The sequence below is a fragment of the Seriola dumerili genome, unplaced genomic scaffold (assembly GCF_002260705.1).
Source record: "Seriola dumerili isolate Sdu_G_001 unplaced genomic scaffold, Sdu_1.0 BDQW01000331.1, whole genome shotgun sequence".
Taxonomy (NCBI): domain Eukaryota; kingdom Metazoa; phylum Chordata; class Actinopteri; order Carangiformes; family Carangidae; genus Seriola; species Seriola dumerili.
The window spans coordinates 793,174-862,158 of record NW_019174586.1 but is presented as its reverse complement, the minus strand read 5'-3'; the positions used below and the strand labels follow the sequence as shown (position 1 = coordinate 862,158).

General features: G+C 41.6%; 7 protein-coding genes, 1 long non-coding RNA gene and 1 other non-coding gene across 14 annotated transcripts; 7 read left to right on the top strand and 2 right to left on the bottom strand.

Moving 5' to 3' along the window:
* The first annotated feature begins 850 nt into the window (after positions 1–850).
* Positions 851–1,200, top strand: LOC111232735. The gene is made up of 3 exons (XR_002665566.1): positions 851–899; positions 988–1,043; positions 1,122–1,200. It is a non-coding gene; the product is annotated as an uncharacterized LOC111232735 (long non-coding RNA).
* A 115-nt stretch (positions 1,201–1,315) lies between these two features.
* On the top strand, positions 1,316–2,407 carry LOC111232734. The gene is made up of 3 exons (XM_022760374.1): positions 1,316–1,445; positions 1,615–2,261; positions 2,339–2,407. Exons 1-3 carry the CDS (start codon positions 1,385–1,387, stop codon positions 2,348–2,350), a joined length of 720 nt encoding a protein of 239 aa, XP_022616095.1. The 5' UTR covers positions 1,316–1,384; the 3' UTR covers positions 2,351–2,407.
* Positions 2,408–4,139: 1,732 nt separating this feature from the next.
* On the top strand, positions 4,140–4,211 carry trnaw-cca. The gene has a single exon. It is a non-coding gene; the product is annotated as a tRNA-Trp (tRNA).
* Positions 4,212–6,476: 2,265 nt separating this feature from the next.
* On the top strand, positions 6,477–10,642 carry smtnl1 (smoothelin like 1). Its single transcript, XM_022760358.1, has 5 exons — positions 6,477–6,560; positions 7,838–8,484; positions 8,586–8,700; positions 8,827–8,978; positions 9,954–10,642. The coding sequence occupies exons 1-5, from the start codon at positions 6,477–6,479 to the stop codon at positions 10,339–10,341; spliced, it is 1,386 nt and encodes a 461-aa protein (XP_022616079.1). The 3' UTR covers positions 10,342–10,642.
* A 1,312-nt stretch (positions 10,643–11,954) lies between these two features.
* Positions 11,955–17,590, top strand: LOC111232657 (zinc finger protein 64 homolog, isoforms 1 and 2-like). Its single transcript, XM_022760272.1, has 4 exons — positions 11,955–12,318; positions 12,899–12,999; positions 13,085–13,160; positions 15,469–17,590. The coding sequence occupies exons 1-4, from the start codon at positions 12,024–12,026 to the stop codon at positions 16,272–16,274; spliced, it is 1,278 nt and encodes a 425-aa protein (XP_022615993.1). The 5' UTR covers positions 11,955–12,023; the 3' UTR covers positions 16,275–17,590.
* A 1,421-nt stretch (positions 17,591–19,011) lies between these two features.
* On the top strand, positions 19,012–37,082 carry ctnnd1 (catenin delta 1). Of its 5 annotated transcripts, XM_022759881.1 has the most exons (21): positions 19,012–19,121; positions 24,141–24,264; positions 25,727–25,890; positions 28,123–28,191; positions 28,283–28,674; positions 29,389–29,670; positions 29,769–30,009; positions 30,127–30,349; positions 30,853–31,045; positions 31,162–31,279; positions 31,430–31,583; positions 31,830–31,847; positions 32,187–32,255; positions 33,485–33,612; positions 33,756–33,906; positions 34,068–34,260; positions 34,360–34,568; positions 34,676–34,717; positions 34,816–34,883; positions 35,080–35,182; positions 36,926–37,082. In XM_022759881.1, exons 3-20 carry the CDS (start codon positions 25,732–25,734, stop codon positions 35,137–35,139), a joined length of 2,769 nt encoding a protein of 922 aa, XP_022615602.1. In that variant the 5' UTR covers positions 19,012–19,121; positions 24,141–24,264; positions 25,727–25,731; the 3' UTR covers positions 35,140–35,182; positions 36,926–37,082. The 5 variants fall into 5 exon arrangements, with proteins under 5 accessions (XP_022615602.1, XP_022615603.1, XP_022615604.1 ...); XM_022759882.1 differs by lacking the exon at positions 24,141–24,264; XM_022759883.1 differs by lacking the exon at positions 31,830–31,847.
* Positions 37,083–50,465: 13,383 nt separating this feature from the next.
* On the top strand, positions 50,466–58,762 carry LOC111232425 (beta-crystallin B1-like). 2 transcript variants are annotated; one of them, XM_022759935.1, is made up of 7 exons: positions 51,031–51,080; positions 56,798–56,917; positions 57,089–57,186; positions 57,296–57,414; positions 57,515–57,647; positions 57,768–57,910; positions 58,046–58,762. In XM_022759935.1, the coding sequence occupies exons 2-7, from the start codon at positions 56,851–56,853 to the stop codon at positions 58,215–58,217; spliced, it is 732 nt and encodes a 243-aa protein (XP_022615656.1). In that variant the 5' UTR covers positions 51,031–51,080; positions 56,798–56,850; the 3' UTR covers positions 58,218–58,762. The 2 variants fall into 2 exon arrangements, with proteins under 2 accessions (XP_022615657.1, XP_022615656.1); XM_022759936.1 differs by lacking the exons at positions 57,089–57,186; positions 57,296–57,414; positions 57,515–57,647; positions 57,768–57,910; positions 58,046–58,762 and having other exon boundaries at positions 50,466–51,080; positions 56,795–56,843.
* Positions 53,306–55,093, bottom strand: LOC111232426 (beta-crystallin A1-like). Its single transcript, XM_022759937.1, has 5 exons — positions 55,019–55,093; positions 54,700–54,818; positions 54,144–54,285; positions 53,908–54,050; positions 53,306–53,453 (listed from the first exon to the last, which is right to left on the bottom strand). The coding sequence occupies exons 1-5, from the start codon at positions 55,091–55,093 to the stop codon at positions 53,306–53,308; spliced, it is 627 nt and encodes a 208-aa protein (XP_022615658.1).
* Positions 58,763–61,098: 2,336 nt separating the features above from the next.
* Positions 61,099–65,328, bottom strand: LOC111232665 (calcium-binding protein 2-like). The gene is made up of 6 exons (XM_022760283.1): positions 65,294–65,328; positions 62,531–62,561; positions 62,306–62,440; positions 61,881–61,990; positions 61,423–61,570; positions 61,099–61,326 (listed from the first exon to the last, which is right to left on the bottom strand). Exons 1-6 carry the CDS (start codon positions 65,312–65,314, stop codon positions 61,301–61,303), a joined length of 471 nt encoding a protein of 156 aa, XP_022616004.1. The 5' UTR covers positions 65,315–65,328; the 3' UTR covers positions 61,099–61,300.
* Between the last annotated feature and the right edge of the window lie 3,657 nt (positions 65,329–68,985).

Below are 68,985 nucleotides of genomic sequence, written 5' to 3'. Positions count from 1 at the left end.
ATCAACCTCTATCGACATGATGAAGAAAGGAAAGTGTGGAGAAAAACAGAGGAGTTCATGATCCAAAGTCACCACCTCATCTGTCAAACATGGTGGTAGTGGCATTTATTGATGATTCACTGCTGATGTATTAGTACTGTATTTTAGTACTGCTACTTTTACTTAAGGAAAGGATGTAAATAATTCTTCCACCACTGCTTTACAGTGTTTCTTATTAGTACCAGTCATGATTTCCAGTCATTTCAGACCTGTTTCCAGATAAAAATAACCATGTAATAATGTGACGAAAGTTTCGCAAGGTAATACACTGGTGAGGCCTCCAGATGAAGACTATAAATGTTAATGTGCAGATGACTGATGTTTTCTAATTGGGAAACCAGGAAAAATTAATTTCAGGAAGCCTAATGGCATTTGTCACCATGCAGAACAATTCACAAAGTTCTCACTAACTCAACTTGTGTGTTAGAGCACAATTTAAGACCTCTGTGAAAGGATATGAAGTGCACATCTTGATTTCCCACAAGAGCATAGTTTCTTCAGGGAATTTTCCTCAGTTCATGATTTCAACTAAATATTTCTTCATAACTTAATAATGTTACATAAATTGCCAAACAGTAAAAGTCAGAGCTGTGCCAAAAGAGTCACATGGTTCAGAACATCTGGTAAAAATCCAAAGGACTACAATTTTAAGAGAAGGGAAGCCACCAACTTTTTGCACCTGACGCTCGTTTAGACTAAGTGCTGAGGTTTGATCCACCTTTACTGGGAGTCACTGACCAGCAGCTGTTCATGGTTAGCTCATTAAGCTCTGACTGATTAGGCAACATTTATAAGCTGTCATGGGTCACTGTTTCATCAGTGCTGGCTTTCAATATGATGTCTCCACAGTTCTTCTTGGGGTAAGTAGCTGCGGCTCTTTGAGTGGCTGTTTATTTGGTTGTTAGGAAACTTGTTGATAACATATAGTCTTGTTTTAAATTGTTTCAGGGCTTCCCTCTTTGCTTTGCTGATTGTGGACATATGCTGTGTTCCTGTTAAGGGAGGTAAGTTTTATGCCTGTGCTATTAAAACAGTATATGATTGAGTTGATTTCACCTCTGACTAACCTCTTTTGTGCCCAGGCTTTAATCCCCATGATTCCCGTGGCAGTAGTTACTCAAATGCTGCTCCTAGTTTTGGATCCAACTATGGACCACCTTCCAGCGACTTTTCACCTGGAGTTATGCCAAACAGTGCTCCCTCTAAAGGTGTCTCCACACCAACTTATCAGCCTGTGCCACAGCCGAGGCCCAGTTTCCCTCAGCCTGCAGTTAGAGAGCCAGCAGCACCAGGTGGCTCCAGTTACTTTTCCAGACCTGTTGAGTCAGGCTACAGTGGCAGTGCAATGAGGAAACATCCTGTTGGCGCTTCACCACCAGGTGCTGCTTTTCAACCTGGCTCTCGAGGTAATAAATCATGTTAAATATTCTGGACAGTGGTGGAAAAGAACTACTGTATTAAGTACAATTTTTTGCAGTACTTGTAGGCAACTGAGTCTGTGCAGCCAGCAATGGTCCTAATTGTTAAGTTAGACAATTCTTGAGTCTCGAAGTTCTGTTTTTTTTCTCTACTCAGACATCAAGTGGGCTGTTGCACCTCCAAGTGTCTTTGGTGGTGAGGAAATGCCAGCTGGCACTCGTAGTGTTGGCTCCAGTAGCGCAGAGTATGTGAGTCCACCTCTTCCACCACCTGGACCAGTGTACCAGGCAGGGGAGTTGGCCCAGTTTGAGGAAAGCTATGAGAGTGGTGACTTCCAGAGGGAGACAGAGGAGCAAGGCTTCCTGCCACCACCACCGCCACCCCCTCCATTTTCTCCACACACATCGGAAGGAGGAAGCGTCACCAGCCAACCTCAGCCAGAGTCTGGACTGGGTGGATTTGGTGGAAGCTTGGGTGTCTATCCTTACTATGACTACATGTTCCTGACTGGCCAGTATCCTCCAGGCACAGTCACTCATGCCAGCAGCAGCTTTGAACAGGGGATGGACCACTGGCAAGATGTTCACTATGTGAGAGACTATGTTCCCCAGAACTCTGGACCCATCCAGCAGAGCGAGCCCTTCACTGGTGACTTGGCAGCCCCTCAGAGCTTTCAAGAGCCACAGCCTCCTGTGAAGACTGGTTATGGACAGGGTGGCACTGCAGCTGGTCAACCTGGTTCTTCCTATGGCCGCTTCATACAGCCAACTCGCAGCCAAGCAGGAGGCTATAACAGAGTCAAGGTAAGCTGGCATAATTTGGCACAAATATGTAGGTGTATTGTAACTTGTCCTAATGTTGACCTCTTCCTGTCTTTAAGGTTGGCTACTAAGTGGTGGATCCCTCCAGCCTGAACAAGTTTCTGAACCAATAAAAAAACAAATCTTAAAGTACTCTGGCTTCATGTTTGCTCCTTGAACTGTAAAGAACCCCTTCCGGGGGCAGCAAGTTTTACTAAGCTAATTGTCAAGATGGTCAAAAAGCCTTAAGTGACCTTGTAGCATGGAAAATGATCAGTGTTGGGGATCAGTTTTGAATACTGGCCTGACATTGGCTTGGACATGCAGCTGTCTTATTGGCATTCATTTCACTAGCAAATGCTGGTCTAGAGGTCATTGATGCAGACCTCACTCTGTGGTTGAAAAATTGCATGCAGCTCTGGTCAAACAAGCTTCACGCTCTGCTGCTTGACCTGTCCCCTGTAGTGGAACAGTTCAACATCTAGTTGACATTTAGACTACCAGTGTTTTCTCTTCCAGTGGAACTCAAAACATGAAATGCATGAAGAGAACCTTGGGCCATGATTGTCTTGGGCTTAGGCCTTTAGTTGACTGTTGCCAAACCACACAGGTAGTGGTTTGTGTTGGGGGGGGGGGGGGGGGGGGGGGGGGGTTTCTTTCATGGTGGTCTCTAAAGGTTGTGTTCAGGTTTCATCAGGTCAGACCACATGGTTAGACTGAGTTTATACAGGAGAGCTGATTTCTTTCTATTTGAACTGGTAAAGTTGCCACAACACACATGCCCCCATTATCACTTCATGCTGAGAAACTGCTTCACTGGCCAAGTTGACCCAGCTGACTAATGGATTTTGGCTCAAAACATCTCTAAATGACCCTTATAGCTCTTCATGGACCTCCATGTTATGTAGTGATTTTTAAAATGGCAGCGACGAAGCACAAGGTGTTACTATGGGCTGAATACAGAAGTCAGGTGTCATGGCCTCTGCAGTTGCCAGATCTCAGCTAAATTGAACACCTTTGGGACATTTTGGTGTAACATGTCATAGACAGTTGCAGTTACTATTGAAAGACTTTGGCTGATACTCCTGCCTTCTGTGTCCCAGTTATGAACCCTCTGGTAGAGGAAAGAAGCATGTCGTAAGCATACAAATCAGCTTCCCAACTATATAGCCTTTGTTCTATGATCAAACTATTCCATCTTGACAGGTGATATCTTTCAGGATGGCACTGCTCCAAGCCACAGGGTACAAGGGGGCGACTGAATGCTACAATACTCTTCATCAAAACACCAAAGTAAGGAATATCTTGTGGAGAAATGTTATTTCATCCCTCCAATGTCTTTTTAGAGACTTGTACAATCACTGAAGCTGTCCTGCAAGCTTAATAAGACTTAATTGGTTTACCCTGACGGACACAAATGAACTCTGGTATCTGGGCTTAGACTTGAGTCCTTCTGCAGTGATCGATTTTGTACTTGTGTGGCCTCCAACTTAAGTCCTACTACAGCAATTTGCTTCTGACCTTGTGATACAAAGGCAGTGCATCTGACTCCGTGACAGAAGCTTGAGAATCTAAGAGACTTTGTAATTGCCAATGCTTTCAAGGGCAAAATGGGAAATGGATCAATGGAAGTGAGGAGTTTAAAATCAAAGCCATTAAAAGGTAAACAGGAAAACAAAGTTGAAGGAAAATATATAAAGTTACAAACATGATGTCATATGGGATATAGATTCACATCAGTGTATATGGTTGATGTGCTGCGTTTCCGTTGGTGAACCAAAACAAACTGCAGTATCGTGGCTCAGCCTTGAATCCTGACTCACTGATAGACATTACATTGGTATGTCATTCCTTTAAAGGGTCATTATTTCAAAGGCCACAGACCTTGTGGCGCAACGGTAGCGCGTCTGACTCCAGATCAGAAGGTTGCGTGTTCAAATCACGTCAAGGTCAAACAGGTATCTGTTGGAACATGGATGAATTGATGGCAGAGGTCTCTGTCTACACACTGACAGTGCTCTCCACCACCACTTGATTAAAACAAAGAACACATTGGCTCAGGGTTGAAACTTGCTGTATTGATGACCTTCATTGCATTTGTCTAAAGCGCCATTGCAGCTTCAGATTCCAGACCTTGTGGTGCAACGGCAGCGCGTCTGACTCCAGATCAGAAGGTTGTGTTCAAAGGAGGTCAGTACTCAGTGTCTCTTTAAAAAAATATTGTTGATAAATTGAGCTGATTCTTTCAGCTCTCCTTTTCACTATGCAGCTTGTTGTACGTTTAAATGAAAGCCCATGCTCCAGCAGCCACAGCCGATTTTTCGATCGGGGTTTTGTATCTGAAATACCATTACCAAGTTTGTGTGTTCAATCACATCAAGACTGTCTACTTTAGGCTAATTTTAATGATTCATAAAGAACACTGACACTGCTTCATAACTGCGTCTTCCTCTTTGTTTTTCAAGTTTCTATATGCTTTGCTACATTAAACAGTAAAGAAAATTACTCATACCAGGATGCTGCCACTCTACCCCAAGAAGTAGGAGACAACAGGAAGAGTGGTTCACCACAACCCATTATAAAGCAAGGCATTCAAGGCAGTTTCTGTTGTGGACACACACACACACACACACACACACACACACACACACACACACACACACACACACACACATTCATAATATGAGTAGCATGAGGGACTTCAGTCAGTGTAAGACAATAATTTGAGATGATCCCTGAACGGTGGCAAAAATAGCGATAATCACACAGCAGCTTTAACATGTGATCCTGTGACTCCACCCATGGACACACACAAACACACACACACAGTAACAAAAACACACTGTCATTGTTTTGTCATCCATTACAATTTTTTTAATAGGAGCCTACATGTAAATCTCTAAACATCTCATTTGTTTTCCAAATTTTAAGAGCATCGGGTCCTCTGATTTTACAAACATACAAAGTGCGACAGATGCATAGTTGCTCTGGCTTTAGCTTTACTGATTGGGCCATGAGCAGGAGGGAGTGGAAGAGATACACAAGAAGGTGCTGACATAATTATAGCCCCCCAAGACTTAGACAGAGAGGAGGAGGAGAAAAGGATGTGGGGGGGGCAGGAGAGGGTAACGACAGACAGAGTGGGAATAAAGATAGACATTTATTTTTAAAACCATCTGTTTTGTGTTGAATGAGTAGACGCAGTGTTTAGCTGGGGCTGCGAGAGAAGTAGCTGGACTTGTCTGGTTTTGCCATGTATCTACTTCATTCTGTATCTATATGCCATCTCAACGCTTTTAAAGTGGAAGGGAAAGTGAAAAGGACTATAATTTGTCATTTAAGATATTCTGCCTCGACAGACCTCTACAGAAGGAGATCATGAATTGTCAGTGGGAATGCAACTTAGTTGAGGAACCTCTTAATCCAGATTTAATTAGGTAAAGGCTCAGGAATGACAAACAAAAAAAAAATCACATGAAGGTAAAGTTGTTGATTTCCATTTTCTATAATAATACTGGGAATAAGTATTATATGAAATAAGAGACTAACATAACAATACTGAGCTGAGTTTGGGAGTGTGTAAAGTATGAAGCCTACAGTATTTAATGAAAAAGTCCCTTTTATTTCTTGAAGACCTTTAAAATCAGTTGGCCTGCACTCATTCAACCACACCAGCTCTACATAACTGCATCCAAATCTACATTTAATATTAAGGAACAGGAAGAGGCACATTGCCCACAAGCATGTTTAAGGGACTGTATGCATGCACCCACGTGTTTATGTATACCGTATGTGTACAGCCACAGTTTCCACAGCAGACGCAGCTGTCTGGCCCGCTGGACTGCGCCTATGTCACTGTGACTCTATTTCGGGACCCTGTGTTGTTCAAAAGGTCAGATAAAGAAGCGTAGGAATCCTCACAAAGCAGAGGGTGGGGGTGTCGGGTGAAAGGGGGCGAAGGCGGATATCCACAAACCAACACACACATCACAAACACGAGGCAGTGCAGACAGAGAGGGGCAGAAAGGGAGACAGGGACAGGAAAGAAAAGTAGAGAGAGGCAGAGAGTGACACATTAAGCAGGCCTCCTGTGAAGAGGATTCACCTTAGACTGAATGAAAACCTTCAAGGGAAGACGAGGGATCATTTAAGAGTCCTGGTTATTAGTTTAAAAACAAAAAAGTGTGATTTGACCTTTGATCCGTTGATCTGAACATCATGGATGGAGAATCACCCAGCCAGGAGACATCTGAGTCTACAGAGGAGACTAATCAGACAGACACTAACAACAACAACAACCAGGTGTGTGTTTTTGCACGTTAATATTAAAGTACAGACTAAAAGTTCTCCTATTTGTAAAACCCACAATGACTAGCGTTATGTTACATACCAGGAATAGGCAGTGAGAGCATTTGTGGCCATGGCAGGTGTTAAGAGTGAGGACGGCAGGACAAGGGAGGAGGTTCTGCATGCGTTCACTGTGCTACACCTGTTCTTAACTCCTGGCTGAAAAATTAAACACACACACACACACACACATACACACACACACACACACACACACACACACACACACACACACACACGCACGCACACACACAGTTATGCAAAGTAATGCACATGCACAGGCACACAGTGGAGCTTCCTATTCCCTCTGATGAGTCACCACTGCAAGGTCTGACCTGGAGTGACCGTTCCTGCAGCAGGTCATTGATAAACAATAAACAAAGCACATATGTTTAATACTTAAATAGTGATATTTTAATGAGGATGAAAAAATAAATTAATATTAAACTCTGAAATAAAGTATTATGTCACAATGTATTTAAAATAAGCTCTGAAATTAAAGCTTAAAACAAATCGATAAAACTGTCACTGAAAAGTATGTGACTGATGAGATTTTGATTTCCTCAGGTTAAATTAGGTCTTCCCTAAGATTCTAAGAATTAAAAAAAAATTAAATAAGTGTTCTGGTTTATGATTAGCTTTGACTGGGATGATGTTAACCTGTTTTTTTATATAAATGTGTAGTTTGTGTGTGGTTTAAAAACGACAAAAAGCTCATTTGACATCTGAAAGTTCAACCTCTCTGCTGGATCTAAATAAGTGAGATACTCAACAGATCCCAGACTAGAGCTTCAGGTCTCACATTACGTGGTTTGTGATATCCCAAGAGTAAAGTGTAGGCACTAGTTTTAGTAAGCCAGCATCTTACATAATGTTACAGAATGCATTAGGCTTCAACTTGTGCCTGTGCTTTAATTTATATTGATACATATGATTTTAGATTATTCACCTTCAGCATTAAATGTCATCCTCAGTATTTTTGAACATTTTCAAAGATTCTAGCCAGAGAGAAAAAAAACAATGAACACTAAATAAAACAGCAGTACTGAAAATGTGCACCATAAAAATGCTATCTATATATATTATATATATACATACATATATATATATATATATATATATATATATATATTCTATATGGGTGTGAATGCACATGCTTTGTTACTATCACTGTGTATTATAGTGAAATAAAGTACATAACTAAACACAAATTTATGTTTCTTGTCCTCCAGGCAGATGCACCAGGGCTGGAGGATGATAGTGACACAGGGATAGAGCACACAGAGGGGGAGACAGCAGAAGGTCAGGGGGCAATGGAGGTGGGAGAGCAGAGGGAGAAGGATAAAGAACCACAACAGGGAGAAGGAGAGGAGGCCAGTGCTGGAGATACAGATAAGCTCCAGACTGCATCAAAGCCTGTTGAAGGTGACACTGAAGAGACTGGACAAGATAAAGACAAAGCACCTACTGATATGAAGGATCATGAACCGGTAAATGGAGAAAAAAAAGGGGAGGGAGAGGTGGAGGAAGACAAGAAAGGAGGGCAGGTGGAGGATGTGAAGACTGGGAAAGACGGACAGGAGGTAAAGGACAAACACAAAGATGAAGAGAGGAGTAAAACTGGGGAAAAGGCAAATGAAGAAGAGAAAGATGTGAGTGGAAAAGCAGCAAAGGAGGCAGAGAAGAAAAAACAAGTTAAAGAAGCAGATGTTGAGACGAAAGACAAAGGAAAGATAAAGGAGGCAGAAAAGCAAGGGAAGCCCAAACGAAAGAGCGGTCCTCCTTCCTCTTCTCTCTCCCGACCAAGACCCTCTGCACGCTCTGTCAGAGCCTCCACCAAGAACAACATTATTGCCAAGTTCGAACAAGCTTCACCAGAGTAAGTCATCATACATAACTTCAAATATTTTGGAAAGTGACACTAAATATTGATCCAATGGCCCTTCGATCAGAAACTAAGTAATACTATGATATCTTTAGGTCACCAATACCACGCAACTTCAAAATTCAGAGGTCATCTGCAGCCGCGGCCACAGGAGCTTCAATCAAACAGAAGATGCTTCAGTGGTGTCGCAACAAAACGCGAAACTATGAGGTCAGCTCATCCTCTTCATCCAATGTGTCAGTTTCACCTAATTGCTATTTTACTAATTCAACTAGATGCTTAGATGAAGATATGTTTTTTTTCTGTCTATTCAGTTTCTGTCACTTGATCTTTCAGGGGATCAACATAGAAAACTTCTCATCATCCTGGTGCAATGGGCTGGCGTTCTGTGCTCTGATCCATCGTTTCTTTCCAGATGCTTTTGACTACAGCTCCCTCAATCCAAAGGAGAGGGAGAAAAACTTTACTCTGGCCTTCCAAACTGCAGAGTATGGAGTATTTCATTCTCCCTCCTTCATTTCTTCTCTCAGTTCAGTTCAGTTCAGTTCAGTTCAGTTCAGTTCAGTTCAGTTCAGTTCAGTTCAGTTCAGTTCAAAACTTTATTGTCTCACACAAAGGAACTCATTTTGCACCAAGTGTATCTGGACACATGTCCAATGTCCAATAAAACAATTAACAACATTAAAAATGCACAACACATAATACAATAAAAGGTTTCTGTAAAAACACAGAAAAACTGTGACAATAAGAACAGTCTGTGAATGTTCTCATTCGTCCAGGTCATAGTTATCTCTCTCTCAAATTAAATCGAAGGCAACTGGACTTGTATTTGTCTGTGGAAGACGTTCCGCACTAGTCTGACGAAGAGTCGTCAGACTAGTGCGGACTAGAGAGACCAATACATGATGAACTGATGAAGCCGCTTGGATAAGAGGCGAAACGTCTTTCACAGACAAATACAAGTCCAGTTGCCTTCGATTTAATTTGAGAGAGAGACAATAAGAACAGGAATGAGATAAAGTATTAAGCATGTGGGGAACCAAGAGGCAATTATTGATGTTGGTGTGTGTTCATCACTTTAATGCAGCAGTTTGTAAAGATGGAGCTTATTTTACTTACTTTATAAACTGGGTAGCCAGCAAATCTCTCCACCAGGGATCAATAAATTCGTATCTTATTTCAATCATAATTTATTTGTTGAATATACTTTGTATTATCAATATGAATCTGCAAAGTAACTAGTGACTGAAGTTATCAAATAAATATAATGTAGTTAAAAAGCATTATGTTTGCCACTGAATTATAGTGAAGTCGAAGTATCAAGCAGCAGAAAATTGAATTACAAGTAAAGTAAAATACACCTACCTCAAAACTGTGTTTGAGTAAAGTAGTTGAGTAAATGCACTTTGTTTTGTCTCACCTCAAGTTTTCTTCCCTCTGACTGTCTCCTCTCTTCCTCCCAGGTCTCTGGCTGACTGTTGCCCTCTGCTGGAAGTGTCTGACATGATCATGATGGGTAACAACCCGGACCCCATGTGTGTGTTCACGTATGTCCAGTCCCTCTGCCACAGCCTGTCCAAAATAGAGAAAGAGAGGAAAGAAAAAGAAAAGGAGGAGAAAGAGAAGTCTGGTAATGAGGGGGAAGAGAAAGAGGAAGGAGAGGACGCAGCAGGAGAGGTATCGACAGAGAAGCATGAAGAAGAGTCTGCTGAGAACGGGATGATGGATGGCCAGGTGGAGAAAGAGAAAGGAGAAAGTGCTGAGCCAGAGGGAACTGGTGAGGAGGAAGATGCACCAAAGAGCTGCGAGACGGAGGAAGGTGGAGCAGCGTTAGTCGAGGCAAAGTCCTAGAAAATATTGACAGCACACAGAAAGACTGAAAAGACCAAAAAGATTGTAGATGGTTGCGGTGCTACAACGAGTAAGTCTTAGTTTGCTGTTGGACTGACTACTCTCAGAGTAAAGAGGCACATCAGGTCGACTCTCAACTCAAATACTGGCAATTTGATTTTACAGTTAGCTGTATGTTTGAAAGTTTTATTACACTGTTTTTTATTGACGGCCATGTTGTTTGTTTTTGAGCACATAAAGCAGAAAATCGAATTATTCTGTTTGTTCTGTGATTGTATGAAATCATAGATTAAATAATGGACTTGTGAATTATAGAGTTTTTTGTGCAACAATAAAATCTTTGTCTTGAGGGGATATGTGATGCTCAGCCAAGACGAATGAATTGTGACATTGTGATGGCTGGTGTGTTCACAATAGCAACAGGTTGTCATTTTCACCACAGAGACAGCAGCATTTTATAGTACACAAATTATAATACACTTTATAGAGACATACAACACAATGAAAGGATGTGAGAAATCTAATTCATGAGATTATGATGTAGCTTTTAAGAGCAGCTCTAAAGTGATCACATGACTGATCACATGCAAGCTCAGAGAAGGAATAACCAGTTAGGGATAGAAATTGACCCTGCCATATTTTACATTCCTAAAAAAAAAATCCTTAGTTTCTTCAGTGGTATGTTGTTCTGCAAGATGTATGATTATCCTTTTTGAGAAGGTTAATTTTATTTATGTGAAATCTTTTAATCTCTATGAATAATATAATTGGATATTCTAATATATTTGGAAACTGGCTGAAATGAAAATAAGTTCTGCTGCTGGTAGACATGGTGCATCAGAGAAATCATATAATAAGATGAATTTAGCACCACATTGTCACACAGACAGATGTGTAGATAGTAAGTTAAAAGACCTCTGGAGCTCTCTTATATTTAAGAGCATTTAAAGTCAAAATAAATTGTGTTTATTCTTCAGATTAGAAAAAGTGAAGGATTTTTACTTTTATCTTTCACTTACATTTTATCAGTTTGACAAATACAGCCCCAGGCCCACTGTAAAATACATGAGGTTTTGAGGCTCTGAGATGAGTCAGTACTGAATCTTAGTTCATGAAGTCTACATGTAAAAGACAAGTTATAGTTCATTTAAATACATGATCCTGGACACTTCCTTCACCATTGGATCAAACAATAAGCATCAATTCAAAATGAATAAAAATAATGAATAAAACATTAAAAACATTTATACACCTTTGCAGGAGTAAACAGGAGTAAAAAGGGCGTTTTAAGTTATACTCGTAAGCTTACTCTAGGCTCTTCCTATTTCAAAATGAGTCAATAGGTGTAAATAATATTGATTGTAAACCAATTCACAATGACAGAATCACTTTTGTTACATTAATATTCCAATTAATTGCTTTCTATTTTAATGATTGGTTTTCGACATCTGAGCCAATGTAAAGTGTTAAAGGTGTATAATGTGCTCAAAAAAAAACATCAACATTGACCATACAGTCAGAAGCTGTAAACCAGGATAAAGGGAAAGCCTCTGCTTTCTAGTAATTACGGTAATCGACGTCATGCTACAGGAAAGGCCATTGTGTTGCTCCTTTTGTAAGCTCACCCAGCAATTGTGCCGCGCTGTTTTCCACCGTAATTCTCGGCGGCAGCGGAGTGTAACATGTCCACAAACATGCCGCCGGGCAGCCTGAACCTGGAGTCACAGCTTTTGTCCATCATGGACGTGCTGGTGAAAGCAGCGGTGGCGGAAATCAGTCAGCTGTTCTCGGAGAGCTCGGCTTCTCTCCGCCTGCATTTAACCCAGAGCCTGAAGGAAAACGAAGCCCTGAGGACGAGGATGAAGGGGATGAGGAGCGAGCTCTTCTCCCTCCGACTGCAGACCAGGACGAACCGGCCGGCGAGCCGCTTCTCTCCCATCAGAGGAAATGTACCCAAACCACGGGCTAAATCACAAGGTAACCAGTACTTTTACTTTGAAAAATACTTCATACTCAAGTAACAATGTAACGCCCTCCTCCTGTAAACCAATTCACAATGACAGAATCACTTTTGTTACATTAATATTCCAATTAATTGCTTTCTATTTTAATTCAAACGAGCTACAATAGTTACGCGGTTATTTTTTTAATAGTCAACTGCTAATCAATAACCGCTGCTCCTTTACACGTCACACATACGTCACAAATCTTAGTTGTGCTGATCAAAAACTTCATCAGAGAGCCCGATCTTAAATGATCTTAACCCCTGTTTTGTTAGATATCAAAGCCTGCTCGTTGTGTGTTGGTTGATAAGGGCTCAAAGGGCTCAAACCTTTAATATTTGAGATTCCACTGTCTGTCTGCAATAGGGGTTGTATTTACTTACTTTTCCCCATCAACTATCAACAAAATATGTAATTTCACCCAACTTTTGTGTACAACTGTATCACATCATATTGATTTGACAGGTAGTCCATACAACGACTCTGCTCCTTCTCATCCGTGATACGTCAACATCAGTTGTCCTGAACTTCTGCCTTTTTCTTTCCTCCTGTAGTTGTCATTAAGTCACGCGTGGATCAAAAGGCTGCTGGAGATGCTGTTTCTATGTCTCTACAGTCAGAGAACAAGACTTCCTCCTCTGTCACTCAAGTGCAGGTAAACACAGTACACACTTGTACTTTCAGGAAATAATAGTTTATAAAAATGTGTTTGCTCATGCATGTGTGTTCTTCTATGTTAGTGCGCAGATGTGGAGAGTCCAGATGTCATCCTGATCAAAGATGAAGACGACGCTGGAGTATGCGGAGCAGTTGTTAGTGAGTAGGCTGTTTGTTTGTTTTTTTTAAATAATGTAATAGCTGACTGTCAGTTAGTGAACCACAGGAGCTCAGAGTTATTCTTTGCTTTGATGAAAGTACATCAGCCAATAGTCATCAGCTGAGACTGGATCAAAAGCTGCTGACTTTATTTGACTGCATCTGGGCTGGTGTGACTGGCCATGTTCTTTGTAGCAAAGGAATATGTCACCAGATTCAATAATATCCCTCGGTCATGTGTTTTTGGTTTTGGCAAACACTGCAGACATCACATATTATATCAGGCAGTGGTTAAACAGACAATACTTTGTGTTGTTTGCTGCACTCATTTGTTGTTGTTTTTTCAGCCATTTCAGGAGATTTGTTGACATAAATAATAAGTAAGGGAACATAGTAGTTGAAAAGTTGAACTTCAAAGCTTTAAATTACCTATATATATATATATATATATAATATTATTATTAGTATATATCCTGCATCAGAAGATTTAAAGGAAATATTTTAATTTTGAGGTCAAACAAAACAAACTCTTTTTTTTATTATTTTTCCAAATGTAAGCAGATCTACATAGGGACATTTCAGGTCAGTCAATTACTCAAGTACCTGTTTCCAGCAGCAACTGAGGAGATATATATATATATCATCTATAGATTATAGGGGGGGGGGGGGGCTGTCTCCTCTTTATAGGGATTTAAACCCTTCTTCTGTCTCCTCTTTTATAATCTTTTCTTTTAAAAATGGTATCCTCCCAATATAACTTTTGTAAGTGTCCCAGGTATTAGTAAGAAAGTTACATTTACCCCAATGTGTAAATAGTGGAGTGGCAGATGACTTCAACTTCAGAAGAATAACCCCTCTAGCAAAGAGTGTAGCCAGGGCCCATCTCTGGGTGCCGGTGAGGAGTGAGTCAATTGGCAAAAACACCCAGCAAAGCGGTGCGAGGAGAAAGTTAAATAGTGATGCCATATATATCCCAAAGACATTTTAATATCCTGTCCCAAAATCTTGCCACTTGGGGACAGGCCCAGAATTGATGGTATAAGGAGGCTGGTTCAAATTTGCATCTAGTGCAGATGGGGGCGACTCTGGTTAGGAAGTGGCTTATTTTGGACTTAGACCAGAGACAGTGCACCCGGGTTTAGAACGGGTTAGAACAGCATCAAATGGTGTCTGGCACTAAAAGAATAAGGAAATATCCTGTCGTCTAACTCTTCACACCCCAGGTGCCTTGAAATTGTGTCACTGATGGAACCAGGACCTTAGAGAGACTGCCATAAAACTTTGATCTCACACCTTTTGACATCTTGGCTCAATTAAGAATATCATCTATTACAATGGGTGGGGGTTAAAGAGAGAAGTTGGGAGTACAGGATAGAAAATGTCTGACTTGGAGGTATCTGAAGTGATGTTTTGCTGGGAGATTGTATTTATTCTGGAGCTAAGTGAAGGAGGTAAATTAGATGTCAACATGAAGCAGAGAGAGAAATCAGAGGCCAGAGGTTTACCAGATGGAAAAGGCACTGTCAACTGCGGAGGCTGAGCAAGAAGTCCAGAAACAATTTAATATTTATTTAATCTGCTAACAAACACACAGCAGGTACATGGCTGCGTGCAGGAACAAGCACTTTAAAAGCAATTTCACCTTTATTCGCACTTTGCAATTTCATTATATTATGCATGTCTGTATTATTATGAAAACTGGTTTTGCTACGCTCTGTTTATGTATATTTTATCTGCTTATGTGCAAATGTCTTTGTCTTTGGTCTTTGGTCACTTTGACAAGACAGATCATCACTTAACATTTAAATTAAGTCCTTATCATACATGATTAATATCCCAAACGTCACATCTGGTGTTGCAGAATTATGATTTTCTTTAGGTAAATATCTTATTATACACGCTGTCTTCTTGTATGCTTCGGTATATTGAGGCATATTTCATGTTGGAAGGCACTGAACTGCCTTTCAGGGTGATTTATTACAACACAGTGTGTATTAAACCATGATGAATTGTACAACTCAGCCATGACGCATTAAGTACAGCACTGGCTGATTCATTACTTTTGTAGGGGTGGGGGGTGGACATAACAGTACTCTGTCTTTTTACAACATTTCATTCAGCACTAGATAATTAAACTCAGACGTTGCTGAAAGCTACTTGCTTGCACTCTTAGATTCTGTCTACAAAGTATGTCATTTTTGACACAACTGAGGACTAGTTTGAGACTATTCTTAGAAATACCTCTGCGATGTCTTTTTTAGATACCAGCCCTGATTCACAAATGTCATTTGTTGTTTGTTCTTTTCAGGTCAGGATGACTTTGGGAGCCACAGTACGCAGGGAGATGTTGCCACAGGGACTCAGAATTTAGAGCCTGCTGGTTCCTCCTGCCTGACAGGTGATAATGAGGGGCTGAGAATCGTGAGTGTTCACGGCCGAGGAGAAGGGCCTCTGCAGGAGGAGAGCGACACTCTCTTCACTGCTTCTGAACTTCAGGCCTTTAGCTCTCTGTCTCCAGACCACAGCGTCGCCCATGACAGTCTCCTTAATTTCACCACGGGTGCTAATGACAGAGCACCAATGAGAGTGATGCAGGACAACAGTGTCACACTGGTGAACAGTCAGCTGGAAAGAAATCACTCCACTCAAATGGCTTCAACCACATTGAATTCTGCAATAAAAGCAATAGCTGATGGTCAAGTGGGGCACTCCAGTCATATCAGCCAGTTCGCCCAGCAGCAGAACGTCTTCCCTCACACTGTCAACAAATCTCTGGATTGCAGCTTCTGTGGCGAGCGCTTCCTCAGCCGAGAAGACCTGATTGTTCACCGGGCGACGCACACTGGAGAGTCGCCCGTTCCATGCTCCTTGTGCGGCAAGTCATTCGTCAACAAGACCACGCTGAGCATCCACATGCGCATTCACACAGGCGAGAAGCCGTACGCTTGTCCTCAGTGTGGAAAGCGCTTCACGCAGAACGGCAGCCTGAAGATCCACCTTAGGACTCACTCCGGAGAGAAGCCGTACACCTGCAATCAGTGCAACTCCAGCTTTAACAACCCCAGCAACCTGCGCAGACACATGATCACACACAGCAGTAACGGGGTGCTCTGACCATGACTGATCAAGAGATTTAAAGGGTTTTAACATGAGTTTTACAGTTTTTTAGAATGTTATTTCTACTGACACTTGTGCCACAATGTATATTTTGGGGAAAGGTGTTTGTCAGGTGTACTTAATAACCTTCAACTACATGAGTGTATATCTTGACAACTTCCCACTAAAATCATTGGACTGTTGTGGTTCAAAATAAGGACACAAACATGCATGACCTCTGTTCCGTTCTTTTTAAATCTAGGAAAACCAGCAATAGGAAAACAACCTTCAAAAAATAAAATGCCTTCTTTATTTCCCTTCCTGCTCAGAGGACTGGCAGAGTGAATTTATATACGGTTTGAAAATTAGACAAACTTTGATGCATCATATCAGCTCATGTCCATCATTTAAGATGACAATATTTTAATGCTAATTGAGTAGTTTTTCTATCATGACTTTACCAACTCATTACATTTCAGCATTAAAGCTGTTGCAAGTATATGTATAGATGCTGGCTAACATGGACAGTGGCATTGAAGTAAAAAGGAAACACACTTTTCTATCTCTGTAATTAGTTTTATATTGTGATATTGATATATATTGTGATACAGTACATTTTTTGGAAACTCAAGAAAGGGAGTTGAGAAACTGTTGATTTAACAAATAACCAAGCAGGAATTAGTGTTGGGCTAATTCAGTTCATTAAATGTCTTACAAATGAAGATGTCCACGTGAAGTTATCGCATTGATACAACAGTCATGTCGGTCCAATTTCAGCATAAAGCAGTTGTGCTCATTGTTTTGGCCTCACTGGCCTTATACAGATGTTTGAGGGACTGGCAATATAAGGAAGAATCCAGTTCTGATACGGTGGATGAATTATAATTATATTACCATATGTACTGTCACATCACCAAACCACTTTTACAATAGAAAATGTTAAACAAGTGCTAATGTAAAGTGCTGAAGTGTTTTAAACAGTTTTAAAAAGTTTGCAAAGCTACAAGCAGTTAAATCTCTTCACTCTCAGATACACTGACTATACCCCTCACTTCAGTCAGAACATTATGACTAACTGGGAATTTAAAATGTGTGGCTTGTCTGATAGTGATCTCCATACCTGTGAAAAGGAGATGGCCATTTTTCCTCCTCCATTTTTGTGTGTAGGTTTCATTTCAAAACAAACTACCTCCACTGTTGACTCTGTTGAAACTCTCTTTTCCCTCTTTTTATACTGTCAGATAGTTTTAGACTGGGCAATAATCATTTTAGTGTGGATTCTTTGTGTGGATTTGTAGTCTGGATATGCAATTCTGAATAAATATTGATTTTTTTAAACCGTTTTCAGTGTCTGACAAGTTTCATTTTGCACCTCTAGAGTGCAGCATTGTTTTTGTTCCCAGTAAATATTGTGACAAGCGTTTATTCATACTGTAGTGCTGTCTGTTGGGGTAGGTTGAGGAGGGGGGACTCTTAAGGAAACTGGGGGAAATTCCTTGCATTGTTCCTCTTTCCATCCTGCCCACACTAAAGTATTGTTTGTCATGTTTCCACTTGTTTGGCTTTGATTTCACCCCAGTATCTGTAAAGGCAGAAATACATTGAACCTATGGAACAGGACTTAAAGTATGTAGTATGAATTACTCTAAAAGCTGTAAAAATAAATAAATAAATCAGATAAAACATGAAGTTTGACACTTCAGTGCTTATTTAGAATCACAGTTGTGCAGTGATCCCAAAATAGTTTTCACAGACATGGTCAGACATGATTCATCTATTACTTTATGTGATGGTCACTGGTAGTGGTTTCATGTGTCAGTAGTTTTGTCGTGTTGGTGTGGAATGCTGTTGTTGTACTTCCCCAAGAAATACTTCTTCCTCTCAGGCTATTGTTCTTGGGCAATCAATGAGATAACATTAGTGGGTGTATATGTGAGGGAGAGGGAGCGACAGATGGAAAATGGGAGGAGAGAGGAGGCAATGGGAGGTAGTCGATTTATTACACTACTGCAAGAGAATTTAAATCCCCTACTCCCCTTTTATAATCATACACTCGCTCATATCAGACAGAAGTACATTATCAACCATAACAACTAGCCTTGTCTTGTAAGGGGGCTCTGTCAAAATGTAGTTTTAATACCATAATTGTTTAAGTTTATATTGTTTTATATTCTATTTTATATGTGTTTTATCAAATTGCTTCAATTTTTCTGCATGTCAAGTAATTAACACACAGAAAAGTTAAGGCAAGCTAGTATTAATCCATCACTGAATTACTGTGAGGCTGCAACCATCAATTACTTTTCAATACATCTGCTGGATTGTTTAGTTTTTAAATTGTAAGAAAAGAAAAAGCCCAAACATGCTAAGTTTAACATCATAGAAAACTGAGAAAAAACAGAAAATATTTAAATTTATGAAGCTGATGCCAGTGGATTTTTTCAGCCAATTAACTGACTAATGAATTAACCAACTAATGATTTCTGGTTTAGAGTATTACTTGGTTTCTGGGTGTCTTCAGAAATATTCAAACAGCCATGTATAAAGTGGGCCCCATGTGAGGTTAATCATAGTTTTAGACCGACGGGAAGGGCATTATTCAGCTTTCTGACTACAGAATGAGTGGACCTGTCTCGCAAGTTGTGACAAACAAACACCTGTATGAGAGGAGAATTTGTGTGCGCGCAGTGTTTACGGTAAAGCCACTGGTTGACCCCGCCCTCTCTTTGATAGAAAACTCGGTGATGTCGCTTCGTCTTTAACGAGCTTGACCCAGAACCCGGAGAAGGAGGGGAAAAGAGGGGAGAAAACACACCGAAAAACGGAGTTGTCTGGAAGGCGTTGGGGCAGGCTTTCCACGAGCAGGTGAGTGAAATATATAAATATTTCCAGATGGTTGATATGGTGGGGCCCGCGTTGTTGTTTTTTTTCACACACAGATAGTGGGTGCACTGCAGCGTTGGCAAGGAGTGGTCGCATCGACATATCAGAAACACGACTCTCCGAGGCTAACGTTAGCTTTAGATGCTAACTTAAAGTTCACACCGTCAGACGCGGCGGTTCCGTTGCCTGTCTGTGATAACTGATTCAAACCGGTCCCTGATACCAAAAGCTAAAACTCACAATGCCGTCTAAATTAGCTTAAAAGGCCGCTTAGCTGAACACAAGCCAACTCCAGCTCTTGCGATTAACCTGTGTTTGCTATGCTAACGCTAGCCTGCTTGTCGGCTATGTGGGTTATTGTGATGCTAACGTAGCAAGACAGCCAAACCAGGTCACACGGGTGCCGAGCGTGCATTGTGGCCAACTGGGCTGATTTGATCTCCAACATTGTCATTTATCTGAACTGAACTGAACTGCGTTTGCAAAACCACCGAGTAACCCAATGCTCAAATGCGTGAGTCTTTGTTCGTGAGAGTCATTTTATACCAACGTGTTTGCCTCTGTGTTAAGCTACTGCTGTCTGCTCGTTGCTCCTGCCCCAGATTGATGTATTACGTTGGCAAATCAATTCAGGATTGCATGTGGGATTTTGTTTCTTAGATCAGGGGGGTGCTCTGTAAGTGCTTCTGGTTCTAGATGGTTCAGGGCAAGGTCTGCTATTGAGGAGAGGGTTTGGAGATCAACAGGGGGCACGACAACGTGACGGTCAGGCGGGTTTACAACACTGAAGTGGATCGAGTTTGGTTCCCTATTCATATACATTTACTGTTGTTTGACCTAGATACGGTTGCCGTTGTCTCGTTTTTAAGCGTCTTTCTGACAGAAGCAGACGGTTTTATCTGTAGAGTTCATCACCTTAGAGACAAGAGTTTAGTTTAAGGTAACTGGAAACCTCCACTACTTGTTAAATTAGACATGTTTGTATACTGTAGCCTGAGCCTGTTTTGTGTATTTGAGTCTGTTTTAAGGGTGGTGGTCCTGCCGTTGTAGTGTGTGTAGTCACACAGCCTGGGATTTTGAGTTTGTCAGACTGTGAACCTGTTGGGTGGGTCCTGTGCGAACTTGCTTAGGTAGGAAAATAAATGCCTGGGTGGGGATAACTGTCAGCCTGAGTGTGAACAAGTAAACTAGCTTCTCTCTTGTAAACACTGGTTTCATGCGGGCACACATTGCAGTGTATATTAGTGCCTTTCTTGTGGGCTTTAGTGCTATTGTGGTTTATGGTGATACAGTATGTGTATTGGTATCATGGGGCCGGTGGTGCAGGTGCCACCACTAATAACACCATATGTGACCACGATCACCCACATATCAGCCTTTCCTGACTATTTCTCTCCAAGTCATTGTTTGACTGTTGATGCATGCTCCCAACACCAACTGCAATTGTGTCTGCTGTCTTTAGGTGTGCAGGTTAATCCACAAAAGGTCTAATGTGTGTGAGTGTGTGTACGTATTTGCGTGCACGTCAACATGATGTGTGTATGTGTTAGGGGGTAAGTGGATTATTGGGTTAAAGCTTCAATCTCATTACAAGCCACGCTCAGCTTAAACCACAGCCTGTGGCATCACACTGACTTAAAAGCAAATTGCAGTGTCAGTTACCTCGAGATGTGTGAACAGATGTGCATTTTGACAGTGAATAGGTTGTTTCAGGGGGAGTTTTTGCCACTGGTGGCAGGTGTAGGTGCTTATTGAATTAACCAGAGTTTCATTAAGTCGACAAAGGCTGTATTGTTGGTTGCTTGTGTATGATTGCAGATGTCTTCTGACGGGGTCAAGTGAGTAATGCTGACTGATGTGCGACTGATGGGCTCCAGAAGCAGATGCAGATATGTGACTCGTGGTGTGTCAGGGCTCGATCAGATGTTTGAGGGGTTGTTGACATCACGGCCCTGTGCTTGACATTTTGACCGTTTGTTACAGTAGGGCATGACCCTTTCTCCGTGTGCTCTTCTTTCCTCACCCACTCACTCACCCAAGGTTTTAAAAAACATTGTGCTTTTCTGATGATAGTGACTTATACAAGAGTATTTGGACATTCATTGTCCATGTAGTGTAGTGCATGCTGTGTGTGTGTGTGTGTGTGTGTGTGTGTGTGTGTGTGTGTGTGTGTGTGTGTGTGTATATATATAAAAACAATGAATTTGTTATCAAAATCATTGTCTATGGATTTGACCTGTCAATCAACTAATCGTTTCAGCTCCTCAAAAAAAATAGAAGTATATGAGGATTTAGTGGTTAGACTATGGGAACCATTTCTAAATAAACAAACCAAAATTTAGTAACTTGTCATAAAATATTAAATTAAATGTGACAATTCAGCCTTGCAGTTTCATTGAGCTTAGTTCCGAAAGGTCTTGATAGCAGAACAGAAAACAACAGATTCGCAAAGTGGGAAGTGGTTTGTGGTCGTATGATCAGCATATCGACCATGGGGGATTTTCACCACAAAAATACTGTTAATGGAGGAAGCAACCATCAGGGTGGTTATTAAAGTGTGTATCCTATATCCTCGCATGGTTTTGTGTACAAGCAGTTCTGTTGAGAGAAAGGATTTTTGGTGAGCCAATGTAGCCGCCGTGTCCCTTTTACTCATCTCTGATGTTGAATCCATAACATCCTGTTTCTCAGGAAGCAGGTAAGAGGGGAAAAGGGGAGGGGGGTGGCTGTGGTGCGACGCTGATTGTTTTCATTGTTCAACGAAACTCACTGCTCACTTTCAAGGCTGAAACTAACAGCTATGATAGAGGGAGGACAGACTGAGTGTGTTAAGAGCGACATGAACTCAACCACAAACACATACACACACACACACACACAGATGCACTTACATTCAAATGTGTCCAGTGAGGTCCTCCTCACTCTCCAACTCTTTTCACACTTGTGTTCATGTTCTCAGTTGCACAAACTTCTCATTGTTCTAACAACCTCCCGGACAGACAGCTGCAAATTCCCTCCTCTGGCTGTGGTTAAAACACACACACACACACACACACACACACACACACACACACACACACACACACACACACACACACACAGACACACACACACACACACACACAGACACAGAATCACATTCCTAGGTAAACCTGCCAAGAAATATTAATCGTAGTGTATAATTAATCTTGTATATGAATGACAGCTGCATTCATTAGTGAAATGTGATAGCGTGTAGCATGTTAACAATGTTTATATGCTGCGCCTGAGATGACATGAAGAGGAAATTATGATAGTTTGTGTTTCTCTGTGTTTGGGTTCTTCTGACCGCTACGACACACCTCTGGATGATTATTAGCCAGCGTCCCACTAAGGTCGTTTCACAGTGGATGAGTGGGTGGGCTGCTGTGCTCAATTGGCAGGAGACAATGCTAGGAATGCAAGATTAGCTTTTATCTTTTATTCATCACTCCTTTTCTTATCTCTACCCCCCTCTTTCAGTTCTGCCTTCTCTCACTCCCCTTCTGTCTTTTTCACTGCCAGTCTTCAGCTTTTTTTATTTGTTTGCAGCTCTCTGCCCTTCTCTCTCTCTGTCTGTGGTGGATAAAAGCAGCCCTGTCCTGGCTATGACCATATATAGGCATGTGTGGTACAGGACAGCAGTTTGTGATTTGCTCAGGTGGGAGGTTATGGCTCTGGGGCGTCACAGTCACCAAACACCAGATAGTGTGTGTGTGTGACATCATGTCTTCCTGTCAGTTTCATCCCGCATGCAAATCCTGGTTTTGGTTCTTACACATTCCTTTGTCTTGTGAAATTCACTTCAGCCACTCCTTATTTTCTCATCAGGCCATCCTACTTTCCTCCCTTTTTTCCCACACTGGGCACACCCCAAGCAGGGATTTTTTTAAATAAGCAAAGTCACATACGTGTGTGTGTGTTACTCATTCATTTGACAGACATCCAGGAACTGCAGGCTTCATTTTACCAGCTTAAGGGTGTCGTAATAGTGTATCGCATGGTGATTTCATCACGTCTGACTTTATTTTTGCACAATCTGATGCAGGTGAAACGGAGTCGTTTGTTACCATCTCTCCTTTTGAACTCATTACACCTTTGCTTGTCACTTTGTTTGCACTTGTTAACACTACTTGTCGTGCGCACAAACACCTGGTGCAAAGTGTAAATGCGGGACTCCGTTTGTTGTCCAAACTTTCGACTCTCAGAGTGTCTGTACATGTTGGCTAGACAGAGACATTGAGGAACTGAAATTTGGTTGCCCCTCCTCTGCCTTGTCCAACCGGTCATGCAGGTGTATGTGTGGCAATGCCTGGGTTTATTCAGCTTCCTAGCCAGGGCTAAAGGGAGCCGTGCTGCTGTAGCAGAGGGTGTATCAGGAGATAAGTGGAGTCTCCACTTGTTTGGCTCTGATATAACAATGTCTTTCTCTCAGAGCACAGCCGAGATAACAAAGATCTGTAGGGGGAGGGATAAAAGGCAATTAAGTTGAAAGAATAAGAGTAGTTGACTGAAAGAGTTGGGCCAGAGGTAGACTGATTAGAGAGGGAAGGCTGGAAGAAGAAGAAAAAAAGGCAAGGTTAAGCTGGGGAAGGGAAAGATGAGTTGATAAGAGAATATATGAACGTATTCTTGAAGGATGTTACTATCTCTGAAACGATCTGTCTCTTTCTGCTGACAGTCGATGTTCTTTGGCCCAGAAAGAGCTGCAGGTTGGTCAACGTACCGCAGCTCGCTGCCATATGCAGGCCAAATGTTGAGTAAATACAGGGTGTGTCTAAAGGCTGGAGCTACTGTATGTCTGTCTTTTGCTGCTTTTTTCTGCTCACAGAGCAAACACAACCTTGTTGACACACTTGTACGGTATTCTCACTATGTTGCTGTTTTTCAAACAGAGGTGCCTTTAGCCTTCCCTAAGGCATTTCTCTGGCTCTGACCTTATTATTCTCTTCCCTTCACCCCTTTGTCTTTCTCTCTCTGCAGTCCATTTCTCCTCGTTTCTGGGCTTGGTGGTTCAGTGACCTTCTACACATGAGCAGCTAGAGCTCGACCTCTGACCTTGGCGTGATCTCTCACCTCTTCTACCAAACCACGCCCACAGGTGAAGGTGTGTATTCCTGATTTTCTCTGAGATTGAGCTTTGAGAGTGTGTCTCTGCTTGTGTGTGCGTTCTGCTTTGTGCTTAAACTGTACAGAGAAGTATGCAGTTCCCCCTTATATTAAATGTCTTGTGTTGTGATGTAAAGCATCCTCCAAAAAGCGCTTCTCTTTGTGTGAAAAAGGGCTCATCCTCTTTGACAGCGTTTTTGTATAGATGCTCTATCACCATGAATTATTCTGTTGATGCATGGATAAAATAGTCCAAAAAATGCTGTGATGATTTAATTTAAGCCTACACCAAGCTTGGGATTTAAAGTTAGTGGTTTTATTTTCAGTTCATGATATACAAATATGGAAAATCAACCCTAAATATTTTCACTGTGATTTTGTGAACCATATATTGATTCTTGATCATCTTGGCCAAAATTGCACATCCATTAAAAAAAAAACGCGTATAGGCAGATGAGACACCCCATATTCTTCTAAAAGATGAAGAAAATGCTGATGATTTATCAAAAAATCTCTTTGTCTGCTGTTTGTATTGAAGAAAATATTTTCTGGTCTAGCATCTGAAGGGGTCAAAAGCCCAGTGGACTCCCCCATGCATGCGTTGAGTGGTAATATGTTTATTGATCTTTATGTGGAGAATATTGCAGTAACCATCTCCACATTATCATGATCAATATGTTGCAATATTTATGTTCATTGCAATAACCAGGATTTTAAAGACTCAGAGTCTCCCCTCCATCATGGCTGTCCTCTTTCTGCAGTGTTTGTCCTGTACTCAGTTTGTCAGACCTGACAAATTTACAGCATTGTGTCATGAGAATTATAGTTTTTTAATGGTACAAATTGGGTAGTTTGTCATTCTGTTACGTTTTCTATTCAGTGAGCACCATCTTAGAATGATTTTGCCCTGTACTTACTGTTGGCAGTAATGGATTTCACACACGTGTGATATAAATCTCATCAGTGCTGACATGATCAGATACTTCTAAAACATTTGAGCAGAACAGTCACTTTTAAGTCTATGTGGGGAAAAAAATTGAATGAAAGAATCATTACACCACGACAGGCCTTCTCATGAATGAAGACGTACACAAAAACACAGTGTAATGGGGGAAGTTTTGATGTCTGATTTTACATCACAAACATGTGCTTACAGAGGTCACTGCTGTATGTTCATTACTTTGGCCAAAAGTAGAGATCTGCTGTTGTGCAATCCCAGCATTGCTGATGGGTTTCCAAAAAGGCATCTCAGCCTGAGTCACCAAACAAAATCTGTCAGCAGACAAATCAGATCTTACTTAACATCAGCCCAAGAATTTTGCATCCTGTTGATGTTGCTATACTTTGTATGGAGAGGTGTGTCTGTTTCTGTTAGACTTAGACTTCCTGTGCTGTAGTGTGTTTGAGGCTGTACGGATGTGTGTAACGCCCCCCCCCTCTCTCCCCTTGGGGCTGTGTAGTGTGTATGGAGCAGTGTGAGAGCGCAGCAGCTCTGCTGGAGTCTGTCAGGGAGCAGGAGGTGCAGTTTGAACAGCTGACCAGGGCGCTGGAGGAGGAGAGGAGGAGAGTGGGCCTCCCTGCCACCAGCCCCTCGGCCCTGGGTCACCACCTCCCTCACACACAGGTAACGCTCCCCAACAAAAATCCCCATCCAGAGTCTTTTGTAGGCGTCTACAGCCCCCATCTTTCACCTCCAACACATGGATCATCATTCCCTCCATCTGATCCTTCCAGTGAAGTCATGCATCATTTTCTCCCTCTGACTTCCATCCGTTTATCATTCATCCATTCTTTCCGCCGTCTCGCCTCCTTTCCACCAGTGCTCAGCGAGTGTGTGTCAGTGAATTTTAAGTTTATGCGTGCCATCATTAAATGTCTTCATTCATTGTTTATTTATCTTGTAAGACCATCTGTCTCTTCGCCCTCATCCTCAAACATATCAGTCTGTGCCTGCACATAGTTCTGCTACTTTTAACATGCCTGAGGATGTCATCATCACACACTTTCAGCATGTCTTCAGTGTCACTCACCGGATACACTCTGACACATACATGTACACCTTTCGTCGGACCCTGCTGCGGAATCTCAGTTATTTTCCTCTCTGTTCCAGCATGTTATGTTTTGGTATGCAGTCATCTGTTGTGCATGTGTGATATAGTTCTGCATTTAGTTGTTTGTTTTTTTTTATCATAATAAATGATTTTGTCTTTTTATTTGTATCATTGGAAATAAAAAGAACACTTGTCTAATATCAGCGATCAAACACAAACTGTTTAGGGCTTTACCTCACTAATTTTTATGATCGCGTTAACCTGTCTGTCATTTTCTTGATTAATCGTTTTGAGCTATGCCCAGAGCCCAAACAGACGTCTTCAAATTGCTTATTTTGTCGCACCAACAGTCTGAAACCCAAGACATTCAGTGATAGAATACCAAGAAAACCAGTGAATATTTATATTTGAGCAGTCAGTACCCATTTTTTTGGTATTTTTGCATAAGAAATACATTGATATGATTAGTTGCTGATTTTTCTGCCAATAGACAAATAGATTTTTTCAGCTCTAGTGAATGAATACCATGATAGCTGTCACTTTAATATCTCTTTGTTGTGTTTGACCACAGTGAGTCATGTTGCAAATCAATGAGCGTGACAATATTTGCATCAGTGCGATGAAGTACCTTGATCTTTAAGGTATTTAATATGCTGGATGAACCAATTCACTGCCAAATTATTTGGTTGGACGTAGTCCTGCCGTTTCCTTCTTGTCCTGTATTGTTGTCTCTGCTAATAGATTTGACTATCACAGAGTGGGGAAACTTCACTTAGATGCCTGTGGGCTTAGAAGAACGATGAAAGCAGAGCCATTATCATTAGGCTCCCAGGTAACACAAATAGTCAGGAAGTGTAGTATTCAGGGGTTGACATTTAAGCACATTTCTTTCAGCTCTTGGTGTTGCACATTGACTGAGTAGAATAGTTTAAAATCTACTTCTAAATATTTTCCTTCCTTTAAGGGCTTGCTGACACAGATTAGATCTGGTGTTTTGTCTTGTTGGATCCTTGGAAGGGACTGCTGTGATTAGTGCGTAGCAGCTGGAGGATGAAGGCTGTTTTTGGCCTTGTCCTAAGTGTTCATGGTTTTACTTCTAAAAATATTAACGGTGGTGAAGATATGCATGCTTTGCCAGCACTGCTCCAAATGCATGACGGAGCTGCTTGTAAATGAGGTGGTATTATAGGATGGAGCAGCTGTGGAGGAACTGTGCCCTGCTTGTAAAAACACAATCTTCACTTCCCATTTCTTTTTGATAACAGCCTGCCTCCTTGTGGGCGTAATATAAAGTGCAGTGTGACATACTCCTGCAAGTGAAGTGGGATTCAGTGTTTGATAAAGCCCATAACATTGTTTTGTAGGAGTCAATAGTATCCCAGTCTGATTATCTTGTGTTCACATGTGATTCAGCTTGAGGCTATTGCTCATAACTGAGGCAGTTATATTGCATGAAAGTATTACTCAGGGTTATATAGAAAGTGTCCAAGTTATACAGAGTGACAGTCATATATTATGTAACAGATTACAGCAGGAGGAAGTAGGGTGTGAGGATGAATGGATACACTCCAAAATGTCGTCCTCCAAGTCTGGCAGTGATTCACAGACCATGAACATGCAGGGACGACTTGGTCAGCACTGAATGTGCTTCAGCAGCAGTAATATCATCTGGGTGGTTGTGAGAAAGCTGACCGCACTGGTTACTTGGAGTCGGGTCTTCAGTGTCACTGCAATGAGTAAAACTGTTGGTGGCATCATGGTATTTTTACACTGTACTTGACAATTGTTTCTCTCTTTCATCCCAGAACGGGCGTTTAGGGGATGCAGACATAGAACGACTGAAACTGACTGATTCATACATAAACGGCACACAGGTATGTGTTTGTGTGTTATTTTTCTTATATTTATGCAGTAATTGATATTTATGCCGTGATTTTTAAAATGTGTATTGTGTCTCTGCTACAGTACAGGATGGTGGACCCTGCACACGGCGCTCTAGATGAGAGCTACACCCCAGAGGATGACTCCCAGGAAGTACACTCAGTCTTTTCCGAAGAGGGAACCACACGACGGCCAGACACGACTCTCCCACAGATGAAGAAACCAATCTCGCGCACAGTCCTGCCCTCTGACTCGATGTCCATTGACGGGGGCTTGACGGTGTCCGGTATGGGTGGCTACAGCGCCACACTGGACCGTCCTTACAGACAGGCTGGAGCAGGCGACTACCCAACTGCCACAGTACCCAGAAACTACCACTACGGCCCTGTAGGGGGTTATGATGACTACCGGGGTGGCCCGCCATCAGAAGCATACACTAGTCTGAGCAGGGGCTCTCACATGGATGATCGTTACAGGTATAAAACCCCTACTTAGATGAGTGCTATGAATCTTTTATGGTGGCATATTAATCCAATAATTTGATTATATATCCAGGAATGTGTCATCTGTAAGGACAGTGCATTCAAATAAGTCACAATTAGTTTAGTTTTTTGTTTTTATCGTTGCATGTAAATGCACATGAATCTGTTACATTTATTGCAGCTTTACACAGGCTCCGTGTTTGGATCATACATGCACGTTTTGTTGATATTTTAACCATTCAAACCAAATCACCAACCTTAAAGTAAGCACTATATATTTGTCAAGCATTTTGTTTTTGTTTTCAGTTCTTGGTGGTGACAACAATATTTGCTCAAAACATTCAAGAGGTATTGTGGCCAAAGTGGTTTAACTGTGATTTCCTTCCTTTATAGTCTGAGTTTATGGAAATGTAATGGACGAAGGTACATGTTCTTTATAGTTACAGAATTTATAGTAACAGTTATAGTAACCTATAATTCCCATAGAAGTACATGTTCCCCCTTCACACCAACATCAAGAAGTGTCAGACTTTCTCCCAACCCTGGTCGGATTCATGGTTGTGAATGCAGATTACAGCCGTTGAGACGTTTATCTTGACTTCACTTAGAAATTTATCCCACATCACGGTCAGTATGAAATGGGGATCACCCAAATGGGGTTTCACTTTAACAACTCTAATTACTTCTCCCTTTCTCTTCTCTCCACAGGCCAGTTGATGGCTACAGGACTCTGGATTCTGGCTACCGAGCCCCAAGCCGTCAGCAGCTTGACCCCTATGCAGCACAGCCCCAGGTGAGCCGGGGAATGAGGGCCATGGGCTCAGCGATGGAGATGCGTTACGGCCACGGCCACTATGGTCTGGAGGATGACCAGCGCAGTGTGGGGTATGATGACTACGGCATGGGGCCTCCACCCATGCACCCTGGGGGCTACGGTACCATGCCACGTCTGGGGGCCGGCCCTGGTGGTATGGACAGACGAAGACTCAGGTAAAACACAAAGACATTGCATTGCCAATGTACCATACAAAGAATATGTAATACACATGCACTGCATTTAATCTGTGACATTCTTGGTCGACATACAGGAGCTGTGAGGACACTTTGGATGGTGACATGGGAGGAGTTGACCATTATGCCTGGGGTGTTCCTATGACGTTGGAAAGGGGGAGCATGGCTTCACTGGACAGCACACTAAGGAAGGCTCCTCCCACCTCATGGAGACAGCCTGAGCTGCCAGAGGTCATCGCCATGTTGAACTACCGTCTGGACCCTGTCAAGACCAACGCTGCTGCCTTCCTCCAGCATCTCACATTCAAAAATGACAAGGTGAAACAAAAGTCACATTCAGCTGCAGACTAACAGTTTTTAACATACACTTTTTGTATGGTGGCCTTTTGGTAAATCCTTGATGTGAGTTTACTAATTTTGCTTGTATGTGTCTAGATTAAGTCAGAAGTGCGTCGCCTGAAGGGTATCCCATCCTTGGTGTCGATGCTGGACCACCCCAGCAAGGAGGTGCACCACTCGGCCTGCGGAGCACTAAAGAACATTTCATATGGGCGAGATCCGGACAACAAGATCGCCATCAAGAACTGCGACGGAGTGCCTGCTCTGGTCAGGTTACTGAGGAAAACCCATGACCAGGACCTCACTGACACTATCACAGGTATCAATGATCATATAATTTTTTGTATGTACCTTTTTGATCTCACACAGTCTAGACATAACACGCTTGTCAAAAAAAAAAAAAAAAATCAATCTGGCATGGATGAGACAAAAGTTATAAGGAAATAAAATTAATGACATGTTATGATGTGACTTTATGCATAAAATTGAAATATGACACAGAACAAACACACTAAAAGCAAATATAACTTATTTTACACTGGTCCTGGTTCCAAAAACAAAAAAGCATCGGCGCATCTACTGTTTTTACATACAAGATATAAGCAAGATTGATTTTTGAATCAAAAGTGTTGCATTAAATTGTCTGAAGGCCTTACTTGATTCCTTGAAACTCAAGTTTACAAAACAGATGGATGAGGGAGAAACCAAAGATCAAATCTTAACTTTTGGAGAGCAGTGGCACAATTCATTCATTTCATTATTTCAATGGCCAAACTGTCTTTTATTGCAGTGATAGTAACAGTATTTATTATATTGTCCCAGGCACCTTGTGGAACCTCTCATCCCACGACTCAGTAAAGATGGAGATTGTGGACCACGCCCTGCACGCCCTGGCCGACGAGGTAATAGTTCCCCACTCGGGCTGGGAGCGAGGGAGCAACGGTGGAGAGGAGAGCTGCAAACCACGACATCTGGAGTGGGAGACCGCCTTGACCAACACTGCTGGCTGCCTTAGGTATGCAAAGGGATCAATGAATGCAAAGAAAAGAATGTCAGCAAAAGGAGAAAAAGAGACTTATTTTGAGAAGAAAACATGCAATTATGTGCTTAACTTCTCCCTCTGTCCAACAGGAATGTGAGTTCAGAACGCAGCGAGGCCAGGCGAAAGCTGAGAGAATGCACAGGATTGGTGGATTCACTCATGTACATTGTCCAATCACAGATCAATCGTAAAGATGTTGATAATAAGGTACCTATTCACTTAAGACAGTTACAAATTTTTACACTTAAAAAGAGAGATTTTTTATCTTTGGTGCTTTTTACTCATGACAAAAGCACCGTTTTCTGTGCATCTCCATGTTTGATCGTCTTGTCTCCTCGTGATCCCTTCTTCCCGTAGTTGGTGGAGAACTGTGTCTGCCTCCTGAGGAATCTGTCCTATCATGTTCACCGTGAAATTCCCGGCTGTGAACGTTATGCAGAGACCACACCCCTCAACCAGGCACCGGCCCCTGCTACCAAAGGTGGCTGCTTTGGCTCTCGAAAGGGCAAAGGTCAGTGTCAGACAGCTGTTACAGCTTCGGGTTACTCTGTCTGAGAGATTTGCTGTTGAAAGATGGATAGCTGCTGGTGGGTTTGAGCTTGTTGGTGGCAGACGCACCTGTCGCTGTTTTTCACACTCTACCACTGTTTCCCTCCTTTTCCTCCTCTCTCTCCTCCTTCCTGCCTCTTATCTTTCCCCCTTCTTTCTTCCCACCCTTCTTCACTCGCTCCGCTCTCTCTCTCTCTGCTGTGTTTAGATGAGTGGTTTTCCAAAGGTAAGATTCTCCTCTTGGTGTTCTTGTCAGCTCTTTTGCAACGATTGACCTCTCTGTCATCACTCACTTTACTAACACACAATAATCGTCCACTAGAGAAATAAGAATGTACAATGATGTTGACCTCACATGCAGTACATGGGCATGATCACTTGATGTCACACTGCATGCTCAAAGTGCTTGTTCCACTGGTTGCATGGTCACGTTTTTACATAATGTACCAAAGTAGAGGACTGAGGATAACTGGATGCTCATCTCAACCACCCTCACATAACCTGTATCATTTCTTCAGCTCAAACTATCATGTTCTATCTTTTTTTATTTGTTTCCTCGCTGCAGGAAAGAAGGATGGAGATGATGGAAGTGGAGATCAGGTTGATATTCCAAAGAGGACAACCCCTGCTAAAGGTATGTTTCTCTCTTCACTTAAAATAATGAATTCATCAGTCTGTAGAGTAGCTCATTTATATGACAAGTAGGACAAACCTCTCAGGGTTTCATTTTGACTGCTAAACATTAACATGTTTCCTGTGACATGACAAACTCTAGTCATGGAGTATGTTTTTCACTGTATATTTATAGTTCAAGTTTAGGGAAAATCTTTTATTCCAATAGTTTGTCCTTTTATTTCGAATTCAGAATATTATTATGTAGGTTCCTATTAATTGGACATAATTTCATCAATAATAATTTTTTTTGTTTATATGTTTTATGATAATTTCTGCATCACACTACATGGAAAGTATAATGATTAGGCAATTACTGGTCAAGTCTTCTTCAGTCTCACAGATTAAGGCCCCGCTCAGACGTGGCATTAACATGCGTCTCAGGTGATCCGATCACAAGTGGACAGCTCTAAGTACGTCAGTTCACACCTGGCATTAGAACACGTCTCCACATGCGTCTTGAGTGACCACATGTGATCACTGTTTGTTCTATATTCAAATAAACATATTGTCAAATGGGAAAGTGGTCTCAGACTTTTGGACACTCCTGTACATTTCTATTTGGAAAGACCAAATTGGTTGTTGTTTTTAGCCAGTCTCACTATGACATGTTGTTATTTGTGTTTGAGAGAGAGAGAGAGAGAGAGAAGGAGCACAGGGTGAGAAGGGGAATGAGCAAATCAGTGCATTACACACAGCTCTAAAATTAAACTTTTAGAGATTTGAAATAGTAAGAAAAATAAATAAATAAAATCAATGTTGATATTGTGGTGGACCGCCGCAAATAAATCAATGTAGAGGAAACACTGAGAATAATTGACTGTGGCAGACGATGTCAGCTGAGCGGTCCTTCAGCGGGGCCCAGGACATATTTGTGTTCACACTACTAAAACAATGTGGCCACATGTGGCCCAGGCCACCTCGGACTGTGGTCTGAGTGATCATATCTCAAATGTGTCACACCTGTGTTTAGAGCTGTCCACTTGTGATCGGATCACCAGATGTGCATGTTAATGTCAGTTCTGAACAGCACTTAAGAGGGTTCACATTGAGTCTGAAACTTTTAACAGTACCCGGCTCATCAGCTGGTGGAAGTAATTTTTGGTTTAGGTTTTACCTGTGTTCAGCACAAATGCTTAACTTCTTCAAACTCCAGTCATTACTAACACCCCTCTCTTTTATACACTTCAGGTTATGAGCTGTTGTTCCAACCAGAGGTGGTCCGTGTTTACACATCACTGCTCAGAGAGAGCAAGAACCCCTCGGTGCTGGAGGCTGCTGCTGGTGCCATCCAGAACCTGTGTGCTGGCCGATGGACTGTTAGTACCATTTCTAAACAAAAACATGTATTTTTGTCAATGATAAATTATTATTATTATATTATTGTGTTATGAAGTTATTGGAATAACCCTGCTGTTGGTGTAAAATGACCTTCATTACTCCCTCCTTTGTTCTTTGTCAGTATGGTCGATATATCCGGGCCACCGTGCGTCTGGAGAAAGGTCTTCCCATGATGGCAGAACTACTGGCCCATGGCAATGACCGTGTGGTTAGAGCAATGTCTGGAGCCTTGAGGAACCTCGCCATCGACAACCGCAACTGCGAACTGCTTGGTAAGGCTGTTGGCTTGTAGAAAATTCTCAAGAATATGACTTAAACTTGTAATTATACTTCATAATAGTGAACTTTATTTTGCTATCTACAATATATGTTGTTCTTCGTTATATGTGTGCAACTTTTTCGAAAGCTAAATTATATTGCGTCTCCACTGTAGGGTTGCATGCAGTGCCTCACCTGGTGGCCAACCTGCCCGGAGGCCAGAGCCAGTCTGGACGCAATCTATCAGAGGAGACAGTAGTGTCTGTACTGAGCACGCTCACTGAGGTGCTAGGCAACAGTCTGGAGGCAGCAAAGACCCTCCGAGCTTCGCAGGGCATTGAGAGGCTGGTGCTTATTAACAAGGACGGGTAAGTGTAAGCAAGTACAGGTTCAATACCCCACACTCCGGGTACATCCTGAGAACATCCTCTTTTCTAAGCCTGATCGTGTCTCCCTGTGTCCCACAGCAAACGTTCAGATCGTGAGGTGCGGGGGGCGGGCCAGGTGCTGCAGCTGGTCTGGGCCCATAAGGAACTCCGTCGGCCTCTTGAGAAGGATGGCTGGAAGAAGACAGACTTCATGGTCAACCTCAACCCCAACACCAGCACCACCAATGGCCCGAGCACCCGAGCCAACGGCACCTATGAAGACAGCACCACACCACTGCTGGACAGAGGTCAGTGTCAGAGAAATAATGTATGGTTAAAAGTTATAGAAGGTAAAAATGTGTGTAAAGTTTGTGTTTTTGTTTTGTCTGACTTGTGATGTTTTTCTTCATTTTAGGAGAAAAGAGGGACTTGATTCCACTAAATGACCTTGGCCCTGGTTAGTACATTTATCATCACTGCTTTGGATCACGATGAACTTATGAAAAACATGTTTTTTCAAGACAACATCGGTAAATTTTTGTCATGACATTTTAGACGCCTACTCTACACTGGACCAGAGGGAGAGGAGACACACTCTGGATGAGACCACAGACACTTTACCGGTATGTAAAGTCATGCTTACGCACATTCACATGCTGCTCATTTAACGACACTAACCCCTAATCTCCTACACCACTATGAATTTTTTTTCCTGACTTGAACCTTTTTCGTTGGCAGCCTTTGAAACCTCACAATTACTGACAATTTTCTTTTCTCACACTCACTTCCTCTCTCTCTCTTTCTCTGGTTGTCTCTCAGCGAGGGGTGTATGGGGGCAGAAAGGGCTCCCTGCCTCTGTTGGACTCCTACGATGGTTAGCCCTCCCCCCTCCCCTCTACCCCCCTCTGCATGTAACAGCATGGTATGTCCAACTGACCTCTCGTCCTGCATGGACTCTTCTTTTCCTTTGTCTCTTATAACATCAAACCCTCAGTGGAACCTGGTCTCTGTCTATGATGGTGTACTGAAACACTGGTTGAGGTCTATCGTACTGATAGTTAACTATATGATACCCTGATGTGATGTGTACATGCTGGTATAGTATGCTGCAAGGTGCTCCTTGTGCATTGTGGTCCATGCAGTCCGTCAGTGTAGAGACTCTCAGGCTGACTATAAGAGTTAAATCCTCCGAATGATAAATGTTGTGTGTGCAGTTGTGTTGTCACAATACCAGAACGTTATACCAATGCTCATTTTAATATAAAAAAATATTATAACTATTATAAAACAAGGTCAGAGAACAAAAGCAATGCAGCATCAAAGAAAGTTTTACTTGTGTTACCAAACTTTCCTTTAACAGCTTTGTAACTTTTGCGAACGTGTGGTTTTGACGTGACATTTGATGTGATCGTCATCATCTCAAAATAGTTTTGTGTATCGATAGTGGCAACTGCCAGAGTGGATTTACACTCGCCTCAGGAATGTAGAGCAGTGTTTGATACTATTTCCATGTTGTCAGTTATTTGTCTCCAAGTACTCAGTGGCAGCTCTATCTTTTGTTATCTTTGGCCACCAGTCCATGCTTTGTGTTTCAGAGCGCTCTCCTGTGGCTCTGCAGGGTATTACAACAACACGTGTGGCGTCACACATACAGATTTATTGTATTAGATCTTTTTGTTATGTTTGGGAACTAGTTACTAATTGCCACCTTCTATTGAGTCACTTCATATCTTTTGATAATGACAGCATAAGGATTAAACAGAAAAATCAATTTGTAAGAATGATTGATTAATCATTGAGCAGTGTTACTCTGAAATAATAATCCATTATTGATTATTTGGTAATTTTCTAAAAATAACAAGATGTCATGTCTCAATGTTTTGCTTATATATGAGCTTGTTCACAGTTTGTCTGATCGGCTAAACAGACAGTTCACAGCCTTCCTTAAGTAACTTGATAAGTCCCTGTGTTACTGCTATACTGCACTTTGATACATTAATCCCTAATGTTATTATTTTTTTGCCTCAAGGTTGTTGAAGGTTTGTTTTTGGTACCAACGACAGCTGATTCTGACCTGAGCGCAGCTTGCTTCTTACACTGATATTTTTAGTTTTACATAGTATAATAAGAGTATCTCTATTTATTATCAGTGCATTCTTTTCTCACAGGTCGTGCCCCATTTTGTACTTTACTTGCCTTTTACCCTCCCACATACACTTTCTGATGCTGGAAGGCACAAGATCATTTTTAACAGATACTGACACAGAGTTTTAATTCAATGGCTATAAATAGGATAATTCTGTTGAAATGTCATGTGTAGCGCAGTTTAAGCCAGTAACTTTAGTGTGATTTACTACTGTGTTACAGGGAAAAACTAATGTGATTACAGTAGCATAACATTTAGCAGCTTTCTGAACTATTTGCCCAAAGGATAAAAATAAAATTCAAGACTGAATTCAAACTATATCCAGGTTAATTTAATATTGGTGTTTAAGTATTATTGAATTACTAGTTATTGTGACAGCACTACTGTGCAACATGCCATGCTTATACCACACACTGAGTCTTTGTGTTGCCTCCTTGTTTAGTGTGTAAATTAACTAAATTCAGTTATTTGTGCTTTTGTTTTCACTGTAATCAACGTATTGTTGCTTTGTTCCTCCAGAAAAACTGATAGTGTGCATCACCCAGACTGGGCCATCCCTGCCCTACCACTGCTACTGAGGAGAGAAGATCCAGATGCACAGACTCTCTCCCCCTCGCCCTCTTCCTCCCCCTCCTCTCTCTCTCTCTCCCCCTCCTCTCTCTCTCTCTCTCTCTTCTCTCTCGCTCTTCTCTTCTCTTCTCTCTCTCTCTCATCTCTCTCTCTCTCTCTCTCTCTCTCTCTCTCTCTCTCTCTCTATCGCCACACAGATGGGATAAGAAGATGAGGGTTGGCATCCAAAGAAAGTGGTTGTGTTGCAGGCAAAACGTTTTCGTGCAACACACACGTCCACATACATACCTACTTTTTACAAATTCATTCAAGTGTAGCAACAAAAGTATATTCCGTTTTTAAATTATAGTTCTTCTGTAAAGGCAATCAGCTTTGTTGACAATCATTTAATTCTGGTGTTGTCATCCTGCTTGTTTTTGTTTTTTCTTGCTACTGTCAACATTTTTGATGAGTTTTGTCATGGTCGACATGTTGCTGCCAACACCCACATCCTAACGATGAATTTGTATGTAGACTTCTATGTAGGGTATATATACTGTATATAAAAAGAAAATGGGATGACTGCATTAGTTTTGGCTCATTAATTTAAATTGTCCCTTTACTGGGATCGTTGGGAGGTTGGGACGCGCCGGCAGACCGGCGGTCGCCCTGTAGATTGAGAATGTTTATATAGGAGTTATTTTCCTGTCTAGAGTTATTTTCTCTTGGTTGGGATGAGCACAGGTGTAGACAAGAAAAGGCAGGTGTGTGTGTATATTTGTCATACAGTAAACCTGTGGCCGTGTGTGTGTCTGTGTGGGGGAAAAAATGAACATGGACCTTTTTGAATGAGTGTGTTTTTGTGTGTGTGCACGGACCAGACCCATAAGACCACATGTTGATTATTTCATCTGTTCATGTTGTCTGTTTTTATCATGTGCTCCTATTCCTGTGACAAAGCATTTTTTTTTATTTTCTTAGTTTTTATGTACCAACTGCCTCTTTTTGTGTTTGATACCTTAATTTACTACTTTTTCCTTCAACTTTTACTCTCCCTGTGAAAAAAAAGACATTTTCAGCTGCTGTGTTTTGACTTGGACCAGTGCAACGCATCAAACCAGTTCCTGAAATGTGAAGCTAGGAACATGCACCACTAAACCTCTAAAACATATTGACATCCTGCTTCAGAAACCATTCCTTGCTCTAATACTAAACGTTAACACTATAGATACAGTAAGAAACACTTCAAACACTTAGGACTACTGTTCTTCTCTGAGTCTGATTTCTTAACAAACCTGTAAACAAAAAAATCACTACTTGCTCTTTATTTGCTATTCATGCATGCACATCTGCATTCATTTGATTCGATTTAGGAGGCTTCTTCACTCAGGAGACTTGAGTTTAAACAGACAGGTTGGGGAGATATTGATGTTTAATTTAAGAGGTAGACAAAAGCACATTTTAGTCTAAGTTCCTTTTTTTTTTTGTACTTTTTTTCTGTCTGGTTTGTATTTCAGAGTTTGTACGTGAGGGAGCAGTGGGTGAGAGCATTATGCAATGTGTTCTACTTTTTAAGTCCCAGTTTTACCGCTGACTTGTTTTAAAGGCAAAAGAGACCAACCATCTTTGTTTTGTTTTTTAAACTCCCCACACACATAGTATATTTGTACTGTTGCCTATCCATGTAAAATGATGTACCATTCATACCTGCCTTGGCTCTGAGAAGTTGCTTTTTTCAGTATGTAACTGGTAATACTTGTTTTTATAAATAAAGATCTTTTCTTAGACAAGATTTTGGCAACATGTGATTGATGTGGCTGTATGGTGATGTGAGGAAGGACTGCTATATCGTGTAGATAAACACATCTAATTAAAGAGAAGCCGTCTGTCTGGCAGAGTAATTTCATCCCCTTGCTCTTGTTAATACAAATGGCAAACGCACAAACTTGACACTTTGTCAGGTATTCACTCCCTAACATCAAGCTCCATTTGGCTTGTTTTTTTTGTTTTTTTTTGGTTCTGCTAATTATCGAGGCTTATTATCCGTGAAGTCAGTGTTGTCACCAGACCTTTTTAAACTCACTACAAACACACTAATCTCCCAACCTAAGACCCCAAACTGTCCTCGGGTCTTGTGTTCATTCCTGTATAAAGCTGATTAACTTTTAAATCATGATGTGCACCGGAGCACGGTTAAAGACCGTCGAGTGTTGACATTCCCAGCTTTGCTGGTGTCTCCAGTTACACCCTGAGCCGCATGCTGACAGGGAATAGCTGTTGTGTACGAGTTTGTGTGTGCGTGTTTCTCAGGCCCCAGACATGTCGAAGGAACACACGGGTTGTACGAGGACGAGAAAGTGTCTCGGCGTCTCCAGTATGTAACACATCTGAAATGCATCCCACACAGATTGGGAAGCAGCTGCTGGATCACGAGGGCCTTCAGTGCATGTCAAGAGTGTGAAAGTCTGATATTAGTCAGGCTATTATGTGTATGTGTGAGCCTCTGACCCCTACCAAGTCTCACAATTTAATCTTTAAATATAGATGTTCATGTTGATAAGAAATGAAGACACTTTTCCAGGTATTGATAATTACAAGTTCACTCTGTCCAGACTGGGAAGGTTTTCATAGCTTGATTCAATTCTGTTTACATATACTTAATATACTTAAATTTGACCAACAAAAACTAGATAAATAACTAGGGAATATAAATATAAATATAAATATAAATCAAACTTTTCAACTGAAAACAAAACTGATTTAAATAAGAAAATACCAGAAAAGGCTGTAATACTTAAAATTCCATGAGCAACTGTATACCTGATTGCAAAGTATAACAATTACTGAAGACTATTAATGTTGTAATAATTATAAATTTTATATTTAGTATTTATTATTTATTACACCTAAAATATTGTATTTCACTTCAAAACGTTTTTGTGGGTCAATCCCCTTGTTTGAAATTTGCAAAAGGCAATTAAAGTTTTGCTTGGTTAAAAACTTTATTGGTTTCACAAATTCAAAATTTCCAGTTGCTTATCTGAACCTCTTTTTCTTGTGTCATGTGACATAAACATAAATTATTAGGACAATTTATTTTAATTTCAAAGCAAAAATATTAAAAAACTATCCAGTGGTATTTACATTTAGGTAGTAGTTAAATGTCACAATGAAGTTTTGAGTTGCTTTAAAAAATTAGCCTTTTTTTTCCTTTCCTATATTTGAAACCATTCAGCACTACTACACACACATTTCAGTTGGTATTAGAGTTTTGATATTCAGCCATAGATATATTAATAGAGGTGGACACAACATCACCAAGCAATTTTCATTCAAGTGACTGATCGCCATCTACGAGTCCGATATCCAGTTCCAGTTACAGTGGCAAGAAAAAGTAAGTGAACCCTTGAGAATTCTCTGCATTTATCTATAAATGTGTGTTTGTATTGAAAACACTCATTCAAACATTCACAGTGTAGGCTGGAAAAAGTATGTGAACCTCTCAGCTAATGACATTAACTAAAGGGGAAAAATGAAGCAGATTGTAGATGTGGGTTGGAGCTACTTTGATTAATAAAAAAGACAAATATTTTTTCCACCAGCACTGTGAATGGTTAATGGCTGCGTTCAATAAAGACAAAAAACTAAAATTGTTTGTGTGTTATTAGCTTAAGCACATTGTGTTTGTCCATACTTGTAACTTAGATAAAGATCAGATCATATTTTAAGAACGACTAATGCCGAAAACCAGGTGATACCAAATGGTTCACGTTGTTCTTGACACTTTACATCCATTCACCACATTCAGTTCTTCTGGAGGTGAATTTGAAACAGCAGTTATACAAAACAATTAACAGCCAAATATAGGTTATATGTATATATTCTTATATATGAATATTTATATACTTGATGATCTAACTCTACTTAGATTAATTTGTAGTTTCTTATGTAAATACCTGATGGTTTCTGATAATGGTGTGGTTCAGTTTTTACCACAAAAGGCACATGTTTTCTGGTGGCTTATCTATGACTGATGTTCCATCTATGTAAATATGAACTGTAATATTAATTTTTTTTTTTTTTTTTAAGGCTGCATACACCTCGACAACCTCTACCAATAAGGGCGAGCAGCTCTTTGTCATGTGGGGTTAAAGAAATTGTTCAAAGCACTGCCCGCACCACTCATTGCTGCTTGATGAGCTCATTGTTTTCAGCACACTGTAACTGACTGAGATGAGTGTATCAACATTTCGATCAACTCAGATCCTCTCTCATCTGGACTCTGGTGTCTGGACTGTAAGAGAACAATATTCAGAGAGACTTTAGTAAGAAAATCAACCTGAATCAAGAAGACTAATCAGTGACAATTACATATTTGATATATACATTATATGAAATATCCACATGACTGGACATATAACCTCAGTGTATCTGAAACCTTGGCTACAGCCTTGGTAAGATGAGAAGTGTAAAGTTAATGTAGTTTAATAAAATCCTATCGCTGCACCTGCCACAACATAAGGACTCTGGCATCTAGCAGCCACAGTGCAGCATTTTTATTAGAGCTGTAATTAACTGCAGAAAAACATTAATGGTTTTTTCCTCTGGCTGCAGCAAACATATGTTTAACTGTCAAGTGTGACGGTCTGTGTTAGACACTGAGTGTGTGTAATGTCTAACCTGTGCAGCTGGTGCTCCAACACACACACAAACACACACAGACACACACACACACACACACACAGACACACCTCTTTAAACTTGAGATGACCATACGCAGCAGATTTTCCCTCCCTCCCTCCCTGTGTCCTGTCATTTGGTGTCATATCTATTTAAGGCTCCCCCGCTGTTCCTCATTTCCTCTCTGTCTCTCTCTAAAGCTCAAAAGAAGCACCGACTTTTAACTCCAGCTTACGAGACCTAAGGGGGGAAACTGCTGGGAGGATAAGACCAAAGGAATACAACACGTGTTCAGCGAGGAATTTGATAGTCCACCTTGGGGAGACCACTGGGTCTGTTACCATGCATGATAAGGTAGGGGAACCACACCACTGGGAGATTATATGTGGCCTGTTCCCTTCCTTATGATCTCTGGAGGAAACTGACCAGTCTAAAAGCAAAGAAACTGTTTGTTTCGCCCTATACCGCATGGATTCACTTGATGTCCCTAGTCCGTCCTCTTCAAACTCAGATGACGAGTGCCCAGATCTCACTCCGGCCCCAGACTCCTCCCGCCACACCTCCCACGCAGGGAACCAGAATGGGTTCAGCGGCCTGGGCTACGGGTTTGGGGTGGCCTGGGACCACCTGAGGCCCTTCATCCCCTTCTTCCTCATCAGCTTCATGGTCGTGGCCCTCGTCTACCTGATGCAGGCGATCATCTTCGGGGGGCCCTTCAAAGACCCATTCTTCTTTGTCAAGTTCAATGAGCGCTGGCCTCGACCCACTCTGGAACAACAGGACTCTCCAACACCTACCAAGGTTTTCAGTCCAGTTCCCTCATCGTCCTTCCAGCAAGTCCTCATTGACCTGCGCGGAGACAATGAAACTACGCAAGGTGTGTGATCACAACAACTGGTGGAACTGACTTTTTCTTTTCTCTGTGGATACTCCTGTGGGAATACACAGTGCTATTCAAAGAGCACTGACTGATCACTGACTGTAAATGTAAAAGTAATGTGTTTTCTTTTGGTTTTATTCAGGCTGTGTATATGTGCTTTACCTGTCGAATTATCAGGCCCTAGGGATAGTTATGGTTGCAACATGTAAGACAGGGCCCACCTTATATGAGAACATTTTCTATAAGGCTCTAACTTTTGAAACTTTTTGTTTCTATAGTGCTTTTTTTAGGATACATACATCCAAGTATTTTGTTTTTGTAACATTTACATTGAAGTAGTTGACCTCTTAAGTGGTAAAACATAGATAAATCAGTACACAGTTTTAATTAGAAAAAGTGGCTGTTTGACATTCATAGCAAAGCACCAGACACAAACAATAAATAAACAATTATGAAATAAAATTACCATAAAAATGAATGACAAGCACCTGAACATTCACTGTTCCCACTTTAAAACTCTAACACTGTATTTTTTTCTACAAGTACAGTTTAATAGGGATGCACCAGTCCAACTCTCTCTCAGGGTGTCTGCTGATACCAAATATTCAATCTGACACCAGCGCTCCCCTTTTCCCAAATTTAAAACCTGTAAACCTCACTGCACAGAAATTACTGGAATTATTTTTACACAAGGTAACATGATGCCAGAGATTGCTGTGGCACTTAAAACTGAGTCAGTGGCCTGGTGTGACTGAATGAATGTAACTGATGACCAAAACACACGCTTTATAATGACATTGACAAAAACACTGTATCAGATCAGTGCAGTCCTATTGAATGGCAGACACATGGATATCATGAAATCATCAGATACGACCTTTGCCTCCACTTCTGTTCCCTCTCGTGACCTTGGCACAGACTTGAATCCAGTTTACATGTAATTAGGCCGATGTCAAACTAAACCCTCAGTCTTTGAAATGGACCTGCAACAACTATATTAACTCTGCAATGAAAGTGGACTCTAACCAAGTAACAACCTCATCCACACACTTGGACCAAACTATCAGGATACAATTCATTTGATGTATAGTACATGTAGAAACATCCATCAGCTCCCACAAATAACATATCGTAAAAGTGGTTCAGATGCCTGCAGGGCTGTATCTTATTTCCATTACTCCTGTCACCTTGCATTATCCCACCTACACAGACTTGCACAAGCTTATAGAGATGTCTCAGTATCCATGCACCACATGTACTCATTATTGCTGTCACTACTATCATATGTGGAGGGTTTGGGAGGCAGACTGTTAGCTGTACAAGGTAAATAAACAGATAAAAATAACTTCTCGTTAATTTGTTTATTCATATTACTCAGTGGCAGGATATCCAAGGTCAGTCATCACCACGGTCTTAACTAGGCTATGGGAAAGTTGGGTGGGAACAATTAACACAGGATTATGTTTTATCGTGTCTCTGTGTGGACAGTGTCTTCAGCCACAGTAATGTTGTTTACAGTGTTTATGGATAGAAATTGTATAACCATGTAAAAAAGTACAATTTCAGGATTTTATAATTTTGTTTCTTTCCTCTAACCTCTTGTTTTCCACAGAAACTTGCAACAACAATAACAAAGACAAAAAGAAGAATGTTACCAAATTGTTGCTTAGTAATTAAGTGAACAGTAAACCACATTTTGACAGAGGAATTTTTATGTATGTAACTTTTGCTGAACAGCAGCTAATGTGGCCACAAGTGACAAGTGTGGGATCATGATGACTATTAAAATGTAAAGTAATAGAAGCACAAGTAGAGAGGTCACCACACCTCCCAGTTACACAGAACATTAGCTAATAGCTACCATGAGTGACTAGTCATACAGACCAAGTGATGTTGTAGCAGCAAGGACTCTGACTATATTAAACTAAACAAGGGTATGATTTATTGCTTTTGAATTAAATTCATTTTTTTAAAGTATGAATGTGTTATTTTATCCTACAGAAGTTACACAGCCTCACTTAGACTTATGTAGGGTATCTCTAATAAATCTTTTTCTTCATTATGGTTATAAACTAATAGGAGGTGATAGTCTAACTTCATGATCATTTTGGAGGCTGTAGTTTGTGGATCTGTTAAATTGTATCTTGTGTGAATTGTGTTACAATGAGAGGTGTTTCTAATATTTTCTAATATTTTGTTAAAAGATTTTGTAAAAGCATGTCTCAACAAAACAGCTTCTTCTGGGGAACGTGTGTTTGTCAACCTCAAAGTAATGCTTTAATGTTAAAGACTGTTCTGTGTCATAAATAGACTCAAAAATATGAGGTGTGTACCTACTGATTGTAATATACTTGTACCGCACCTTGTTTTATTTTATTACTGTTCTATATGTAAGTTCATGTATTTATGTATGTCCACGCCTATATGCATATAAATATCATTTTATTTGCATCTAATGTTATTTATATAATGCCATGAATTTTCCTTTATGGCCCCAGGAAGAATAGCTGTGACATCTAATGAGGTTCCAAGTAATAAGCAAGGACATTATACATCTAATAAATTTTTTTTCGTTTGTTTGTTGAGTTTTTAGACGAAGAATGGAGTTAAAGGAATGAATTTTGTCGTTTTTATTGTTGCCTTTATTTCTGTGATCGCTCACTCTGCTGTGTGGTGACTCTCCTGCCCCCTGGTGGCGACACAACAGACTATAGTTTAACGGTGCCGCTGTTGACCACCACGCTGACCTGTGGATGACCTCATCAAAATGGGCAGAAAAACCAACTAAAAAACAAAACAATGTACTGTCTATTAACTTTACTTCTAGAAATATACATTTTTAAAAGGAACTGATGTAATTTCTTGGCCGTGGGAGCGGATTTATCGGGAGCTTTGAGATTCGCAGACGGTGAGTGAAACCCGTGACTTTCACCTGCCCGCGTTTGTTTGTTACAGTCAGCCGTGAGAAAGTGGCTCAAACAGCTCAGACAGTTTAGGGAGACTAGATAATGTGGCGTTTATCATATGTTAACCAGCACGTGGTCTGTCATGACTTGGTTACACCTGTTTACTCTGGGTGGTCTGTCTGGGCCGTTAGCTGGTTGCTAGTTGTCATCAGGGATGCTAACCTGCAGTTGTGCTTTCACCCTACAGGTCTTTGCACCAGGAACACAATTTTAAAAGCTTTGTCCCGCCTCAGGAAACTTTTTATTGCTAATTTTATCCAATAAAAAACGTATAAGTTTGGTTGGGTAAAACACAGAAGGGAGGTTAACTTCAACAGAGCAGTAATTGTAGTAATTTGCAAAGGTGGAACAAGTATTCAGATATGTTGCAGAAGTAAAAAGGTAGTTACACCACAGTGTGAAAGTACTCTTAAAGTAAAAGTCCTGTATTCAAAATATTATCCAAGTAAAAGTACTAAAGCGTTTTCAACATATATAATAAGTATACATATATATATATATATATATATATATATATATATATAAGTACTCATTATGCAGAACGGCCCTTTTCAAAATAAGAGTTTTAGTCACTATAAGTAAAGTGAGTATGCTTTCAAAACATAATACCATGAATTTTTTTAAAAAGTATTTTTATACAAAGTACAGTAAACAGGAAAAAAAAAAAAATCAAAATCAAAAACCTAAATCAAATCAATTTAAATCAAAATTTAGTGTGACCACACCTGCCTTTGTTCCAAGCATCTCTCAATGTAATCCAACACTGACTCAATGATGCTCAACATTAATCAATTAAAGATCTTTGATCATGTTTTAATGGGGTGCATATGCATACTTTATCTGGCTGAAAAATGATCTTGTTACGCTTACAAAAACTTTATCTTCTAAATTTGTCTGCCACTCAGAAAAGTGTGACATTTTTAGGCTTTCTTCTGGCCAGTAAGGTTTCAGCAGGTTTGTCTAATCACATTTCACCCTTTATTGCTCCTCTCTGCTCCTCCCCTCAAGTGGATGGGGAAATGTGGTGCTACCAAAAACCAGGGTTTGAAGCCCTCCTCCTCGCTGAGCTGCAGAGACAGCAACAGTGCAGCCAGTTCTGTGACACTCTACTCAAGGCAGAAGGTATAAATACACTCACAAAATGACTACATGACGCACATTTCACTATTGACTTTAGAGTGTGTGGTTTTGCTGTTTGTGTTCTCAGATCAGATTAGTTGATCAGTACTCAGTGAAGGAGGTTTAAACATAGATAATATTATGTAACATATACATTCTACACGTTTTCACATTGTAACATCACATATTCCAGTTTCATGTAGTTGTTGGAGCCATTATCATTTCTGACATCTGTCCTCCAGGTGTTTCAGTGCCAGCACACAGTTGTGTTCTGTCAGCTATCAGCCCCCATGTCTCCTCCGCTCTGTCCTCCACGGCGGCGCCCCCCGCAGGACAGAGTCATCTCCTGGAGTTTCGGGCACTCGGCGCCTGCACCCTCCTCCACATGGTCAGACTGCTGTACTCCGGAGAGATGGCTGGGGAGGGGGAGAAGGAGAAGCAAGAGGCCATTTCTGCTGCTGCCAAGTTGGGCATCCACGGGCTGGTGGAGGTCAAGAAAAGTGATCATAAAAGCAGAAATGAGGGGGGAGGAGGCCAGCTCACAGAGGTGGGAGTTCAGACAGAGCCACTGATGCTTGAGCAGAATGAGGGGAGACAGGGCAAGTGGAGGAGGGAGGTGAGGGATGGGAGCACTTTCCTGTGGAAGGATACACTATCAGATGTTGAAAAAGACAGGTGGACACAGACAGAGGAGCTGCAGGTAAACACAGCTCCCCCTACTCACTCAGCAGCCTCCTTTGATACCACTGATTTGACTGCTCTCCAAGGTTTAGGGCAGACAGACTCCCATTTTGTTCCCCCTCAAATTCCCTATGTTCCTATATCCCTCGTCTATCCACCAGAGCAAAACCAAACACCCCAACCTTCCTCTTTTCCTGCAGCCTTTATGCAAGATACCACAACAGCTGGACACACATCTGTTACTGTTTTGGCACCACCTTACACCCCTGTGCTCCCGTCCCTCCCGCCTTTTTCCACCCAAACAACCCTGTGTGACGCTGACCCTCACAGCTGGTGGACTGGACCTCAAGAAGCAGCCAGAGATGTTGTAGAGGGTGAAGAATGGCAGGGCAAGCAGTTTGAGCAGTTCCAAGGAAACATCCCAGGATTCATCAACTACTTTCTGAATGCAGACAAAGAGGAGGGTCCCCGCAGGGGGCGACCAAGGCAGAGGCGGGGGGCAGCGGATGGAGATGCCAGGAGAGCAGGGACGGGTGAGAGACGAGCCAGGAGACCACGAGCAAGAACGGCAGGGAGGGGGCGAGGAGGGTTAATGCAGACGGTGGATGTGCAGGACGTCGGGGTGAGCAGGCTGCAGAAGCTGTACCTGCAGAGGTGGGGGATGAGGACATCCAGGACGGGTCAAGGTGGAGGAGCTGCAGGCAGGAAGTTGTACCTGAGAGCAAGAGAGCATCTGAAGCCGACCAGGAGGTATCAGAGGAGAGGAAGGTGCGGCAAAGAGTGGGAGGTCAGCCAGAGTGGAGACATGCTGCCATACAGCGTGGGAGGAGGAGGTGACACACAGTGTGGAGGGAGGAGCACAACACAGCAGTTTAAACAGGTGAGAGCACCGGCTTCTGTTTGTGGTATCAACAAAACACTGAGGTAGACGGGAAGGCTGCTATGGTTTTTCAAAATTTAACTGGAAAACGGTGTTTGATCTCTCAATAAAACAACATTTTAAGAACATTTTACATATGAAATAGAGCATTTTATTTTGAAACAGGATATGAGATGGGTCCACATCTCTGGTCACAGTCCAGAGATGTGATAGGTGGAAACTATCTTTATATTATTCTTTACATATTAAATATTTTATAATATAACAGATAGAGTAGTACAGTAAAACCACAGTTTCCTGAAGTCCAAACTGATGTCTTCATACAGTTTATTTTTGTTTGACCAACAGTCCAAAACCCAAAGACGTTCAGTTAACTATCACAGACCACAAAGTAAAACAGCAAATCATCAATCACAATAGTTGCTCATTGATTTTCCACTGTATAATTAGTAAATACACATTTTATTGTCTTGAACGTTCTGCATTTTTATTGTTTTGTAATTAATACACTTTTCTCCCTGGTTATAGGACGGTCTCCCGGTTGGCAGAGCTCAGAGGGCGAGGGCCAAATCAACAGCATCAGTTTCCTTTCCTTTTCCTCCTCCTCCCATGCGATTCTACAACATTCATACCTTATCTTCCCCCAGCCCCTCCCTCCAGCCTTCTCCGTCTCCCATCATGCTGTCAACTGCAGCCCCCTACGTGTCTCCAGCAACGTCCCTCCTCCACACCACCACCCTCCCTTCTCCAGCCCCTCCACCCCACCAGGACCAGCCTGAGCAAATTGATCGTCTCCTGGAGGAAGTGATGATGGGACTCGACATTTTACCAAACAACAACAACAGTACTCCACACTCTCAACCCCGTCTTCCAGCCAGTAGCAGTAGTTGTACCTACGCCTCCTCTGGGAAGAATTTGACACAGAGCAAACAAGGCTGTACTACTGGTCTCCTGGAAGCAGATCCAGGTGTTCAAGGGTCTACACAAGTTGTTGCTGTAGGAGCCAGCAGTTCCACTTCTGGTGAGGTACCTGATCTGCAGCAGCAGGGAGAGGGAGAGCTGAACGATATGCTGAACCACTTCCTCCAGTCGTTTGAGCGACACATTAACAGCTGTAGTGCCAGGGAAGAGGAAGGGAAGGATGGTGAGACCCCCACAGAGGCTATAAAGTCTAACACTGTCCGGAACAATTACAAAAAAAACAAGATCCGGACCGTAGCAGCCGACTCTACTCGACTACAGAACACACTTGTACCCCGTCCAGTCATACGCTCGCAAACAGCAGAACTGCAGCAGAGTGATGAAGCTGAGACGCGACCAAGCCGTTCCCAGCCAAGCAAAGCCTCTGCTCGTACACCAAAACATGCTGATGGAAAACCAACCAAACGACAGAGCAAGAGAAGAAAAAGCCAATATCTGTTCTCATTAGAGAGAAAGAGGGTGAAAACGCCAATCTCAACAAGTGACGCAAAGATCAAAATCCTTCATGACCGAGAAGACAAACAGCTCAAGCAGATGCCTGTGGTGAAACTGGAGAGGAGAGTCCCGCTGCCTGTCAGAGTTAAACTGCAGGAACACAGCTGTCAGAGTCTGGAAGTCATGGTGACAGACTTTTCTAACTACTCTGATAAGTCTGATAACTGGTGTTATTATGAGGGTCACATTGGATTGTGAGTGGTTTGTCTGTGCTTACATGTATTTCAGGATCCTGCAAAAATAAAGACAAGTTCATCATCAGTGAAATACCCTGGTGGCACATTGTCTCAAAAGAATCAGCCAGTGTTGTGGAGCACAAAGACCTACCCCATCAGGAGTAGGTTTAGAGAAGCGCATATCGTGGTGAGCATTGACCTTTTTTTTTTTTTTTTTTTTTTTTTTACAAGATCAAAAATGTGTTTTCCAAATGTCTTATTCAAATTTAAAGATAGGGCCGCCATGTTTTTACGCTACTGTTTGTAGGCATTTGATAAATGTAATAAAGTTAATTTGCTTTACAGGACACTTTGCCCTTTCTTGAGGGGCAGCTCGCAGAGAAACGACCACCCTCAGCAGGCCAACCGCGCTCCAGGCCAGGCGGGCCCAAGAAAAATGGACAACTTCTCAGTTTATCTAATGGTGGGAGTTCAACACCAACAATTCAGCTGCAGCCTGTAGAGCACTGTGGCACGAATGGACAACTGGAGAAAAATCAAGAGATACATGAGGAAGAGTTGAATGTCCAGCCACAGGAAGAGGCACAAGGACCCACAAGGAGGGGAAAGAAGAGAGGAGAGTCCGGGGAGGAGACAAGCGACGATGCCACTGTGGCCAAAAGGGTTTGCTGTGAGCAAATGGCCCAGCCGACCTCTGAAACATGCATACCCAGCTCTAAATCTGCAGGCTTTGCCTCTGAACAAGCAATAGTGGAGGCAGACGACGTGATCGATGTAGAGACTGTGTCACTGACCAGTGAAGGAGATTTTTTGCAAATAAAAGAACAAGAAGAAAAAAGTACAGTGTGGAGAGAAATCATACTCAGAGAAACAGGAGAAAGCTTGATGGATGAAGAGACGGAGGGCAGTATTGACATAATCGATGTGGATGGAGACACTTATGAAAGAACCGACCAGGAGAAGCACACAGACGACTGCCGAGGACAGACAGAGAGAGACCGCTGCCAGAGCAGAACGGCACCAACTACGTCATATTTTGTTTCACCTCCTCCAAATCCAACAAAAGAGATAAGTGAGAGGTCAAGAGGAAGCTGGGAAGACGAGGACATTGATGTGATTGGAGGTTCCAGCCCTGTCCCTGATCCGGAGGTCATCAGCTGGGCAGAGTCTTCAGAAGGCGAGGAAGGGGAAGGAGACGAGGACGTGGATGTTGTCGGAGAAAAGACAGGCTACGCTTCATCAGTGGTCTTTGCTACAATGATTAAAGGTGAGCTTGTTAACCAAAAATATAAGACTGAGGTGCTCTGACATTAGCATCTGTGGTGACCCAGTACAAACAGACAGAATTGTCATTTACATTTCTACTCGTCTTCTTTACTTTGTATTATTTCTTCCATTTCCCAGAAAATATTGCTGAATTTGTTTCACTTAACTATGAGCTTTAAGGTCAAGTAGAGACATGAATAGTGGCAGAGATCAAGACAAATATGGTTTCATCATAGATGCCTGTTATAAGTGATGTTTTCTGTTTATGTTGTGCTCTTTTGACAATCACGTGGGGGGGGGTTTGTTTTCCGATTCCACCTATGCTTAAGAAAAGAAAAGCTGTGAGCAGCTTGTTCACTATTTGTTCAGACTGAAAAAGAGTAATGTGGTAAAAACCTGAAACAGTTTTGTATCATTGTGCATAAAGCACAAAAACTAAAAGCTAAAGCAAACAACTGTATAGTATGTGGGCAGAGATTTAGTTTCTGCTCTTGAGTTGAGAACACAGGTGACTGGGGTTGTTCTTTTTTTTTGTATTTTGTAGATATTTAACCATTGATTTTATATAAAGAGTTACAAGGTTGTTGCTGCAAGATTAAGTAATTTGTTACTGTTAAACAGATGTGTTCAGAGAAGTTTGTTTTAACTGTCAAGTGTTGAAAACAACACTAACCAAACAGTTTCAGAGGAGATTCACTGGAAAAAAAAAATCAGGTTTATCTGTCAAAGGATTCAAGAGTGTTTTGTTAGTTGTAAATATGACTATGACTGTATTAGTTGTAAATACGATTGATAATGTCCGCCTCTGTTCTGCCACAATTTGTAAATGTCCCAGGAAAACTCTTGTCTTCCTTGTTTTACTGTCGAGTTATGTTTCACAGCGTTCCTCGTGGCACTTTTGAGTCTAGGACTCAGATTTCTACATTAAAGATTTCTCTTGTTTTCCTTGCGTGGTATCAGGTCTATACAACATCAGTGAAAATGAGGCTGTTTGCTTGTGTTTTCTGTATTTGCAGCACATTTTTTATGCTGCATATTGTCAAAATAGCAAATGTATTTCTTAATTTGCTCATGTTTGATTTATTTGCAGCATTTTTCCTGAGCGTAAACTCCGTTGTGGTGAAGATACTTTCTTCATTTTCTGTGTTTTGCCTGTTGTCATGTTTTCTCCAGTCACCGTGCGTTCAGTCCTCTCAACCACCATAATAAATTTAGTACCTTAAATTAGTTAGGCAGGTATAGTTTTAAATACAGATTATCATGTGGTTGCAGGCTTGAGCAAATGTGGTTTTAAACACCACTTAACACCCGACTTGTGAAAAGCTCGTAGTTTCATCCTTCACATCAGTGGGCAGCTTGACTTCAAGTCAGTTACAATGTCATCCAATAGTGACATGGTTTATTTTTTCGAATCACAACATCAGCAGAAACCTCTGACTTATGTAGACATTCCTCTTCTATAGACCTTTTCATACTTTTTACCATTTTGAAAACTTGAACTGTAGTAAACCACAGTCATTGCGTGTGTGTTTCATTCTGCAAAGAGAGGGGAAGAGAGCGAAGTGGACAGCCCACTTTATTCATGCATGTGTGTTTTTCTAAACTTGTCTCAACGCCCATGCTCTCTCAGGCATCACTCACACACTTATCAATAATAAAACAAGAATACATGAATTGAAAATGAGTTTTATTAGTTATCAACCTGTGGATCAACCTCCTACACACAACAACAAAACACATCTGAGCTGCACCACGGCGCAGAGCAGAGTGAGCGCAGCTGGTGAGGTTTTCATGATCGTTCATCTCCCCTCTGTTTGGTGCCAGCTCGCTCAGGAAATGCTCTACTCATCGCCCAGCTCAGGTGAGAGTACAGCCCAGGTGTGTGTTTGCGTGTGTGAGAGCGTAGGGACCTCTAAACCAAGTAAAAAGACACTGTGTGAGTGTCAGTTATGTCAGCGTGTGTGTGTGTATGTGTGGAGCGTGTGTTTCCCTGTGCTTTAACAGTGCGATATTGTCTCTTATCACACTCTGGCAGCGGCTGTAAATCAGTGGTAGTGTTGACTCAGGTTGGGGCGGCTGTTGAGGCTCAAGTCAAGAGGAAGGGAAGGATTGAAGAGAGAAAGAAAGAAATAGAGAGGAGGGGGTTATGGGTTTAGAGAGGGGGAGTCAAGGGGACACGCTGTCCGTGGCGCTGAGGCCACGGCTCGGTCTCAGCCTGTCCTCCTCTCAGTGCTGGATGCGCCTGATGGACTGGATCTGGGGGGTCTGGCAGTGAGAGCCCCAGTTCCTCCAGTGCTGGTAGTCTCCACTGTGTCTCTCACACTCCATGATGTACTGCTGGCCCCTATAGCCAGGGTACTGGTAGCACACAAAGCTGTGGGATAGACAGAGAAAGCGGTGAGGGTTAGTGGGACTATTTTAGGAGTGTGGCAGAGAGGGGATTTAGTACATGCTCAGAGCTTTCAGCTGGTATGTCTATTACATACAATACAAGCTAGTGAGGGATTATAGGGGTGGACAGACATGTCTATTTGGGAAGTGTGAAGGTTGAATTAGATGATGCTTAATGGTCCATGTGGTGATTTTGGGTCATTAAAGCAAGAGAAAATAAGGATAGGAAAGAAAAAGCAATAGAGAAATACACAAGAGTTAATGTAAGAAAACTCAGTTTAACTGAGAGATCAATGTTGATAAATATTAATGGATGGTCAAGTGTACATTCCTTGAAGGATCATTTATAGAGACAATTGTTCAGGTTTTGCAAATAAACATCCCACTGGTACAGTTTACACCATCAAATTTACACCGACAAATTTGTGATAACTCACGCGCCGCACTGCACATGCATGGAGCCAACTTCAGGCATCATCCAGCCCATGCCCTGCAGAGAGGGGTAGTCGTCACAGATCTCCACACTGCGGCCCATGAAGTTCTCTCTCTCAAAGATGATCATGCGACTACTCTGGTGGGACTGTAAGGGTGAAAGAAACATTTGTCTTTTTTTTTGGATTGCCGAGGTAATTGCTGACTGTCACATGAACACTAGGAGTCAGGATGTACTCACGGCGCAGTAGATGGGGCGCAGAGACATGAGGCGCTCCACGTGGTAGGAGAGGGAACCGCTGTAAGCGTCCCAGTGGGGGTACTCTCCTCTCTCCAGGATGAACTGCTGGCCCTGGAAGTCATGGTGCTCAAAACCCACCCAGCTTCACGGAGAGAGAGAGAGAGAGAGAGAGAGAGAGAGAATGGCCTGTTTACATGATAATACACACACATCACTTTATTGTGTACAAAATTGAGGAAGTTTCTTTGTGTAATCTAACTTAGACCCTAAATTAGAAGCCCTTTGGAGAGTTATTGTACATCTTTTAAACAGGCAGATACACCAAATGTGCAAACTATTAAGGACATCATTCATGTTAAAGTTCAGCTCCCTTTACATACTCCACATCTCATCTGTCTCAGTGCGTAAAGCATCCAACATGACTCTTTGTGTTTGGGACGGATGTATTAAAGGAGATAATAGTTTACCTTGACGATCATTTCATTTAGTTTTCTACACTCACTGCACTGGGTCTTATTTTTGTCTTGTTGACAGAGTCAAAGTCTGTGAGACTTACGCTCCGCTCTCCACCCTGATGGAGCGGATGTTGTCCAGTCCACACTCCTGGATGTTGCAGCACTCGGAGGTGAACTCCAGGCACTTGCCCTGGAAATGCTCCTGCTCGAACACAGTCACCTGTGAGGGAGGAGCAGGGGGATTAATCAGCAGTCATCAACATCAAGTATAGGGATGCACACAACACTGTGTAACAAGTGTAACCCATAAATGCTTCCTACTCCTCCTGATCCACCTTTAAAAAATCTTATCTTGGTAACATAAGGGAGTGCACTGATGTGAGTACAGTCAAGTGTGTGTGTGTGTGTGTGTGTGTTTACCTTGAAGAAAGGAGCCATGCCCATTCCTGAGTTGACCAGTGGCTGCATCATTGGGGATCTTGTAGTTCTGTACATCTTTACGCCTGCGGTGGAACATGAGGACAGAGAGAAGGAGGTAAAGAAAACCAGGCAGGAGAGGGAATATATCAGAGCATCAGCCATTCAATAACATAATAACCTGTTTAGCAAGTTGTTTTAAATTAGTTTTAAGCATGATGGTGTTCAACACAGTGTCACTTCCAATTATCAGAGGAACACTTTTTTATTTAGCTGCAATATTTTGACAGAATTCATAAAACTCTTAAACTGAATAGTTAGTGGGGTCTGGGCAAAAACAATTTACTTTTTCAATCAAAAATCAAATAGAAGTGAAATATATTAAAACTGTTCAATTACAAGTTTGATCAAATCTGGTAGCCGTTACTGTACAGGTGTTTCAGAAAGTGCTTTTGGTTTTCAGTGGCTGTGTGAAGCGCATGGAGCGCACCTGTGTGTCTGACCTGAGCTGAGTTGAGAGCAGAGATGCAGCCTTACCTAGATTGGCACTTTATTGGAAGAGCTCGGGAGTGGTACGCGCCTACCGCCTGCCTCGCGTAGAGCTTTGAGAGAACCTGGCGCTTCAGTTTTATACCGACGGTCGGGGAGCGCGCCTTCAGCTGCGCGTCCACGGCTCTGACTGGGACCATGCACACCGTCACAGCGGCAGCAGCGCGGCGCGCTCTCGGTGCGCCTGGCGTGGCCGCTGGGCGCTGTTGTCCTGCTGCAGCGGCCAGCTCAGCAGATCCTATAGTGCTGCTGGTGTTCTGAAACAAAGGCGCTCCGGTATGTTCGGGCCCCGGTCAGCAGTCCAGCGCGTGCCCAGGCACAAAGGGCCGGGATCGGGGTGGAGAATGTGGGGATTAACGGCGGAGCAGAGGCACCGCGGGGCACACAGAAGGAGATAACCGGGTGGGTCTGGATGAATGTGTAGAAATGTTAAGGGATAGTAAAGGTTTCATTTCCCCCCTCTTCGTTTAACGGAATCTCATTGTCATCTTGTGCGCGCACTCTCAAGGGTGCAGGTAGACTACACTTGTGTGCACATAGATGATGTCTATGGTTTAACTTGACCAATGGTTTTTCAATAAGGGGTCATGGCCTGATTTTGATTTTCACTCATTTAGACTCATTAGTGAAGGATTTCCCTGCAGTTACATCACCATTTAAACAGTTATAAGTTGCACCAATTAAAAAAAAATTACCTTAGCTTTTGTTTCATAAAACAAATGTGGGTCTGTGGTCCTATACATCTACAATGGGGTCTACCAGATGGAAAGTTTGGTGAATTCAGACCTTAATTTGTGAAGCATTTCATTCAGATTTATGTATCAGACATGAATGAACTCCTCTGACATTATCTGGAAACATGTTGTAGCTTGGAACATTTCTGTTAAATGACATTGAACTTTATCCACCTTATCTGAAAACCTGAGGTTATAATTCATGTCACTGTTTGCAATCAGTGCAATCCGTCTATCTATACTGGTTTATATTAGGAATAAGTTGATTGTTATGGTATAGAAAATGAATTATAGATTTTTAATTATGGTTTAAGTTACATGCACTACTTTTAAACTTGACCTCAGGAATCCAACTTGTACTTTTCTAGTTCTGTTAGTAACTGGGCTTCAGTCTATTCTCCAGCTTCTGTCAGTCGTCCTCTGCCTCCGCCCATCCCCTCTGTCCGTCCCTCTCTGATGATGTGGGGTTTCTTTTGTCTCTCGTCTCTGACCTCAGCAGGTTTGTTTCTCTCCCCATAATCCCTCTCCTGTGGGCGCCAGCGTATAAAAGGCATGGGCGCACTCCGAGCCACACACACTCTGAGTGAGGTTTCGGCACAGGCATCGCACACACAGACAGGTAAGGTGCACACATGCGTAATGTAAACCTGCAGGTGTGTGGAGATACAAAGCAGGAGGGTTAGACTGGAAAATACAGATTACTCTATATATTTTTATACATCCTCTATCATTCCCGTATATTTGTCACATGATTGTACCCCTCAATGTTTTTTCCTCTCTTTCCATCCAGTAATCATGTCCAGTGGAGATAAGTCCAAGACTTCTTCCCAGACTGACGGGAAGGCTGCTCAGAGCAAGAAGTCTGAGATGGGAATGATGTCCTACAAGGTGGGTGGCTCTCACATTACACTTCATCTTTACACGGAGATGAAAGTTGCTCATATCTATTTAGTTTGTTGCTGTACTGACTTGTCTGTGTGCATCTTGTCTCCTCCAGATGTACGTGTTCGACCAGGAGAACTTCCAGGGTCGCATGATCGAGATCAGCAACGAGTGCATGAATGTGTGTGAGCTGGGCATGGACCGCGTGCGTTCCCTGCGCGTTGAGTGTGGACCGTAAGTATCTCAAAGGAGACATAGGCCTATGTGTTTTCACATTTCAAACAGATCCTGTAGCCTTGCCTGGATACTTCATAACATCTCATGTCATCTGCAGCTTCGTGGGCTTTGAGCAGATGAACTTCTGTGGCGAGATGTACATCCTGGAGAAGGGAGAGTATCCTCGCTGGGACTCCTGGAGCAACTGCCAGAAGAACGACTACCTGCTGTCCTTCAGGCCTGTCAAAATGGTAAAAAAAACAAAAAAACATCTTTTATCTGTTTCATTCCTCTCTTGTCTATTTTTTCTGTCTCTTTTGCTTTAGACTTTTCTCTGACCTCATCTTTCCCCATGCATTTCTCTCTTCCAGGACCCTGAGAAGCACAAGATCTGCCTGTACGAGGTGGGAGAGTTCAAGGGCCGCAAGATGGAGATCATGGACGATGACGTTCCCAGCCTGTTCTCCTATGGCTTCACCGACAGAGTCGGCAGTATCATTGTCAGCTGTGGAACGTGAGTGTCTGCTGCAGATGACTGTACAGTGGTTGCAGCTCACATATGAGGTTGAGAGCTCAAAGGCAGGACTCAAATGACATAAAAAGACATAAAATCAATCCTATACTGACACTTTTCCTCTGTCTTTCCCAGCTGGGTGGGATACCAGTTCCCTGGATACCGTGGCAGCCAGTACCTGCTGGAGAAGGGCGACTTCAGGCACTTCAACGAGTATGGCGCCCGCCATCCTCAGTTCCAGTCCGTGAGGCGTATCCGTGACATGCAGTGGCACCAACAGGGCTGCTACACCATGGCCAGCAAGTGAGGTTCAGGCAAGGAGAGAAAGAGAAAGAGCGGAGGTGAGGGAGAGGGGCGGAGGAAGAGGGAAAGGGGGAGAGATGTCTGAGGCCTTTACCTCAGTACCTTAAACGGTCTAATGCAGTGAGGGGAAGGGTGAGGATCTAGATCTGCCCCTGATCGGAGACAACACCTCAGTGGAAGGACCATCCTCCATTCCTCTCTGTCTCTACTTTTCTCTTTCTCCCCTATGGGCTGAGCTTTGCTTTCCCCCCCTTTCACCCTTTTTTAGTCCCTCACTTCATTCCCCTCCACTGTCATCTGAGACACCAAAGAGGGAGCACAAAGCCTCTTGCTGTTTTACACACGATTCTCGGCTCAGGGTATGATGCACCATGGGAAACGTCCCTTGAGCCCCCTACCCCCCGTCTTCTTGCCCCTGTGCACTGCACACTCTCTCTGCTGTACAGAATCCTGGCCAAGTTTTCAATAAAATGGAAAATCTTGATTTCAAAGATGCTGTCTTTGTTACTTATTACTGAAAAATCCCCCGAATGAAAATCTTAGTGAACAAAACTGGTAAAATAAAATGTTGAGATGAATAATCAGATTTGATCATTTATCAATCGCTGGTTTTTTGCTCAGTATTTTGGATGCTAACTGGACATCAAATATTATTTCATGATTGACTTAAAACTTTAACCAGTAGTTATTTGTTCATAGTTTTCTTTGTGAAAATGTGGTAAGGCAAATAAACAGTCCTATTATGCTCATGTTGAATGGGATTTAAAAGGCTTGCATTGTCATCAAGTAGTGTTTTGTTTAAAAAAAAAAAAAGAAAGTGTGTAGTGTATAGAAAAGTTGGCCAACAGGGCAGTATCAGTCCTGTGAAGCTGATCATGTGACATAGTTGCCAGATTGTGTCACACAGGCTTTGTAAGAAAACAACAGGACAGACCGAATTTTCTGCTGATAGGATCACATCACATCTAAATTGAATCATATCTTCTTTTTATACTTTCATATTGAATACACGGGGGCATCTGAGGAAATGGATTAGTTTGCTCTCAGTGCAGTCTGCATTGCCATCTCCCTCGCTGTCATGAAGCAAGAAATGCTGTGCTAGTTCCCAAACCTTTCTGACATGACCTCCTTTGCAAACTGAAAAAAATGTACACCCCCACCCTGACACCTGAACAACAACATGGGGAGACTACAGTACAAACGAATGTAGGAAAGTTGAATTTATTTAAATAACACTTCAAGAATTTGGATTGCATTTTTTTTACCCCACGTTTCTTATTAGTTTCTGTTTTACAAATAAAAAATTCAAAGTAAACTTTGCCATCAAGTGACCAAAATGACACAGAACAAATGAATAATGAGCGGGAAATATTATTAAACGCATATTTTCAGTTACGTGTAACCAAAGTGCTTTATATGGTTGAGCTGAGATAGAGAGAGTACGAGTGTCATGTTTTGCCATGGCAGACACTTTTTGTTAGTTTTATTTTGGACTTTTTGCACTTCCTGTTTTATTTTGTATTGGTTTCCTTGTGTGTCTGTGTTATGCTTCTTGTCTTGGTCTCGTTTCTGTGTAGTGATTGTCTGCCCCGCCCTAATGTGTTTCACCTGTGTGCAATCACCTTGCCTCCTGTGTCTATATAGTCTTTGTGCTCCCCTTTGTCTGTGTTGGTTCGTCTGTTTAGTTCAGGGTTTGTTCACGTCTGTTCATGTCTGTTCTTTGTTAAATAAACCTGCCTGCACCGTCTCCCATGTGTTGGCTGCATTTGGGTCCAACTTACCTCAACATCCTGACAACGAGCTGTTGTATATTTACACTTTATACTTACATTGTTTTGAAACTGACCACATGTATTATAGTCAGTGTTTATACTTCAATATAATTTGTAGAACATTTGTAGAATAAATATATACAATATATGAAATGAATTTTATATATTATATATATATATATATACAATTTAATTAGAAAATAATTTTTTTATTCCGTCTACAGTGAAAATCTGTAACTGAACTTCTTTGAGACTGTGGTTGAACTTACTGTTTGTGCACTGCAGGCTCATTGCTCAGAAACAGCATTAAGATGAGAGACAGCTGTGTCCCAGGGGTCAGGTCCTCAGGTCCTCCACGTGTCCCTTATATTTGCTGGACAGGGAGAGACCATCAGCCACATAAGCTACTGTACTTTGTGAATGCTTATCGTTGATGCAGTGTGCCACAGAGGCTCTAGTCTTTGTGGAACGATACAGTGTTACTGATATTATCCTTTGAAACAATGTTAGTTTTAACAGTAGGATCACAGATGCTAACATCAGCCCTGAAGTTAAAGTAAAAGCAGCTCCCTGTGCTTCTCATAACTGTTTAATACCCAACTCCACTCAAGACTGATTCTGTCAGAACTTTCAAGTTTACATGTAACGCAAGAGAGGAAACGTTAAATATGCTAAATATGTTCATGTTTATGTGTACCCTCTGACTTGTTTGGAACTATTGATATTTTCATACGCACTATGTTTACTTCAGCACAGACAGTGTATGCTCTTGTTTAGGCCCCAAACTTCTCTTTTGCCAATGTACTCGATTTACTGTGCTGCATGCTGTTGACGTTACAAACTCTGTATTTATGGAGCTTAATAAGGTCATTGGATGTCACATCTTTCACAAGTTCACCTGGTTGGAATAATTTGCCCATTCATTGAATTTTTGTACATTTCTTTAATGAAAAAAACTTAAGAGTTTTACAAACAAGATTTTACACTCAAAGGACAAACACCTATATATAAAAATACATCTAAAAAACACAAAGTCTATGAAGCTTTTGATATGTTTCACAGCTGTTATAATGCTCTATAGTGTTGCACCGTGAGATCAGAAGTGGACAGTCATGTTATTTGTAGGCTGGATGCTATTTGTCTATTCAAAGCCTTTTTTTTTTTTTCGTTTTCCTTTATTTAATATAAAAATATAATTTTAGATGCCTGCTCCTAAGAGCAGATGAAGAATGGTCACCACATGTGCAGTGTGTTCTCTTATCCAGCAGTTGCATAATGTCTGTCTGTCCATCTGACATGTGGGCAGCTGAACCAGTCAGCGGGACATCATTCGCACAAACTCTGAAAAAACACAAGACAGAGGAGTGAGGGGGAGGAAGATGAGGATGAACATCTTTGCCAAAGACATTCCATAAAAGCAAAGAGGATTTCTCTTACCCTCAAAGTCCACCAGACCGTCTCCGTTGAGGTCGACATCTCGGAGGATCTCGTTGATCTCTCTGTTGGTCACTTGTTCTCCCATCAGCTTCTTCATGGCCTCACGCAGCTCCGTTAGGCTGATCTGCCCGTCACCGTTAGAGTCAAACTGGACACAAAGGGAGACACTGAGGATCACATCACAGGACAAATGACAGGGGGAAAGCTGAATGTGAATTGCCTTTTTCTTTCCACACGGTTCTTATTAGTCTCTGTTGTACAAATAAAAAAAATATACGGTTAACTTTGCTTTATTTTGTTCCCTATCAAAAATCTGTCCATCTTGTGTGGATCTTGCTAAACCTGGAGCTAGCCTCGCCTGCGCTCTTGTCTCTTCATTGTTTCCAAATGAATCAGAGGTTAGAGTTAAACAAAATGTTCCAACAGCCAGCTTTAATTAACAACATGTATATCCTGACCTCTTTGAATGCATCTCGTAGTTCTTTGACTCCGATCATGTCTGCTGTCTCCGCCAGCATCTTGGGTCCCATCAGCTCCACAAAGTCCTCAAAGTCCACTTTACCTCCACCTGCAGGACACACACACAGAGACTACCATGGAGCTCAGCTGGAAGTATAGGATAACTTTCTGCAACTAACATTTTCATTATGTTCTGCTCAGTTGTACTGTTTCTGCTCCTATTCTATTCTATTCTACTCTACATTGTTCAATTAAATTCAATTCAATTCAATTATGTTCTCTTCTATCCTATTTTATTCTGTTCTGTTCTGTTCTGTTCTGTTCTATTCTGCTTTGTTCTGTTCTGTTCTGTTCTGTTCTGCTCTGTTCTATTCTGCTCTGTTCTGTTCTGTTCTGTTCTATTTCAGGCTGCTGTTCCACTCACAGATCTGCTGGCTCAGCTCGATGAGCTCCATCTCTGTGGGCATGTATCCCATGGTCCTCATACACTCTCCCAGGTCTTTATGGCTGATGTAGCCGTCTTTATTCTTATCAAACTCCACAAACGCTTCACGGAGCTCTGGTGAAAACACACATTCATAGTCAGTTGGCGCATTAAGGCACGTGAAGCAGAAACACACTCTGCTGTGCTGTAGATAAATCATCTCACCATCAATCTCCTCTGGTCTCAGCTCTCTGTCCTGTTGGAGGGAGAAGTTTCACACATTAGCCTCTCACTTCATACTGTACAAAACATCTCTCTCTCTCTCTCTCTCTCTCTCTCTCTCACTCATACACATACACACACACACAGAGAGAGAGAGAGAGAGAAAGAGAGAGAGAGAGAGAGGATATTTGGAAAGCTTGTTTGGCATAGTAGAGATATAAACACTGTCTGATTTAGAGCATCACTGCAGCAACAGTCATACAAGCATGTAAACACACACACACACACACACACACACACACACATTAATAATGACACAGTGGCACATTGAACAAGGAAGAAATGAAACACAAACATCAAGTGATCAGATCAACACAGAACAAATGAATAATGAGTGGGAATATCATGAAACACATATTTTCAGTTATGTATAACCAAAGTCCTGAATTCTGGACTTTGATGTTATATGGTTGAACTGAGTTAGAGAGTGTATGAGATGTTGTACATTAAAATTGTTTTAAAACTGACGATGTATTATGGTCAGGGTTTTATACTATACACATTTTCAAATGTGGAAGAGTGACGGTGATTCAGCGCTGCGTGTTTTTACATTTGTTCGGTAAGCTGTATTACTGTAGACAGACAAACCGGTGCATCTCGAAATGAAAATCTGTCTAAATCTGTATGGATTAAATTGTATACCACAATATGATATACAGTATATGACAATTCATATTGCACAAATCACAAGTGGCAACCAGACTAGTTGTGGGTGGTTGCCGGGCAACAAACATCGAGAGATTAGGATATCTGGGAGGTTTAGTTGGTAAAGATACCTTTGGACACGTGCCCACTGTTGAGACACACACATATGATGTATGTCAATATACTGGATGCACATAGCACTCAAGCTCACACGCAAGCCCGTCCATACAAAAGAACACACTCATACAGTGGAAGTTGGGATTCAGTACAAAGTTAAAGTAAGAGCTTTAGAGAGGGAACAATATGAGACAAATCCTCTGAGATCACTTTATTTACTTTGGTTGCTCTGATGAAAGACTTTTATCACATGATAAAACTAAACAGACAGCGACTCAAATCCAAACTGAATTATAAATAGACGTCCTCTAATTTGTTAACAAGGGACTTTACAACAACATTAATGGAATTCATTCTAGTTTGACATGAACAAAGAATGAATATGGTTTTTTACTTTTTCCCAGAGCCACAGAAGCAAACTTGTGCTCCCATGTTGTAAAAGTACCCAGTCCTAATAAACATATCAACTGAAATAATAAAGTAATTAAAATGAGATTTAGACACAAGTCCTCGCTACACAGCTTCAAGAGTGGGTAAAAATGTTCCTGGATAATTAAGCATCTTATTATTTTAGTTTATATTGTGCTTTTTTGGTGTATATACTATTACCAATGAAATCTGTAATCAGTCAAATTACAACTAACTGTTATTCAGTGACCCAAGAATCCTCAGGGGCCCTCTGTGGGGCCTTGGGGAAACTTGATGTGGTTGGAAATTCATCCTTGTCCTCCACAGCACCACACATTTTAGCATATAGCTCCACACAGTCAGTCAATAATTTTCCATGGAACTGAATGATCGACCTCTTTCAGCATGAGTGGTGCCAAGAGGTTTGATCGTCTGACCCGGACCAGAGAGAGGTGATGTGGTGGGATGACACAGCTGGTATGGTGGAGAGCAGGAGTGAGGGTCAGCTACAATGTGAGGAAGAAAATGAATCGAAACGAGTGGAAAAAGTTGCACCGGGGTTGTGTGAGGACACAGTGTGCACACTTTGTGTACATACGAGTGTCTGAGAAAAGCCCCGTTTAAGGAAGATACAGGCCGGACCCACGATGTTGTGCAGCATGTTGCAGTTCTTCACCAAGGCACCGACGGGATCCTTGAACGGCTTATCCTCCATGTCCTGATCCTCCTGTCCCTCTGGCTGCAGACCCTGCTGGCCCACTGCCCTCACCTTACCCCGGAGGGGCCCCTCCATTACCCCCTTTAGAGACAGACCAGGCTGTTAACCTGCCATGCTCATTCTCAGTCACACACTGTCTCTATGACTGATTTCTTCACACACAAAAACACAATCTGATCTTTCAAGGAACAAGGTTAGCACCCTCTGTTTCCTAGTCATGCAAACATTAGATAGAATGAGGCTGTAAGCCTGGATTACATAAACTGCTTATTATTTCAAGGCAATCCACTCACATCAGATATTTTTCTCGCTGTGACAAACTGTCTTGATCTCGACCGTCTCCTTCTGCATCCGTCCTGCTGCCTGTCTTACAATGCTGACAGTCACTGAGTTAATTCCACTGAGTGTCTGGTCTAATGACTGACGTCTTGTATCAGTACATAATACTATTACAGTAAGAAGTTGCACATTGTGTGACATTTTATATGAGAGGGTTCAAAACAATCAGTGCAGAGATTTCACCATATATGTCTGATGTTTCCTGCATTTACAATAATATAAGATGAATCAAAATAGCATTCAAAGTTTGTTATGAAAGCACCAAAAGCAAGTAAGGGGGCGACTGAGCTTGGATTGTTTTGCAACATATACTGTTTCCAAAGGTCAATAATGAACTTTCATGCTCAAAGTTGCAGAGATGTTTTAACCAAGCACAGTAAACCACACAAATACAAATTATTAATATCTATAATGCAAGCAAAAGCATGAAGCTGCATCCAGCTGCAAAGCCTAACACAGATGAGAAGGATTGCTCTTACCTTCGTCATTTTGTCTTTCATAGATGGTTTGGTGCAGTTGCCCATTACCAAACCTCTCCTGAGCAACAAGCAATCTCACCCTTTTCCACTGAAACTTTGTTCAGTTCTTATTTGTCTGTTTTTCAGCTCCTCTTCTCCCTTTTTTTCATCTGCCTTGTTTCTTTGGGCTTCAGAGGAGCAGCTCAGGTTCAAGCGCTGAAGTCAGAGACAATGGTTCTGAGCGTCCCATGCTGGTTGCTACTGGTCACATCTGATACTACACAGATGAAAACCAGCTCTAATCCATGCAAGAGGGATCCTGAATGACTCCACCCATGTCTATATATGATCCAGAGTCCAGCGATGTCACTAAACAAAGAGGCAGGAAACCAAACAACCTCCACTAAAACCAGTTCACTCGGGTGTCACCTCAGGGCAAGAGAGCATAACTGTCTCTTTTCTCTTTACAACTGATCAACACTTTTAACCCCCCCCCCCCCCCGCCCCCCCATGCCCCTTCCCTCTCTCTCTTTCCTTTTCAGTCATTCTCTCTCTCCCCCTCCTCCCTCCCTCTCCTCTCTCATTCACATGTCACATCAACATCCAAATGACTTCATCTACAGCATGAAGAGTCTTTAGAGGGAGAATTAAAAGGACATAAACAGAGCGGGATTAATCCCTACCATTTTAGATTAAAGAGGAAGAAGGGGTGATGGAGAGAAAAAAGAGAAAGGGATACAGTAAAGAGATGGAAAAAAAGAAACAAAAGGAGAAACTGACCTCATCTTGAATTTAGATTAGACTAAAGCCAGACATGAATAGACAGAATAAATAGATATTTGAGTGCAAGTAAAATCTGAACCAAAACTGAAGCTGTATTTTTGAACATGGCTGAAATAAAGATCTTGCAGCAGCTTGAACAAGAACAATGAATAAAAAAACTAAAGCTACCATATGATCAAAATTTTGATTTCCTGTTTATCTCCATGCTGCCTTTTCTTTGCTAGACATTACAAACCCGATAAAAATGACAGCAGATGCTAAAGAAAATAAGTGGAAATATAAGTCTATTTTTTAAACAAGAAGATAGGGGGCTGATTTGCTTGTGAATGACAATTTTGCACTTTCCATGATAATGAGAAATTTGATTTCAAAATCCAACTGTTAAATTTTCAAACCAAAAAACAAGTCTTAGTTTCCTGATTCCTCAAAAGCTGATTCACCTCTGAGCTTTGATTTTTTTTTCCATTAAGACTTGGAAACGTCTCACAGTTTAAATTCTTCTAAAGCTTCAAACTAATGAAAAAGCACCACGAGGGAGCTCTGACGCTTCAGTGAAAGGAAGCTTATGCAAGACACTGTGAGACCCAGAGTATCTGTCACTCATGTCAGAGTCATCTCAGGTCACGAAGTCTGAGGTGGTGTGAACTCTCTCTAAACTTGAACATCTCACATCCCAGAACTAGTTTGGCCAAGTTGTCTAAAATAAATAACAAGGTAATGAGTCCAATGTTAGATGAGCTCATACAAAATATCTGTCAACAAATCTCTCCAAAAGCAGATCTGGCATTCTGCTTGCTACACCCTCATGGAGAGCACAGCTCAGTGTGTGTGTGTGTGTGTGTGTGTGTGTGTGTGTGTGTGTGTGTGTGTGTGTGTGTGTGTGTGTGTGTGTCCAATATTGAATTTTAGCTTCTATTGTTTCTTCTCCAAAATGGACACACACTCTTGTACGTAGTATTTGCTGTAATGTTCACTCAATGGTTAAATGGGCACATGAAATGTTACTTTACTACATAGTCCTATTACAAAGGTACATTAAAATTTTATCATATTGTCTGCCAAATTAATAGATATAAATATAAAAAGTTCACTGTGTATTTATTTTCAGTGAAATGAAAGTGTCACCTGGGGAATGAAAATCCCACAGTCACTCTTTTTTAACCCTATTTCTAGTTTCTACTAACTCCTGGGGGAAATCTATGACTCTTTGCTGCTCAATGCTCCGCTAGTGGCTCCCATACTCCCATAGCGGAGTGAGTCTCACAATAAAGACTCAGGTGATTATTCCCTGTAGGTTCATCACTACGAGCAGCACCTTTCACATTGTCACATGTTTTCATGTTGACATTTGATACATTGTTATTATAAGAATAATGATTACAGCCGCTTTCATGCCTCTGCAAATCTGCCAATTCACACAGCTTTTTATGTTACTGATAAAACAGGTGTTTCACATATTCTGGCTGATCAGAGCTGCAGGCTGGCTGTGGGCAGAGCAATGCTGGAAAGTGCATATGCTTCAAAGAAATAGCAAATATCCAGCTTTTCCCACATCAACAGGTGAAACAGAACCAAAAGAAGAGTAATGGAGATGTCAGTCAAGCACACTTCCAGCCACACAGTCCTGAGCAGAGCTCTGCTAGAGAGTGTGCAGAGCCTTTAAACATAATGATATGATGGTTTGATAACATCACTGTAAAACCTATAAGACAGATCTGAACTGAGTGTCTCGTAAACCTTTTGGGATCATAATGTCAAAGACACTTGGAAGCATAATGGTGGCATCTCTTTCTGTAATAAGCAGCAGTCCCCACTAGAGGTCACTTTTGGGTTGGTCTAGTAACTGGGTTTTATCTGAGAGCCGCTGCAGTGAAGACCTCAGACAGTAATGATACAAAGTCTATTTTTATCAGAACTTCTGGACAGATTGAGCCGTCAGTGACTGGTGTTAAGCTCAAGAGTGGCCACTGTAAATTAAACGTTACCCGGAAATGTTCATAAGTAGAGACAGACTGTTTGGAATGAAAAACTCTAATTGTGTGTTTGATCGAGCGCTGTCTCTGGGTGTAATAAAACTAATGCATCTTTCAAATCGTCCAGTCTTCAAACATGAGATGGAAATGACATTTACTCCCAGCTTGCTAAACATATTTAGTGACACTGACCATCCACTAAGTCAGTCTTTATCTCAACTAAATATTGATATTCTTGAATAAATAAACAATTTTTTACTTACTTACTTTACCTAATTTTTAAATTTTCTCTTAGAATGTTCTTTATTCCACATTGGCCCCTCAGTGGGGTATATGGACATAAACAGAAATAAAAAAGTATGTATACAGTGGACTAATGCAAACAAACCCTGAACATATTTTAATGTCAAAGAAATCATTTTGTATTTATAGATTATTTTGATATTGTTGCATGAATGCATTTTGAAACGACTGTAAGCTATGTGTGTAATTATTTTTCATATGTGAAACAGAAATATGGTTAATTTGAATTTAAAATTTAAAATTTGAGGTATAAAGTGATACACAATAACAGACCAGAGAAGGTTTTCTGAATTCAGGTTTGTCTTTTCGCCTGATGTTCATTGTAAGGAAAAGTTGGAAATGCTGATCTTTGTGATGTTCCTTCATTAATGAAGATGTTACATCCAGCAGCCACTTTATTAGGTACCGTTGTGCAATCTAATACAATCCAATACAACTGTTCTGCCATGATGGTTTTAATTTAATTATCTGTTTTAGCACTGAGGTCATAGTTAGTGGTGGTGTTGTACTGGACATTGTATTCAGAGATGTTTCTGATATTTTACCTACTCATGTAGGGAGGACAAAGAGGGAAACACCTCTCAGTAAAATGTTGTACAGTACAACATGCCCTCACATATATTTCAATTAACACATTTCTAACAATATCCACAA

Excerpts from the sequence above, each read along its gene's own strand:
- smtnl1 (XM_022760358.1), top strand. The coding sequence starts at position 6,477 with ATGGATGGAGAATCACCCAGCCAGGAGACATCTGAGTCTACAGAGGAG. Across the intron at positions 8,485-8,585 it reads TTCGAACAAGCTTCACCAGA|GTCACCAATACCACGCAACT; the intron begins GTAAGTCATCAT and ends TGATATCTTTAG. Across the intron at positions 8,701-8,826 it reads ACAAAACGCGAAACTATGAG|GGGATCAACATAGAAAACTT; the intron begins GTCAGCTCATCC and ends TTGATCTTTCAG.
- ctnnd1 (XM_022759882.1), top strand. The coding sequence starts at position 25,732 with ATGGAGCAGTGTGAGAGCGCAGCAGCTCTGCTGGAGTCTGTCAGGGAG. Across the intron at positions 33,613-33,755 it reads TGTGTGCTGGCCGATGGACT|TATGGTCGATATATCCGGGC; the intron begins GTTAGTACCATT and ends GTTCTTTGTCAG. Across the intron at positions 34,261-34,359 it reads GTGCTTATTAACAAGGACGG|CAAACGTTCAGATCGTGAGG; the intron begins GTAAGTGTAAGC and ends TGTGTCCCACAG.
- LOC111232425 (XM_022759935.1), top strand. The coding sequence starts at position 56,851 with ATGGGCGCACTCCGAGCCACACACACTCTGAGTGAGGTTTCGGCACAG. Across the intron at positions 56,918-57,088 it reads GGCATCGCACACACAGACAG|TAATCATGTCCAGTGGAGAT; the intron begins GTAAGGTGCACA and ends CTTTCCATCCAG. Across the intron at positions 57,911-58,045 it reads ATCATTGTCAGCTGTGGAAC|CTGGGTGGGATACCAGTTCC; the intron begins GTGAGTGTCTGC and ends TGTCTTTCCCAG.
- LOC111232657 (XM_022760272.1), top strand. The coding sequence starts at position 12,024 with ATGTCCACAAACATGCCGCCGGGCAGCCTGAACCTGGAGTCACAGCTT. Across the intron at positions 12,319-12,898 it reads ACCACGGGCTAAATCACAAG|TTGTCATTAAGTCACGCGTG; the intron begins GTAACCAGTACT and ends TTCCTCCTGTAG. Across the intron at positions 13,161-15,468 it reads AGTATGCGGAGCAGTTGTTA|GTCAGGATGACTTTGGGAGC; the intron begins GTGAGTAGGCTG and ends TGTTCTTTTCAG.
- LOC111232734 (XM_022760374.1), top strand. The coding sequence starts at position 1,385 with ATGAGGAAACATCCTGTTGGCGCTTCACCACCAGGTGCTGCTTTTCAA. Across the intron at positions 1,446-1,614 it reads TTTTCAACCTGGCTCTCGAG|ACATCAAGTGGGCTGTTGCA; the intron begins GTAATAAATCAT and ends TTCTCTACTCAG.
- LOC111232426 (XM_022759937.1), bottom strand. The coding sequence starts at position 55,093 with ATGTACAGAACTACAAGATCCCCAATGATGCAGCCACTGGTCAACTCA. Across the intron at positions 54,819-55,018 it reads GCATGGCTCCTTTCTTCAAG|GTGACTGTGTTCGAGCAGGA; the intron begins GTAAACACACAC and ends CCTCCCTCACAG. Across the intron at positions 53,454-53,907 it reads ATGCATGTGCAGTGCGGCGC|CTTTGTGTGCTACCAGTACC; the intron begins GTGAGTTATCAC and ends TCTATCCCACAG.
- LOC111232665 (XM_022760283.1), bottom strand. The coding sequence starts at position 65,314 with ATGAAAGACAAAATGACGAAG. Across the intron at positions 62,441-62,530 it reads GAGACCAGAGGAGATTGATG|AGCTCCGTGAAGCGTTTGTG; the intron begins GTGAGATGATTT and ends TGTTTTCACCAG. Across the intron at positions 61,991-62,305 it reads CGAGCTGAGCCAGCAGATCT|GTGGAGGTAAAGTGGACTTT; the intron begins GTGAGTGGAACA and ends TGTGTCCTGCAG.